The sequence below is a fragment of the Cornus florida genome, unplaced genomic scaffold, assembly GCF_030987335.1.
Source record: "Cornus florida cultivar Cherokee Brave unplaced genomic scaffold, ASM3098733v1 CherokeeBrave_3.0.0_Hap2_Chr09, whole genome shotgun sequence".
In the NCBI taxonomy this organism is placed as follows: Eukaryota; Viridiplantae; Streptophyta; class Magnoliopsida; order Cornales; family Cornaceae; genus Cornus; species Cornus florida.
Window position 1 is genome coordinate 58,021,894 of NW_026775579.1, and position 72,089 is coordinate 58,093,982.

Genomic DNA, 72,089 nt, shown 5'->3' on the forward strand with positions numbered 1-72,089 from the left:
AAATACCTCGTCTGGAGCCTGGATCCTTGTACGGGATTCATTTTCACATTTTGTCAAGTCGTGTACTCTTGGGATTTCCTTCTAGTCATTTTTCTCTAGTTTCAGAGTTTCTGGACCCGGTTGCCGCCGAACTTGTTCTTAGATTATCCTAACTCTGACTTGTTTCATATATATGTATATAACATGATTCTTATTGCTTATACTCCATGGTAGCTTAGGATGATCTCTGAGTCTCACTTTAACATAGACATTAGGTGGCATGATCCCTGTAACGACCCAGCTCATTATAGATTCGGATCATTAAACGGGTCCTTACCGACCCAAAAACGTTCGAGGGTAATACGGTCATTTCACGTTAAATTTAAATAACAAGGTCCAAAATTCCATAAATCCATAAATTGAGACTCAAGGGGATAACAGTCATTTACTTGTATCACGTAACAATTAAAATAAGGTTCTGGGCAATATAGTCCTTTCAGGGTTAAAAATATAATTATGGCATTTTAGTGGGTCATAAAATAATTACGTGCAATTTCACTTGGTGCCAAAGTGTAATTTTGGGAAACTAAACACATATTACATAAGTGACAGAAACTGGTCGACATCTCCACACCATACGTCGACTGGTTTGGGTCATGAACAGTGGGAAAACCCACTGCCGAGATGCCGGCCGACGTATGGGAAGCCATACGCCGATTGGTTTGGGACATGATACCGGTCGACGTATAGGATGCCATACGTCGACTGGTTTGGAACGTAGGCAATAATGACCTACTGTGAAGATACCGGTCGACGTTTGGGAAGCCATACGTCGACCGTTCTGGGAAATCTTCACTTCCACTTCCCACTGTCCTGTGTAACCCACGTACACCGACTTTTGATAATTCAAACACCCATGCCACTACACTTACGTGTAAGTTCAATACATTTCAACAATAAATTCAATAGCAACAACCACGTTAATAACATAATTTACCATATGTCACTAAAATACACTAAAGGATTTGGTGTAATTAAAAGTTAATTACATTTTCTCAATGGCCATGATTACAAACTTATTTACATTCCCAAAACTACAATTACACATGAAATGGCCATATACAAAATAGAAAAAAAAAAAAAAAAAAAAAAAAAATCATCTTCTAATGACTTTCAAGCTTGCGGAGGATTTTCATCTGCCATTTCCGTGCCTTGACCTGAAAAATATATAAGTAGGGTGGGGTGAGCAATTTGCTCAGTAGGTGACTCCTAAGACGCACCTCATGAGACCCCGTGAATCCAAAACGAAGAATAGGCCAATAGGAGTTAGGGTCATACAACATAATGGAGAACACAACATGGTTATCATTCTCAACACAAATAATATGATGCAATGGATGCCGATATCGCTCCCCATTTTCACAATCAGAATCATCGCTTTCAACTGTTAATACAGCCCGCCCTTTGGTGACCCAGCAGCAACACAACATGAGGATTGGCTAGTGTCCCTGACCCTTGGTACCCCCACGGTATCATTATGGGGCCCAGCTAGCTCAACCACGCTAAGGCTATAATGACCCGGTCATTTCCTTCATTTCCTTTTTCTTTAGAATTTTACGGATGAATTTTTTTCGTTGAAATTCCTTTTCTAAGTTCGGTTTCTCGTCGCTTAGTGTCGTCTCAAGTGCTCGAAAATGGTTTCTGAGACTCTTTCCTTTGGATTGATAACTTCCTTTGAGGACCGAGTCATTTCCATAATTTTCGTTTTTCGACACTATTCACCTTTTTGTCCTTATTTCTATTTCGTCCTTTTCCTTATTTTGTCTTTTCCCCGTTTGTCGCTTTGTTGGCAAAACCTCACTTCTTGTGCTCGGAGTTGGTTTTTGACTTCCTGTATCTTTATCGTGAGTGGTTTCCACAAAATACGTATCTTTACTTTTGCAAGAAAGTACTATGGTTGCTCCCGGTGTTCATAGGGGCATGGATGCAAAGTTCTTTGGAATTATTTTCTTTTCTTGGGGTGTTTTTCATAAATATCTTTTGAAGATATTTTATTTCAGTTGTTTTTAAGAAAATATTTTTGGAAGATATTTTCATTCTGGGGTATTAGTGCAATTAACCCTTTTTGGATGGGCCATTTTGCAATTAATGAAAGTTATTGTAATATACTTCGTCTGGAGCCTGGATCCTTGTACGGGATTCATTTTCACTTTTCGTCGACTCGTAAATTCTTGGAATTTTCTTCTGGTCGTTTTTCTTCAGTTTTAGGGTTTCTGGCCCTAGTTGCCGCTGAACTTGTTTGAGGTATATCTCTCTGCTCGAAACTCAATTTTTAACACTGTTTCTTCCGTTGTTCTTATTTTCTCATTTTGAATCTTTTTTGTACACGGAGTTTTGCCATTTGAGGGCGTTTGCTCAAATTCCACTTTTCCGGACCCGGCGGGGCCCGTTCGGGGCATTTTTTGAGATTTCTTTAAAAGGGGGGGTGAAATATTTCATTTTTCATCTTCCCCACTCACCTTACATGACTAGAGCTCCCATGGCAGCCCAAGGGAGGCTGCCACCACCTCTCTCCTCTTTTGAACTTCATTCCTTTGTTAAAAAGTTGAAGTGCCTTTACGTTTTGTGTTCGTGTTGACTACTCGCACCATTACCCCTTATTAGAAACCATTTCTGACCAAATTTTGAGTTCAAGATTGAGGCCAAGTTTGGATTTTCATGGGGCTTCTTGGGGATTCATATAGATCGTGTTGTCCCCGACAAAACCTAGGAGTTTCGTCGGATTCGGAGCCGTTTCAATTCGGTGGGGATTTCGGATTTTCATCTCAAATTGAGGTAGGAGATGTTTTAGGGTTATATTAATGTTGTATTGATTGTTATATGAGCATATACAACTTGTGAGCATGCCTTGTTCAAGTTATAGAATTTAATTTAATTATTTTCTTTGTTTAAGATTTAATTCTCATGATGCTAGGCAACTTAGAATTAAATTGTGGCATGCTAAAAATTTAGGCCTTGGTATGGTGGTTGATATATATTAAATTGGGGTTATTTGAATAAGAATTACAAATTTTATTTAATATTTATCTTTAGTGAAAGTTTAATTCACCTAGTTGTATCAAGCATGAAATCAACTTGTAATGTGATATTAAAGTAGGCCTTGATGAGTTCTTTAACATATATTAAATTAAGGACATTTGGATATGTTTGAAAATCTAGAGAAAAATTAATTAATGAGCTTAATTAATTTTATTTTAAGTGTGTTGGTCACTTAAATTGATATCGGAGGTAATAGGTTATTAATCCCTTGAAACGTAGTCCGTTTAATCACCTTGTGAGCATATTACAAATTTGATGTAGAATTAGTACTTGAGGCATCTTGAAATGGTAATTGGACTTAGCATGATATAGAATATCATTGACTTGCATAGCTTGTTTAGATATATCTTGTGTAGGTGTATAGCTTGTTAGAATATTACAATTGTTTACCTTGGAAGCTAGTTACTAAATTGGACTTATTTAGTACTTGTGGTTTAGTGTGGTAATGTGGTTCAATTGTTGTAAAATATTCTTGTTTTGGTGTATAAATTACATATTGGAGGCTTGACATGTCATATGTTATCTAGACTTGAATTCTAGGACATGGTTTGTGTGGATTCAACCTTATTTGTGCATGGAATGTGGCTTTGTGTATTAGTGGATTTGGTATAAGTTTGGTCTAACTTATTGATTTTTGTATAAGTTTTGGACTTATTGATTTTGGAAAGCTTGTAAGGATATATTTCACGTGATGGCTAAGGTTTGGCTCTAGTATAGAGACAAGAGTCTTCTAAGTCATAAGTGCGCACTAGGTAGTACCATGTGGGTCGTAATTGCCCAGAATAACTTATGCATGTGCACACTAGGTAGTGCCTTGTGGGTCGTAATTACCCAGAAACACTTGCTTGGTCTAGTGACCACATGTCCTAGTCTTTCTACTTTGATTTCGCATTCAATTTCAAGTTGTTAATCATGGATTACTTGTAACTTGAGAATTGGTGCTTGCCTATGTATTTTGATCTCATTTAGTATACTTGAAACTATATACTTGAACTTGTATCCTTGTTGGTGTATCTAAACTCTATCTAGTGTATTTACGCTTAGTATGTTTGTCTTGTGTGTGTGGATTTCATTTTTGTATACTAGTGCCATGTATACTTATCTTGTGCGTATGTGTTTAGCTTAGTATACTTGTGTTTGTATACTTGATTTATGAGTTCTCTATACATATATCTTATACTTGTGTATGTATGCTAGATATTGCTTATCCCGTTTAACATGATTTAGTATACTTGTGAGCATGTGTACTTGAATGTCGTGTATCATGTTTTAATACGGTTTAGTGTACTTGAGCATGTATACTTGTATGACGTAGTTCATTTCAATTGCATGAGTAGCTTTGGATGATCCCCGAGTCTCACTTTGACATAGACGTTAAGTGGCATGAGCCCCTCTAACATGTTTCACCTTAAGGTGATAGAATTGTAAAATGCTAAGTCGATGCATGTTCATCTCCTACGAGTAGCTTTATGTTACTCACCCACATAGTGGGGACATTTTTCAGGTACCGGGATCAAGATTCGGGATTCACATCATGCTTGGATGATTTGTAGACTTGAAGTTCTCATTTCTTGTAAATGTTGACTTGAAATGCCATTTATAGCTTTATATGTCGAAATGTGTAAATTTGATTCTATTTTTGTAATGTGTACATAAATACACTCTTTAAAATGCATTTGACATGTATGAGATGAGGCCGGAAGCCAATGACATGTATCTTGCTTTCTATGCACTTTCGTTTTCAAGGCTTAATATGAAAATGTTGAAAAATGCTTAGACATTGTGTCATAACTTTTGCATCGGGTGTGGGAATTTCATTTTTATTCTTTCGTAGGGTCTCATTAATTATGTTTGAAGTGTGGCCAAGGGCCAAATGGTAATTTAAAATCATTTGTCAATTTTGGTTTTCATATTTTCAATTTCAAGTTCATTTTCGTCTTTTTGGCCGTTGGGAGGTCGGATTTTGACTCGGCCATTTCCGTGAGCCGTGGACCATTCCTGCGTGCTCAAAATCACCATTTACATCGGCGTGCATGATTATTTCCAGGAAAAACCCTTTCCTCTGTGATTTGAGCCTCCTATGGAACCATTTTTCAATTTTGTTGCATAATCTATTCTAGGGGCATTATAGACTTTTCACATCAGTTTTATTTTCTTCTTTCAACATGGTCGCTTAGAAAACGTGATTTTAGGGGGGGGGGAGGGTTTTCTTCTTCGTGTTTTTCTAGAAAACATCGTCTTGGTATCGGAAATCCCTCGTGAAGTTTCAGCTTCCAGTTTCATTTTAGCAGCTTTTTAGCTCTTTTGACCAGATTTCTTGGGAGGGAATTTTGGCTATTTTGTAGTGAGGTTTTTTTGAATTCTCTTGCAAGTCATGTAGAAAACTCAATTTTGAGGGGGGTTTCTTCTTTGTGTTTTTGCAAAAAAATTCATCTAGGCCTCCAAATTCAGCCTCTGTTCTGGAATTTTCTGAAAAAGAAACCACACAGCAGTTTTATGGGCTGCTGCCAGCCATGGTGCACCCAGCGCGCGCGCGGCGTGCATGGGCGCACGCATGGGCGTGCGCATAGGGTAGTCATGGCCCCTCGTCGGGCCACCACGACGTCAATTCTTCTTTCGGGCTTTTCTCCTTCGTCCGGACTCCGATTCAAGTGAATTTTTTTTTGAACTTGATTAATTTTTCGTCGTCTATTCAATGGTGTGCTCGGTTAAACCCATATATTTCTGGATAATTACTAGTTTTCCCTTAAAGGTTTAAGTGTCTGTTTTTCGTCGTCATGCCGTTTCTCCTTCGTCCGGACTTCGAATCATGCGATTCTTGAGTCCATCTTGATTAGTTTTTCGTTGTCCTTCTAGCGGCGTGCTCGTTGGCACCCGAATCTACAATTTTTAGAACTAACTATTTTGCCCCTGGGGGCTTATTTGTCATATTTTCAATCTTTTGCTTCCACATCAGTTCTTGTTGAGTTCCACGACCTCATGGAAGGTCACTTTGGCTTCTTACAGTCTTATTTTCTGTTTTCGCTTCCACATATCGGATCCGTTATCGGGTCAATCTTCGGTTCATCACAGGACACACTGGCCTAAAAATAAGGGTCGTTATAAGGGCAACTCCCTAGTCCCCTCTAGGCTATATTAACCTCCGGCCCTTTGGTACCCCCGCGGCGACCGGGTTTTCCAAACACTTTCATCAAAACATTCTTTCCCAAAACTCCCCATTTTCATTTCAAAAACAATTTATTCCCTTCATGTAACCCAATGGTGTACATGCATGTCTCATGATCTCAATACTATGAAAATAAGGAATTTGATACAACACAAGTAAGCATGTTCTCATACTTCTAATATTTAAACAATAATGGATTATCACAAAATACAATAGGGCATGCTTTCATACACCATTCATAGCATGTGAACAATACAATAGGCATAACTCACAATATAAGCATGCTTTTCAAATAGTGCAATCAAGACAAGTCTTCACATATTCACATATGTACATTCAAGACATTTTTAGGTTACAATTAACATAAATAAGCATGCTATAACACAATTCAAGTAAATTAATTCACAAAGGTGCATGGATAATGTGAATTAGGAAGCCCCTACCTCAAATTGAGCAAAACCCTTAAAATGATCAAGAATTTTGAAATCCAAGGGAAGCACCAAAGCTGGAATTGCTCACACTAGCGTGTAGAGCTCGTCATGCTCTCCGTTTTGCCTCAAACGGTACTCAAAAACTCCAAGGATTGAAAGGGTTATCAAGCTTCAAAGATTATTTCCAAAAAGAGAAGAAAAATGGAAGAGAATGAGAGAGAGGAAGAACCAGTGGGGAGAGAGAAAAATGGTACGAAAATGTGGTCTCTGGACCACTTAAACAATAGTGGTGGGGCCCGCCAATTTTCTTTTCTTTTCCTTTTTTCTTTATTTTTCCATTTTACGCCATATAAACATATAAATGCACATCATCCAAATACTACATCATTCTCATCAATTAAAATGTATGAAATGCAATTGGACCCAACCACAATTCCTCAAGCAAAATATGAAAAGACAGAAATGCCCTTGGGGCGACAAAATTTCCAGAAAATGAAAAATGCTGAAAATCGGAAACGTCACAATCCTTTTTGAACTATATCATGTTAGTCTAAAAATCTGAAAGAAACCGAGTGGATGCATGCTCATTCTCTATGAGTAAACTTGTTTACTCACCCAGAAGTTACTGCGGGTTTTGATCAGGTACGAAGACTTGGTTCGTGATTCTAATTATGCTTGGACGATTTGTAGACTTGAAGATTTCCATTCTTGTAAAGGTCGACTTGAAATGCCATTTGTAGCCATTTTATCAAATGTGCATATTTGATCCCAAACTTGTATTATGTGCTTAAGCACACTTTTTGGTTTCATTCTATGTATATAATATGTGGCCAAGGGCCAAACTTCATTTGTAATCCATGTATATTGAAAAATGTAGAATTTTACCTTTAAAGAGAAAAGCATGAAAACTTAGGTTTCAATATGTCATTTTCGCACCGGTGTGTGCATTGTGTATGTAATTCATCCTTTAGCATTCATTTTCCATATGTGAGGTGTGGCCAAGGGGCCAAACACCATTTAGTGTTCATTTTTGCATTTTGGTTCACATGTTGCATTTTTGGGCTAAATAGTAGAAACCAAGCCTTTAAGGGTTCATTTTCAAATCGGGTGGTGTAAAGTGTGTTCCGGCACCTCTACTAGGTCTCATTAATCTTTTATGAAGTGTGGCCAAGGGCCAAACGGTCATTTGAAACCATTTCCTAATTTTAGTTTTCATGTTTTTCATTTCAAGTCCATTTTTGCCTTTTTGGCCGTTGGGGGGTCGGATTTTGCATCGGCGGTATTTTTAAACCGTGGACCATTGTAGCACATCCAAATAGGAAAGTTACGTTTACGTGCATGATTGTTTTCAAGAAAAACCCTTTCGTTTGTGATTTGAGCCTCCTATGGACTCATTTTGAAATTTTGTTGCATAATCTAATCTAGGGGCATTCTAGACTTTTCACATCAGTTTTATTTTCTTTTTTGACATGTTTGCTTAGAAAACGTGATTTTTTTTTGGGGGGGGGGGTGGGGTTTGTGTTTTTTCAGAAAATGTCGTCTTGGTACCGGAAATCCCTCGTGAAGTTTCAGCTTCTAGTTTTCATTTAGCAGCTTTATGACCCTCGTGACTAGATTTCTTGGAGGGGCATTTTGGGCATTTTACTGTGAGTTTTTTTCATTTTTTTCCATGGTGTTGGGTAAAAAACTCGATTTTAGGGGGGGTTTTCTTCTTTGTGTTTTTCCATAAAAACTCGTTTCGACCTCCGTTTCAAGCCTCAGTTCTAGAACCTTACTTTTTTTTTTTTTTTTTTTTTTTTTTCTTGCTGTCAACATGTGCATGCCATTGAGCGCCTTAGGGTCCTCAGTTCTGAAATGATTATTTTTATGTTGTCTTTCCATCGGTGTGCTCGGTGACACTCAAATCCATAATTTTTAGAAATGACTATTTTGCCCCTAAGGGGCTTATTTGTCATATTTCTGATCTTTTACTCCCGCGTCAGTTTTCTTTGAGTTCCGTGACCTCATGGAAGGTCATATTAGGGTCTTAGAGGTGTATTCTGCCTCGGGAGACTATTTTCTTATTTCTTGCTTCCGCATCTGGATCTGTTACCGGGTTAACTTTCGGGTCACCATTGACGCACCGGGTTGAATAAAACCTGGGTCTTTACAAGTGGTATCAGAGCGTCTGGGTTTGAATACCTTGGACGACGGGTTTTTAGGTGCATATCATGCTCATGTTGTTTTGCTTTGATGTGTCATTTATATCTTGATAACATACCTTGTTTGATAACATGTCTTGTATGATAACATGTTCACATGCTCAGGTGTTTTGAGGAGACATCTATTGTTTGTTAAGCATACTTTATGTGTATATATGCTTCTTGATAACATGATCTAGGTTGCTATCATGTTCTAGTGTGATATCATGTCTGCGTGCTTATGTTAGCATGACCGTATGCGATGTGTGTCGGCATACCTTACGTTTTTCATTCACGTGTATTGTCATACCATATACTTACGTGCTTCTTGATAACATGTTTTGGGTGGATAACATGTCTGTTTGCTTATGTGGCAACTTATTTAGAAACTTGTTCATCTTGACATGATTATGTGCAGCATATTGTTATGCTTTACATTTTTCTCCTGTATGCACTAACATGCTTTATGTGATCTTACTACTTGTGTGAGTAGGTAGTCTGTTGCTATGTTGCATGCTAGCTGCTTTCTTTCATGTCTGGTTTTGGTATTGTCTCGTAGGATCTGTCGCATCCCATGGATGCATTCTTGTTTTGCGAATCTCTTCTTTGGATAGGAGAAATTCATTCTATAAGGACCCATATTGGGAACCTTCTTATCTGTTCTATCAATTGATGTGAGTAAAGCTCATGTGAGCGTAAAGGACTGCGATTCATTTCTTTTCCTTATCTAGTGGAGTGAGACGTGGCCAGGGAGGCACCGTTTTATTTCCTTTTCTCTGGTGGCTTCTAGATCTAAGGCCTTAAGCGTAGCGGTGCCTAGGACATTGTTGTTAGAGTTTGGGATTGGCCAAGATGGTCTGACCAGATATTATTGGACCATACCCCACTCTCACAGATGCCTGGTTCTCGCAGTGTTTTGGCAATGATTATTCTGACATTGATGTCATCCGTAACAATAGATTTCTCAGAGTTGACCTGGTTTGGGGCATGTTATGAACTAGTGCCTTATACCATCATGCTACCTTGTTGACGAGTAAGTGTGGGCAGGTTCTGGTCACTGTTCGTACTGCCTTGTCACTCTCTTCTTTTATCGTGATCCAGCCTTTCGTTGTCTTGGGATTCTCTCGGTGGTTGACGTTGAGTTAACGTGCCGATTCGTATGAGGTGGTGTCTCAGTTCGTGTTTCGCATTCCTTCAGTTGATCTGGAAACTTCTGGTGTTGTCTTTTAGTGCTTTATAAGCTGTCTTTCATTTGACCTTTTGTTTGGTCCTTGTCCTGTTCTTCTTCCGGTGTGTTCTAAATTTCAGGAACGAAATTCCTTTAAGGAGGATAGGTTGTAATGACCCGGTCATTTACCTCCCTTTCCTTTTTCCTGAAATTTTATGTTTAAATTTTTTTCGTTTAATTTTCTTTTCTGAGCTCTGTTTCTTGTCGCTTAGTGTCATCTTTAGTGCTCGGAAATGGTTTTCGAGACTCTTTTCCATGGATTGACAACTTCTTTTGAGGACCGAGTCATTTCTGCATTTTTACTTTTCGTCCTTTTCCCTGTTTCGTCTTTTTCCCTATTCTGTCTTTTCCCTGTTTGTCACTCATTTGCAAAACCTTACTTTTCATGTTTTGAGTTAGTTTTTGACTTCACATGTTTTCTTCTTCAGTGGTTTCCTTGAAATACGTATCTTTACTTTTGCAAGAAAGTACCCTGGTTGCTCCCTGTGCCCATAGGGGCATGGATGCACAATTTTTTGGAATCTTTCTCTTTTCTTGGGGTGTTTTTCATAAATATCTTTTGAAGATATTTTATTTTAGGGGCATCTAAGAAAATATCTTTTGGAAGATATTTTCATTCTGGGGCAGTTTCGCAATTAACCCTTTTTGTAGGGGCCATTGTGCAATTAACGAAAGTTATTGCAAAATACCTCGTCTGGAGCCTGGATCCTTGTACGACATTCATTTTCACATTTTGTCGAGTCGTGTACTCCTGAGATTTCCTTCTGGTCATTTTTCTCCAGTTTCAGAGTTTCTGGACCCGGTTGCCGTCAAACTTGTTCGGGGCATATCTCTCTGCTCGGGACTCAGTTTTTGATGCCGTTTTTTTTTTTTTTTTTTTCTGTTGTTCATATTTTCTCATTTTGAATCTTTTTCATTCATGGATTTTTGCCGTTTGAGCGCGTTTGCTCAAAATCCACTTTTCCGAACCCGGCGGGGCCCTTTCGGGGCATTTTTTTGAGACTTACTATAAATAGGGGACTTAAAGAACAAAATTCAGACTTTCTTCTTCTTCTCCACTCTCTTGGCTGGCAGCCATGGGAGCTCCTTGGCTGCCACCCTTTGTCCTTCTCCTCCACTTGATTTCCGAAGTAGAAATTCTTCGGCCTCCACATTTTTTGTTCCCCTCGACGTGTTCTACCATTCCCCCTTATTAGAATTCATTTTCGACCATTGCTTGAGTTTGGGTTTGAGATCAAGTTGTGATTTTCATGGGGCTTCCTTCGGATTCATGTAGATCGTGTTGTCCCCGACAAAACCCTTTGATTTCGGCGGTTTCGGAACACTTTTCTTTCGGTGGGGATTTGGGGTTTTCATCTCAAATTGAGGTAGGGGGTGTTATAATTTACTTTCTTGCTATATTACATACTTGTGATGCTTATACAACTTGATTACATGCTTGATAAGCGCCGAATACTGTATATTCAAGCGCCCTAAATTGCATTAGTTAAGTCCGTTGTTTGTTTAATTCTATAGATTATCTTCATTTGTGTGTTTTTATGCATTTTCAGGTTTAATTGCAAAAAGGGAGCAAAAATAAGCCCTTGTGGATTTTTGATCAACAATGTGCTCAAAAGCTGAATTTCTGGCACCAGTGAAGCCCAAACTTTGTTCGCCATTTTTACCTAGCAAACTTAAGAACTGGACTTCTATCATAACATGAAAGATTTAGAGCTCTGAATCAGCTTTCCAAATCTTCATGCAGTTCATCATTCGGAGTTCGGAGCAGAGAGATATGATCTTCTTAACAGAGGTGCGCAGAACTACCTGGCAGCACTGAAGTACTGCCTTTCTTCCCATTTTCAACCAACCAGACTTGAGAATTTGGTCTTCATCAAAACATGAAGTTTTTAAAGCACTAAATCAGCTCTCCAAATATTCAAACAGATCATCATTCGGAGTTCAGGGCACAAAGGTATAGCAGTTTTACTAAAGTAGGTCAGTGCTGAGCAAGAAGAGCATGTTGCACATTACACTAATTTAGAGTGCTCGAGACCACTCTTCGAGTGCTTGAAAATCAGGCAGATTGCACTCGGAAATGGCTCAATTTCAGCCACTTACACATTGGTTTCCTCAATGCCATCTTCCCTCTTTATGAAGTGGTTGGAGGTGTTCCTTGGAGGAGAGAGAGCCTTGACTTGAGCTTGATAAGAGAGAGGAAAGACTACACAAAACATTATCATATATTCTACAAGATTAGAGGAGAGAGAAGAGAGCAAAAGAGGTGTGTTCTTCAAGCTCCAAGAAGGTTGCACGAAAATGGCCATGAAGATGGAGCTTCTTCTTTCTTCTAGCTTAGCAATGGGTAACTAACTCTTTCTCTAGGGAGGTGATGAAGTCCCTCCCTTGTAAGCATGTCCTAGTGTAGTCTATATTGGGGGATTGCAATGTATATTTATGGTTTTTTTCATAGCTAAGAGCACTTCATTTGGTGTAATGAATGTTTATATATGTATGGATGATTTCTTCAAGCTCATTATCTTATGTTAGGTGATGTCTTGTATTAATCTTTTTGCTTGAGTTTACATGGTGAGAATGGAAACAAGGTTATGAAATGATTTAATGGCATGTTGATAGGTGACTTTGATAGACCATTGCTTAGGAAATCCTTTGATGGTGTATGCTTAATTTCTAGCTCCATGTGCTTCATCATTTTGTCAAGAATTTGATAGTCTTTCATTTAAGTAAACATGTATAAGCTACACCTTAGTTAGGTAGTCTAAACATGTTTACCCTTTTGATGGATTATACTTGTTTGAGACCTAATGTACCTCTTGATTACTTACATGGCAACTATGTGTTGCTATGTAGTTCTTGACCATCATATATTGTTTTTCCCCTAATTTAGGTCTAATCTAGCATATGTATAGGGATGGAGGCGGATTCACTTCCTTAGTCTTCTTTACTCGTGTTTCATCTCTTAAATTCTTGCAAGTTTTTCATTAATGCGTATTTCAATTCATAGTATAAGTGACAAACAATCAACAACTCTTTATTACACCTCATCATCCTAAGAATGATTCTAGACATTTAGGTTGCTTTAGACTAGCGCAGTCCCAGTGGTTCGACTTACCCGACTAATAGCCCTATTTTACAATGATTCGTGTTATTGCGAAGGTTGATGTATAGTTGATCAACCGATCAATTTTTGGCGCCGTTGCCGGGGACTGCAAACGGTTTAGCAACCAAAGTTTAGGGTTAAATTTAGTTTGATTGTGCATATTGTGTTTTGTGCATATTTTTCGTTTGGTTTAACCATTTTCGTGTTGTAAAATTCTAGGGACTTGAAGCGCCGTGGGAACGCTAGCAAATTGTAAGTCTAGAGGACCCCAGGTAAGTCTCTTGACTTTAGGTTTTAACTTGTAGATACAGTACATGTGTTAATTTTAGAAGTAGTTAATTTAGTTGTGAAGCCCTTGTAGAGGCTATTATCTTGTTTAATTTCGTGTACAAGCATCGGTCCTTGTCGTGGCCATTTATTTTCTGTCTTGATAATTGAGGAGAAAGGGAACATCGTATGTGGAGTTGATGATAAAGATTTGTTGTGATGATGTTGTTGTGAATTGTTGATGTTTGGCCGTAGGTCACTCTCTCTACCCATAATCGATTCGCCCATTGATATCAATTCTCTTGAAAGAACTCTTAGAAGAAACCTTAGGGAATTTACTCTTACAAGGGATCTTGAAACTGAATTTAATACAATGGGAGATAATATTGGAAATCCGGGGAATGAAAGGGCTAAAATTCCTAATGTAGAACCAATGACTCTTAGAGATCATTTCATCCCTACCACCTATGCTTCTCCTTCTTGTATAGTAATGCCAAACATCGATGCAGCTCAATATGAGATCAAATCAAGCACCATCCAAATGCTTCCATCATTTCATGGCTTTGATAATGAAGATCCATATAAGCATCTTGATGAGTTCCTTGAAATCTGTTCAACCATCTGGTTGAGAGGTTTTCCGGACAATGCACTCCATCTCCATCTTTTCCCATTCTCCCTAAAGGATAGGGCAAAATATTGGTTGAACTCCCTCGCTCCCAATTCCATTACTTCTTGGGCTCAATTGCAACAAGAATTCCTTAAGAAGTATTATCCGGTGAGTAAAACCAACCAAATGAGGCGTTCCATTCTAAGCTTTTCTCAAGTTGATGGAGAACAACTCCATGAGACTTGGGAAAGGCTACAAGATCTTCTTCGGAAATGTCCTCATCATTTGATCCCAAAATGGCAATTAGTGCAAGCTTTCTATGCCGGCTTGACCGAAACCCATAGATTCATGGTTGATTCTTCTTGTGGTGGGATGTTTATGTCCAAGAATTCAGATGAAGTTTGGACCTTACTTGAGAATTTAAGCGAAAATTCACTTCAACATAATTCTCGTAGGGCTCCGACCTCAACCATTGCAAAGAACACCAACCCTTGTCAACTAAAATCAATAAGGGAGGAATCATCTCAAGTGGATGCCATCGCTCATAAATTCTACCAATTGATGGCACCACATCTTCATCCTTCATTGTCTCAAAATTCGGCAAGTTCAGTTTATGCTTCATGTGCTAGTCCATTCCATCTCTCAGAAGATTGCCCCACACCGGATCAATTTCCCAATCCCAACCAAGAGCAAGCTAATGCCATGTTCTCGCGGCCCGGGAACAATCTATATTCCAACACCTACAATCCGGGTTGGCGAGATCATCCGAATTTCTCGTGGCAGCAACAAGCCCCACAAAATTCCCAATTCCAAAACCAAGGGCGGCAAAATCAGCCCTCTTCTCAATATCAAGGTAGACCTTTCCAAGCCTCTTCAAGCTACCATCCTCCTTACAATCCAAATGTCTCCAATCAACCTCCTGTGTGTCCAACTGACGAGATAGTAGCTGCAAACAAGCAAATGATGGAATCATTAAATAAGCAAATAATGGATGCCAATAAGCAACTCTTGACATCCTTGCAGCCTACTCTCCAAATGGTTCACTCTCATACTCAATCCATAACTAATCTCGAAAATCAAGTAGGCCAAATAGCTAACTCGGTGAATCAATTGCTTCAAAAGGATAAGGGCAAGCTTCCCTCTCAACCTTTTGAAAATCCTAGAGGAATGCATGTGATTGACGAAACCCCTCCTCTGAGTGGGCCGACTCATGAACAAGTTCAAGCTATCACCACCCTTCGGAGTGGCAGAGTGGTTGACAACAAGGTCGATGGAGACAAAAGTGAGGAAGTTTCTCCTTTGAAAAATCCAAATCCAAGTTCTTCTAATCCAAATCCAAGCTCTTCCAATCCACATTCTTGTCCAAATACCATTCACGGAAATCTCACACATGTGACCCCAAATGTGGAAACTACTTATGAGCCAAAAGCTCCGTTTCCTCAACGTCTTCAAGAGTTGACACATTTTGGGAACAAGAATTGTAAAATTCAAGACATGTGGGAAGTTTTCAAGCAAGTGAAGATTAACTTGCCCCTCTTGGATGCTATCAAGCAAATCCCTCCCTATGCAAAATTTCTCAAAGATTTGTGCACTCAAAAGCGCACTTCTAAAAATCATTTGCCAAAAAAAGTAAGGTTGACTGAAAATGTTAGTGCTATCATTCAGCACAGCACTCCTCCGAAGTATAAGGATCCGGGTGCCCCCACAATCTCTTGCGTCATTGGTGACAAAAAAATCGAGAGGGCCCCCCTTGACTTAGGAGCTAGTGTGAATTTAATTCCATATTCAGTCTACCTATAACTTGGTTTGGGAGATCTTAAGCCGACTTCCGTGGTTTTGCAACTTGCCGATAGATCGGTCAAGCATCCACGAGGCATTCTTGAGGATGTTATCATCAAAGTGGACAAATTCTACTTCCCAGTAGACTTTGTGGTTCTTGATACGGAACCGGTCTATGACCTAAAAAAGCACATTCCCGTGATCCTTGGTAGGCCATTTTTAGCCACGGCTAATGCATCAATTAATTGCCGAACCGGGGTGATGGACATTGCTTTTGGAAACATGCAAGTCAAACTCCACATCTTTCATGCAACTCAACATCCCTCCAATGAGGATGATTGTTTTCTTGTGGATGTCATTGATGAAGTGGTCGAAGAATCTCTCCCCTTCATTCTATGCAAAGATCCTCTTGAAACTTGCATGTCCCATTTTGACTTCTCAAACTTTGATGTTGATCAAGCCATTCAAGAAGTCAATTCCTTGCTTGATATTAATGCTATCATGGATGTACCTCCTTGGAAAATTCCAAAAGAACCACTTCCCCAACTTTCCACCACTCCTCCGGTCCCATCATTGTTATCTCTGCCATAACTTGAGCTTAAGCCGCTCCCGGCCCATCTTAAGTATGTGTTCCTTGGTCCAAAGCAAACCCTTCTGGTCATTATTGCCTCGGACCTTCAAAAAGACCAAGAGACCAACCTTTAGCGGTGCTCCAAGAGCATAAAGAAGCTATTGGTTGGACAGTGGCAGATTTGAAAGGAATTGACCCCTCTATTTGTATGCACCGCATTCATATGGAGGATGACGCAAAGCCTACTAAAGAGGTCCAGCGCCGATTAAATCCAAATATGAAGGAAGTGGTCATGAAAGAGGTGATCAAATTGTTAGATGTGGGAATCATCTACCCTATCTCTGATAGCAAGTGGGTGAGCCCCACACAAGTTGTCCCCAAGAAATCCGGTCTCATCGTTGTTGAAAATTCAGCGGGTGAGCTCGTGCCACAACGAACCACCACCGGGTGGCGTGTGTGCATTGACTACCGGAAACTCAATTCATCAACTAGGAAGGATCATTTCCCACTCCCATTTATTGATCAAATCCTAGAAAGGTTAGCCGGCCAAAGCTTCTATTGTTTTCTTAATGGTTATTCCGGCTATAACCAAGTGGCAATCACCCCCCAAGATCAAGAGAAAACAACATTCACATGTCCCTTTGGTACTTTTGCCTATCGACGCATGCCTTTTGGTCTATGTAATGCGCCGGCAACGTTCCAAAGGTGCATGATGTCCATATTCTCCGATATGGTTGAAAAGTTTTTGGAAGTTTTCATGGACCATTTTTCCGTATTTGGCCCCTCCTTTGACTCGTGTCTCAAAAATTTATCTCTTGTGCTCCAAAGATGCAAAGAGACGAATCTCATTCTAAGTTGGGAGAAAAGCCACTTCATGGTCCAAGAAGGCATTGTTTTAGGACATGTCATTTCTAAGCGGGGAATCGAGGTAGACAAGGCAAAAGTTGAGTTAATCTCTAATCTTCCTCCTCCGAATTCAGTCCGTCAAATTCATTCTTTTCTTGGCCATGCCGGATTCTATCGTCGCTTCATCAAAGATTTTAGCAAAATCTCACGGCCCTTGTGTAATCTCTTAGCCAAGGATGTTCCGTTCAATTTTGATGACGCTTGCATGGAAGCTTTCATCAAACTTCGTACTCTCTTCTCATCCGCCCCAATCATGAAACCCCCTAATTGGTCTCTTCCCTTTGAGATCATGTGTGATGCATCCGACTATGCATTAGGGGCGGTTTTGGGCCAACGTGTGGATAAACTTCCGCATGTCATTGATTATGCTAGCAAAACTCTCTGCGATGCCCAATTGAACTACACCACCACTGAAAAAGAATTGCTAGCTGTGGTGTACGCCTTGGATAAATTTCACTCTTATCTTCTTGGTTCCAAGGTCATCGTCTTTTCGGATCATGCCGCTCTTAGGCATTTATTAGCGAAAAAAGAGACAAAACCCCGTTTAATTCAATGGATCCTCTTACTTTAAGAGTTTGACATTGAAATCCGGGACAAAAAAGGGACCGACAATGTTGTCGCCCATCATCTCTCTCGCTTACTTATTGAGAAATCTTCAGAATTCGCAGCCATCCGTGATTCCTTTCCGGATGAGCAACTTCTTCAAGTTTCACATTCTACTCTTCCATGGTTTGCGGATATTGTCAATTATCTTGCAGTTGGCAAAATTCCAGCTCATTGGTCCAAACAAGAGAGGGACCGGTTTTTCTCCCAAGTCAAGCATTTCTTTTGGGAAGATCCGGAACTATTCAAGTATTGCCCGGACCAAATCATCCGGCGATGCATTCCTGAAACCGAGGCCACAAGCATTTTAAATTTTTGCCATACTCTTGCTTGTGGAGGCCATTTCAGTGCCAAAAAGACCGCTAACAAAGTTCTTCAAAGCGGATTCTTTTGGCCTACCTTGTTTTGGGATGCATACAATTTTTGCAAATCATGTGAACGATGTCAAAAACTTGGATCCATGTCCCGAAGAGACATGATGCCCCTCACCAACATTTTAATTGTTAAAATTTTTGATGTGTGGGGGATTGACTTCATGGGACCATTTCCATCTTCTTATGGCTATGAGTACATCCTTGTAGCGGTGGATTATGTGTCTAAATGGGTTGAAGCCGAGGCTACCAAAACTGATGATCATAAAGTCGTGATCCATTTCATTCAGTCTCACATCTTTAGTCATTTTGGTACGCCCCGAGCAATCATTAGTGATGGCGGATCTCATTTCTGAAATCGTTATCTAAAATCCGTCCTTGCTAAGTATTTCGTCATTCATAAGGTTGCTACACCTTACCACCCTCAAACGAGCGGTCAAGTAAAGATTTCTAACCGGGAGATTAAGCACATTTTGGAAAAAACGGTTAGACCGGACCACAAAGATTGGTCATTAAGGCTAAACGATGCGCTTTGGGCTTACCGGACAGCTTATAAGGCACCTATTGGCTTGTCACCATATCGACTTGTCTTTGGCAAAGCATGTCATCTCCCGGTAGAATTAGAGCACCGTGCTTATTGGGCCATAAAAAGGTTCAATTTTGATCTCAAACAAGCCGGCTCTAATCGTGCGTTGCAATTAAATGAACTTGAGGAATTGCGTAATGATGCATATGAAAGCGCAAAAATCTACAAGGCAAAGACTAAAGCTTTTCATGACAAACACATCGTCAAGAAGTCTTTTGCCCCCGGACAAAAGGTTTGGCTTTTCAATTCCTGCTTGAAACTCTTTCCCGGTAAACTCTGGTCAAGATGGGATGGTCCATACATTGTCACTACTGTCTTTCCTCATGGAGCAATCGAACTTCATGATCCTGCAAAAGGATCACACTTCAAGGTTGATGGCCAGCGGCTTAAGCCTTGCATTGATGGCACAATCCCAACCCGAAAAGTTGAGGAAGTCCTCTTGACGGACCCAATTTATGAGGATTAGTGCCAACTCTAACTTCGTCTAGCTATCGACATTAAATTTAGCAAAGCACGGGAAGAAATTCTTTCGATGTTCCAAGCTTCCCTACCTTCTCAAATTGCTCGTGCCTTGAAATTTTCTGGGAAATGGTTTCGAAAAGCCAAAAATTTGATTTTTCTGAAATGGTCTTCAGTTGTGTTTCGCAATTTTAGACTGGCCTCTTAGACCTTCTCAGCTCTAATTTTCATTCCCGGAAATTTCCAACGCTTTCGAGCAATTTCATAGGATCTTTCGACATGGCACTCACATGCATAGCCTCTCATCTTCAATGCATTGTTGAAATGTTCTAAATCTCATCCATGCATTGAAGAGATGTTCCAAAGCTTGAAAATTTTCTCAAAATTTCCTATGCATTGGATTGGAATGAATTTGCAAAGTTTAAAATTTTTCTCCAGAAATTTCATTCATCCATGCTCTGTGTGATGTTGTAAAAGTTGGAAATTTTTCCATGCAATTTACATTCATGCATGCATCATTAAAGAAAAAAAAATTTCCATGAAAAAAAAAATTCCATGAGAAATTTCCATGAAAAATTTTCATTTTCCATGGCAAATTTCAATTTTCCATCCTTGCATTCGAATGAAATGATGGCGCACAGTTTAAAATTTTGTTGCAATGCATGGTTAATGGAAGCATCATGGCCGCAAAATTTTAACCTCCAACGTTTTCATGCATGCATGCATGCATTCAATTTCCATCAAGGTCCATGAGTTCATGCATTCTTTGATGAGTTCATACATGCATGCCTTCAATCTATGTAATTACCATCCATCCTTGCAAGCTTCAATCCATGGATGGATGGTTCCATGCACTCATCTTCCATCCCTGCAAGCTCATCACTGGTTCTATGGTTTCAAGATCAAGCTCAAGCATAACCTCTTTTAAACCACAACATTCTGAGCCTACTGACCCACTTTCAAGCACTCAAACTCCAATTTGGAGTGCTCGAGCTTCCTTGCATTTTTCCTTGAACTCTCTGGCATCACTTCGAGCAATCTAAGCTCCAATTTGGAGTGCTCGACCTTGCTTGAAGTCTTAACCCAAAGCTGCTGAGGCTACTGCCCCATCTTCGAGCACTCTACTTCCATGCTTAGAGTGCTCGACCATTTCCCTCTCATCCCAGCATGCAACCCCACACCCTGCATGCACCTTCAACCACCTCCAAACCTCTCTCTCTCGGCAACTTCAAGCTCCATCAACCATCTCTCTCTCACCCAACCAACCCACACTCCATGCAAATCATCATCTCTCGGCATCAACCTCACAAACCCGAGCCATACTCGTACCCACTTCAACCCTCCCATGTATGAAACACCAAACCAACCCTCCAACATTCTCTCTCTCTCCGCAACACAACAACAACCCACTTCCTCAACCATGCATGCCCATGCATGCCTCCACAAACCAAACCAACCCCAACTTCTCTCTCTCACTCCCCTCGCGAGTGCTTGTACCACCTCACCACCTCGCACACACAAAACCTTGCACCCATGCATGCATCAACCTCAAATCACCCTCAACCCCATCAACCATCTCGGTTACCTCACCCACAAGCCAACCCAACCCATGCAAATAACCTCCTCTCGGCCACCTTCACTTCTCTCTCTCTCACTAGCCAACTCCAACACCAATCCACTCCTACACCGCATCAAACAAACCATCCCACCATGCATGCCAACCTTCCTAAACCACCTCCTCCACTCATCCCTTCCCACCATCCATCCGAGCCTCTAACTCCATGCATAACACCCACTCAACCATCTCTCTTTTCGGCATCCACCCTCAACCCAAACCACCTCACCTCTCAGCCACCATGCATGCACCTCCATCTTCACTCACTTCCCACCATCCAACACCATCTCTCTACAACCCTCAACCAAACACCAAACCAAACCCTCTCTGCCAAATTCTAGAGCACTCGAAGCCAAGCTTCGAGTGCTCGCCATTGCCCAAGCCCTCTCACCCAAGCCAACCGAGCCCACTGCCCCATTTTTGAGCACTCGAAGACACCCTTCGAGTGCTCGAACCAAGCCTCCCTCTCTCTTTTAAAACCAAACCACCTTTCTCACTCGAATCTCCTCCCTCTCTTTCTTTTAAACCCACAAACCCATCCCCACTCCAAACCAACTCCCTCTCTCTCGGCTCACCACCTTCCCCAAACCAACCAACCAACCTCCCCACTCCATCTCCCTCTCAACCCAAAAATGCACCACACCCTCACACCATCACACCACCTTTCTCTCGGCACCCTCCAACCAACCCATCCATGAACCACATGCAAGCAACCAACTCTCTCTCTCTACCCAAACCAACCAACCTCCCCATCCTCTTTACCTCTAAGCAAATTCCACCCATCCCCACCACTTAATCCGACGGCCATAGGGCCTGTGGATCTCCATTGTTAGGTGAGTTTCTTCCTTCTCTTCCTCTTTCACATTTTTGGTATAAATGGAGGATGGGCTTGCATGTAATGGAGATTTGTGATTGTTTAGGAGTCATTATTGCAATTACAGGGCCAAAATTTTTTGGGTTTCATCCTCCATCCCACTCATTTTCACCTTTTCCTTTTTGTGGTGCACGCCAAGTGTTCGCTGAAAGTCCTCAACCAAGTCCACCTCTCTAAATGTCTCGTGTCGGTCCTTCTCGCCCTCCTAGACCCTCTGCGGGTGCCCGTGCTGTCAATCGTGAGCGACCACGTGATCCTTGGGATCGCAAACAACTCAACAACGAGCTTTCTTTTCCGCTCATGGATGCCTTTGATATTCTACCCACAACTTCGTGGGCTGTAGCCGAATTGACTAACCGGCGTCTGCAGCATATTTGCGCGCCCCTTGCCAGGGTTGCCTACCACCGTGTAGTGCGCCTCTTTTACCAGAATCTCCAATGCCCTGAAGAGCCACCCATTTCTCTCACTACATCCATTGATGGCACCACCTATGCTTTCACTATGACTGACATCATTCAGGTTTCTGGTTGCCCCATTGAGTGCCCCGATGACATTGTCAATCATGAGAATCTCCCTTTATATGAGGAGCCGGATACATTGACTGTGGAGCAGATTATCGCTGCCATTTGCAATGTTGACGATCCCAATAGGCCCCGGTCTTTTATCCGCAAAACCAATCTTCCGGAACGCCTCTGGTTCATTGACACTGTTTTCAAGCACAATGTCTGCCCTTTGGTGTATAGCACCGAGCGTAGGGGCCTCCTTTTGCAAGCCTTATATGCCATGGACCAAGGCCAATGGTTCTCTATCCCGGAGTTCATTTGGACCACATTTATGAAGTTTTGGCATGACGCTCATAATGCACGGCTCCTTCAGCACAAGGGTTTCATTGTTCCTCCCCATGAACCAAAAGGTGAAAAGATTAAAATTTTTACCAAGCGCCGTTGGATCAATGTTCTTAGCCATTCTAGTACCCCTCAGCCTGTTGCCCCCCTGTTCATCCAAGCTCCACCTCCTCCTCCTTCTGAGGATGCTTCCACAGCAGCAGCCGCTGCAAGGGTAGAGCCTCCGGTCAACTCTCAACAGGACCAGGCTTTCATCCGGGCTAGCATTGCCGGTATTCATGAGCGGATGGATCGTTTTGAGAATACTTTGTCCGCGTACACTCGGACTATGTGTGAGACTTCTTCACGTGCTGAAGAAGATCGTCGTCTTGCTGCTGAAGACCGCCGTGTCGCAGCTGAGGAACGTCGTTTGGCTTTCGCCGAACGGCGTAAGACTCAATCTCTCCTCTATTCCATCCTCACCCGTTTACCCTCGGGACCGTAGCTTGTTGCGAGTGTTGGACCTTATCTTTTTGTTTCATATGTACATATTTCTCGTGTATCTTTTGTTTTCCTTTTGAACTTTCAGAATTTGCTATCTATAGGTTGCTCTTGTAGACATGATCTATGTACAGCTCTTTTGTAATCATGTAAAAACTCTTTTTGAAATGCAAATTCTCTCTTTTCTATTAACTTTATATACATTATTTTTCTGTACTTATGCTTGTGCTATTAATGCTTTTTGTGGTTGTTTCTTTTTGTTCTTCATGATGCTCTCTAGATTGCGCTGTCCAATTCAAGTTTGGGGGTTTTGTTTCACCATGCCGTTTCCTCCCCCTGGGTATTTTTGTTCCCTTTTATACTCTTTGTCATTTTTGTCTCTAACTTACATCCATGTCCCACATTGAGGACACTGTGTAGTTTAAGTTTGGGGGTGCATCAAAGCATTCTTGGCATAGTTTTGGTATTATATTTTTGTAAAGCAATGATAGTGTAACTTGGAACTTGTCGGAGACAAAGCATATGTTTAATACCTTGTGTATATAAGCAATTGAGAAATTTTTGAAAATAAAGAAATTTGAATTTGAAGTGATCATGCAAATACAATGTAGTCTGTATAAATGCATCAATTAGATTCTTACTGGATTTACACTCTTATAAGCTTCACATTGCACAGATGTACATTGGAAACTTAACTGTGAGGCATGCAACTTGATCAACCTTGACCTTGGACTAGTTAATCTGATTTGATGAACCTGATAGATGAATATCTTTGGCATGATTTAAGTTGAAAAAATAAATAAATAAATAAATAAATAAAATGAGAAAGAAAGAAAATAATGACCAGTTGAAGTTCGTAGCCTTTCCAACTCGAGCTATTAAGCCCAATGGAGTGTCTCTACACTTAACACCCTAAAGCCATCTGGTTTGGGAGTTGTTGGCCTAACGCTTGCTACATGGGTTGGTTAGAAAGCTTAAAGGACTTAAACATTGCACGGTCATTAAAAAAATATGTGTAATAAACATGGTTTGTTGGAATTCGTAGCCTTTCCAACTTGAGCTATTAAGCCCTAGGAGTGTCTTTACACTTAGCACCCTAAAGCCGTCTGGTTTGGGAGTTGTTGGCCTAACGCTTGCTACATAGGTTGGTTAGAAAGCTTAAAGGATTTCAACACTGCACAACCATTTTATGTTTCACTTTTCAGTTATAATAAATTCTTAACAGGCAACAAAAGTTGTCTAGAAAATAAAATCATGCCTTAGGGACTTCATGTAAAGGGGAATTCATTGATTTGAAAACTTGTGCCTTGGAATTGGAAAAGAAAGTAAAAGCCGCATGTTGAGAATTCAATTCACTTTCACTGGAGTTTGAGTTATTTCCATTTAAGAGATGACAATTGAATTATTTATATGGACAATGATGTTGATGCATGCATGTTGAAATGTGTTTAGTATCAATGCTTCATATATGCAAGGTAGTCTTCCCAATGACCCCATCTCCAGCTCTTTTTCTGTTTCAAGTTATTTTTGAGCTATGCATATATCTCATTTTACCATGGATGATATTTTTGTAGTAGCATGCCCATGGTTGTCTTTTCATTAAGTTTTTCATTATAGTATTGCTAAGGGACTAGCAAAATGTAAGTTTGAGGGTGTGATAAGCGCCGAATACTGTATATTCAAGCGCCCTAAATTGCATTAGTTAAGTCCGTTGTTTATTTAATTCTGTAGATTATCTTCATTTGTGTGTTTTTATGCATTTTCAGGTTTAATTGCAAAAAGGGAGCAAAAATAAGCCCTTGTGGATTTTTGATCAACAATGTGCTCAAAAGCTTAATTTCTGGCAGCAGTGAAGCCCGAACTTTGTTCGCCATTTTGACCTAGCAAACTCAAGAACTGGACTTCCATCATAACATGAAAGATTTAGAGCTCTGAATCAGCTTCCCAAATCTTCAAGCGGTTCATCATTCGGAGTTCGGAGCAGAGAGTTATGATCTTCTTAACAGAGGTGCGCAGAACTGCCTGGCAGCACTGAAGTACTGCCTTTCTTCCCATTTTCAACCAACCAGACTTGAGAACTGGGTCTTCATCATAACATGAAGTTTTTAAAGCACTGAATCAGCTCTCCAAATCTTTAAATAGATCATCATTCGGAGTTCGGGGTACAAAGTTATAGCAGTTTTACCAAAGTAGGTCAGTGCTGAGCAAGAAGAGCATGTTGCACATTACACTAATTTAGAGTGCTCGAGACCACTCTACGAGTGCTCGAAAATTAGGCAGATTGCACTCAGAAATGGCTCAATTTCAGCCACTTGCACATTGGTTTCCTCAATGCCATCTTCCCTCTTTATGAAGTGGTTGGAGGTGTTCCTTGGAGGAGAGAGAGCCTTGACTTGAGCTTGATAAGAGAGAGGAAGGACCACACAAAACATTATCATATATTCTACAAGATTAGAGGAGAGAGAAGAGAGCAAAAGAGGTGTGTTCTTCAAGCTCCAAGAAGGTTGCACGAAAATGGCCATGAAGATGGAGCTTCTTCCTTCTTCTAGCTTAGCAATGGGTAACTAACTCTTTCTCTAGGGAGGTGATGAAGTCCCTCCCTTGTAAGCATGTCCTAGGGTAATCTATATTGGGGGATTGCAATGTATATTTATGGTCTTTTTCATAGCTAAGAGCACTTCATTTGGTGTAATGAATGTTTATATATGTATGGATGATTTCTTCAAGCTCATTATCTTATATTAGGTGATGTCTTGTATTAATCTTTTTGCTTGAGTTTACATGGTGAGAATGGAAACAAGGTTATGAAATGATTTAATGGCATGTTGATAGGTGACTTTGATTGACCATTGCTTAGGAAATCCTTTGATGGTGTATGCTTAATTTCTAGCTCCGTGTGCTTCATCATTTTGTCAAGAATTTGATAGTCTTTCATTTAAGTAAACGTGTATAAGCTACACCTTAGTTAGGTAGTCTAAACATGTTTACCCTTTTGATGGATTATACTTGTTTAAGACCTAATGTACCTCTTGATTACTTACATGGCAACTATGTGTTGCTATGTAGTTCTTGACCATCATATGTTGTTTTTCCCCTAATTTAGGTCTAATCTAGCATATGTATAGGGATGGAGGCGGATTCACTTCCTTAGTCTTCTTTACTCGTCTTTCATCTCTTAAATTCTTGCAAGTTTTTCATTAATTCATATTTCAATTCATAGTATAAGTGACAAACAATCAACAACTCTTTATTACACCTCATCATCCTAAGAATGATTCTAGACATTTAGGTTGCTTTAGACTAGCGCAGTCCTAGTGGTTCAACTTACCCGACCAATAGCCCTATTTTACAATGATTCGTGCTATTGCGAAGGTTGATGTATAGTTGATCAACCGATCAATGCTTGAATCACAAAATCTAGAGATTTTATTATTTATTTTTCTTTTGAAGGATTTAATTTTCCCGGTTGTCCATAGCTTTGTTTAATCATATGGCATGATAGAATATTACCCCTTGATATGTAGATTGACATATATTAAATCTAGATTATTTGGACAAGTAATGAAGATTTTATTTAATATTTATCTTGAAAAAAATATTAAATCATGTGGCCTTATCTTGCTTTAAATCAACATGTGATAGCATATTATAATAGGCCTTAGTATGCTCTTCAACATAGATTAATTTGAGAGTAATCGGAGAAGTTTTGAAATCTAATAATATTTAATTAATTAGATTAATTAAATTACTCCAAGTGTACTATTCATCCTGTTGGATTTTCGACTTGAAATTCTTGATATGCATGTCATATAGTTTCACATATATTAAATCTAGAATATTTGATTAGGTTTTGAAACCTTTCAATTATTATTTTTCTAGTATTAAAGTTTAATACTCGTGGTCGTACCTTGCATGAAATGTACTTGTACCATGTTCTTAAATCAAGTTGTGACATGTTGTATAACATATATTAAATTGAGGTCATTTGAATGACTTTCAAAATCTAGAGATTCTAATTAAATGAAATAATTAAAATCCATTTAATGGTTCTATGCACTTGATTAAGTTTCTAACCTTATATTCATGATTTTCTTGATAAGTTCCTTCACGTGTATTACATTGAGCATAATCGGATAAGTTTTGAAACTTATATTTATTCATTTCTCTTGTATGGAACTTAACTCACATGGTTGTGTCGTGTATGAAATGAACTTGAAACTTGACATTGAACTTGGCCTTGAGATGATCCTTGACATAACTTGTTCGTAGAACATTTGGACTTGCCATGTAACCTTGATAATTTAATCCCTTAAGTAGATTAAATTTCCTTTTATGTCTCCCTTGAGTTAATCATGCCTTGACATCGTGTATCTAGACTTTTTGTCTCTTGGTTTCATTAAGGTGTTTAATAAACATGTTCATTTGTCTTGGAATGGTTTATGTACACGTGTTGTTTAGTATACAATTGATATCATATACCTTATACTTGTGGTATATTTGCTTCGATGGATTCCATGTGCTATTTATCTTGGTTGTGGTCTATATAAATGCACACTTTGATTTCTTGACATTTCACATGACATCATAGTTGAGAACTTAGGGCATGACTTATGTGTTCCAAAATCTTGGTTGTGCATGAAATATGGTTAATGCATTTTCTTATATTTTGATACAATCTTGACTTACACAACTTGTTGATTTTGGAACTCGGGATATCAATCAAGAATTGACATGGCTAGGACTTGGTTCTAGTACGAGGGATTATCCCTCTAAACTATAGTGCACACCTAGAGGAAAGGCACCTATGGGTTAGTAGCCCTAAAGTGATCTCAAGAGTACGGTTTTAATCAAGGCGATATCCGAGTTTCCATATTGGTTGATTTCACTCTTTAAATTTCAAGTTGCTATTCCTTGAAGATTTAAACTTGTCGTGTATGTGAAATGCTCCAATTTTGTCTTATTGCATAGATTTTATGTTTCATTCGTGATTTAACTCCTTAAATTTCAAGTGTTGTATTCCTTAAAGATTTAAGACTCTTTTCGTGTTGTATGGAAGATTCTATCCTTGTTTAAATGCATAGATATCATGCCCTGCTCTTGATTTAACTCTTTTTGTGTTTCATGGAATGTTCCATCCTTGTTTAGTTGCATAGATACTATGCCTTGTCATTGATTTCTTGTATTACTTCCATCATGTTAATTGGAATGCTCTAATCTTGTTAATTGCATAGATATTATGCCTTGTTCTTGATTTCATGTATCACTCCCAATAATGTTAAAATTGTATTTGATAATGTGATCCTTGTATTCTAGCATTCTTCTTATCGTGTTCTTGGATTATCCCAACTCTGACTTGTTTCATATATGTATATATATCATAATTCTTACTGCTTATACTCCATGGTAGCTTAGGATGATCCCTAAGTCTCACTTTGACATAGACGTTAGGTGGCATGATCCCTTTTGAACTATATTATGTTAGTCTAAAAATCTGAAAGAAATCGAGTGGATGCATGCTCATTCTCTACGAGTAAACTTGTTTACTCACCCCGAAGTTACTGGGGGTTTTGATCAAGTACGAAGACTTAGTTCGTGATTCTAATCATGCTTGGATGATTTGTAGACTTGAAGATTTCCATTCTTATAAAGGTCGACTTGAAATGCCATTTGTAGCCATTTTGTCAAATGTGTATATTTGATCCCAAACTTGTATTATGTGCTTAAGCATACTTTTTGCTATTCATTCTATGTATATGATATGTGGCCAAGGGCCAAACTTCATTTGTAATCCATGTATATTGAAAAATGTAGAATTTTACCTTTAATGAGAAAAGCATGAAAACTTGGGTTTCAATATGTCATTTTCGCACCGGTGTGTGCATTGTGTATGTAATTCATCTTTTAGCATTTATTTGCCATATGTGAGGTGTGGCTAAGGGCCAAACACCATTTAGTGTTCATTTTTGCATTTTAGTTCACATGTTGCATTTTTGGGCTAAATAGTAGAAACCGATCCTTTAAGGGTTCATTTTTTAATCGGGTGGTGTAAAGTGTATTCCGGCATCTCTACTAGGTCTCATTAATCTTGTATGAAGTGTGGCCAAGGGCCAAACGGTCATTTGAAACCATTTCCTAATTTTGGTTTTCATTGTGACTGCCTAAGTTTTTCAACCCGGTGCGTCAGTGATGAACCCGTAAGTTGACCCGATAATGGATCTGAAATGTGGAAGCAAAAGATAAAACAATAGTCCCTAGAGGTATAACACGTCTCTAAGACCCTAATATGATCCTCAATGAGGTCACAAAACCAAAAGAAAACAAGTGCGGAAGTGAAGCTTCAAAAATGGACTAAAAGGGACCTAGGGGTAAAACGGTCATTTCCAACATAAAAGTGAGTGTTACCAAGCACACCATTGGAAAGACAACGAAAAATTAATCAATTTCAAAAAAAAAAATTCACTTGATTTGGATTCCGGATGAAGAAGTTATGGCTAACGGAAGAAGAAGGGGCAAAAAGGTCAAAAATAGCTAACCCTAGGTCATCTAAACATTTAGGAAGCCTTTCTAACCGGTTAGAAGGCTAAAAATCATGTCCAACCCACTGCCCAAGCACATGTAACCGTTTACATAGCCCCTTGTAACCGGTTACGAAGCAAAAAACAGAATAGGCAACAAGGAAAACTGGCAACAAGGGTTTTTCGGCAAAAAATGTGATTTTGAGGGCCAAGATGACATTTTCTGGAAAAACACAAAAAAAAAACCTCAAAATTGAGTTTTCTACGTGACTCTTTAGGAAAAATGAGAAAACATGCATTTTAAAATACCCGAAATGCCCCTGGAACAGAATAGGGTCAAAACAAAAAAATATGCAACTTTAGGATTTTGTTTCATCAAGAAAGGTATTGCTTGCCAATCTGAATATGCAAGTGCATGTAATATGATAAAATAGATGTACCAACATGGCCTAAAGCCTCTTTACATTCCATTAACAAGTTTTAGCATACAAAGCCTCCATTTCTCTCAAATAAGCTACAATGGCAAAACTTGAGTTTTAAAGAAATATACTTGCAACCTTTCATGTTGATGGCTCTTGGCCTCATGTTATACATACAAAACAAGTATAAAAAAGAGTACTTAGATACACATTACATGAAGGAAGCCATCTTACCTTCTAAAATACCATACATCCATGGTATGCAAATGTATTACATCCAAAAGATAAAACATGCTAAACAAGTGCATGCTAATACACAAAAATGCTTCAACTAGCTCAAAAGCTTCTAAGGATGATAAGCATCCATGAACATGGTCTCTTTACCTGAAAAACGACCCAAACCACTAGGGTGAGTAATCAAGTTACTCGTAGGAGAAGCATATGCGTATACCCTAAAGTTTCAATATCATTGCAAGATCAATATAGACGAATACAAGGGAGCATTCCACTTAATGTCTATGTTCAAGGTGCTCTAAGGGATCATCTTAAGCTAACTTAAATATTCCTTAGCAACACATATCAATATCAATGTACTTAACAACATCATCTCGCCAATAACAAGAATTTCAAGCTACAATTAAGCATTGGTTGTCAACTTGAAATTTAATGCGAAAACAATTAATGGAAGACTTGGACATTACGCCTCAGATTTCCGCCGAGAACAAAATGGTTATTCTGGGCATTAACCCGCTGGGAAGACCACCCTAGTGCGCACTATCTCAATTGGGGAGAACTCATACCTCCCGCACTAAAGCCGAACTTTAGCCATGTCACATGTAACAATGTCCCAAGAGATTCCAAAATATATATCAAGTTCAAAACTTATATATATATAATAAGGCATACAAACCACCTTCCATTCACAAGTATTTTGAAACCATACAAACCATGTCTTACGGTTCCAAATCTAGAATGGCATGCCAAATGACAATTCCTCATTTTGGTACTATGCACAATAAAATACCATTAACTTAACAACTTATGTCATGCCTTAACAATAAGCTTCATATACTAAATATCAACATTATAGCAATATGCTTCCACATAATTACATTTAGTAATCCACAAGGACATAGAATTATTGTAACAACAAATATAGCAATTCATATCAATAGAGATTGCATATAATATCAATAATTCTACAAGTGTTCCATATCACTAACACATGGGAGATTTCTAGAATTTACATCCTACTAAATTTTATAATCCTCTACACATAGTTTATACATAACATACATGCTTAATCCAATAAACCCTATGTTAAGAAGTGAGGGTTTCCTATAATATGCAAAACTATCATATTAAAAGCATATACACAATATATATTAAACTCCAAGGATTATAAAACACTTAGAATATAAACATACTACCACCCCTACCTCAATAGAGAATTGTATCTCTATAATCCAAGCTACCAAGCACAAAATGGAAAACAATTTTAGGGTTCTAGAAGAGGAGAATGAGAGGAAACTTTTCTCTCCCAAGGTTTTTAGTCTAAGGTGTATGGAAGTGAGTCAAATTGAAGGGGTAAGCTATGGACTAAGCTTTCCTCCAATGGTGGATTTGTTAGGGTTCATGTGAGATAATGAAATGAAGAAGGTAAAGTGTAAAAATGGTGAGTGGAAGGGCTAGAGATCCTCCACTCACTATGTGCTCTTGCACTACCTCTCACACACACACAATGCAAGACTACGTTATGGCCTTACACTTGTCACTAATCCAATGCCTCTTGCAAGACTTAATCCTAAGCTTACACTTGTCACTAATCCAATGCGTCTTCCAAGACTTAATCCTAAGCCAACAAATGGATGACTCTCCACCTTCCAATTGTCAAGAAACTATGGTACCAAGTCTCTTCACCCAATTGCCAACAAGTGGCATGAGAATATGACACTTGTCACATTTTCTAAAAATTACAAAATGATCCTTTTTCAAAATATCTTCCAAAATAAATTACAAAAAGGTCCCTCAAATGAAAAATAATTATTTTACATAATTACACTAAAAACCTAAAATTTAAAATAATTACACTAAAGTATGCATTCATGTCCTTTATGAAAAATAAAAGCAACTAGCATGCTTTTCAACAAAAGTGAAAATACCAATGTTATGGAAATCAAGTATCATGAATGCATGCAAAAATCGGAATCAAATCCGAACACTCGAAGTAAGGTTAAGCAAGAAAAAAACAAAAAACAAGTAAAAGACAAAATAAGAAAAAGACGAAAAAAAGAAAATCACCAAAAATGAAAAAGGAGGAAAAAGACCGGGTCATTACAACCTACCCTCCTTAAAAGGATTTCGTCCCCGAAATCAAGTCGTACCTGAAAGAGAGAATAAATGGGGATACCGAGGGCGAACCTCCTGCTTGAGCTCCCAGGTAGCCTCCTCAACGCCGTGGTGTCTCCACTAAACCTTAACCAATGGAATGGTCTTGGTCCACAAGACCTGCTCCCGTGAATCAATAATCTGGACTAGACCCTCCTCGTAGGTCACGTTCTCATCAACAACAACATCTGTCCACCGTAAAATATGCGATGGATCTGGCTCATACTTCCTCAACATAGATACATGAAAGACGTCATGAACTCTATCCAAGTCTGGCGGCAATGCCAAACGATAGGTAACTTCACCGATGCACTCCAAAATCTGAAACGGTCCTATGAACCTAGGCGACAACTTGCCCATCTGTCAAAATCTCAGAAGTCCCTTCCGTGGAGAAATCTTGAGAAAGACGTGGTCCCCTACCTTAAAAGACAAGGATCTCCTCCTCTTATCAGCATAACTCTTCTGCCTGCTCTGAGCTGTAGTCAACCGCTGCCGAATCAACTTGATCTTCTCTGTAGTCTCAATGACAATGTCGGGACCCAAGGCAACTGTACCACCTACCTCGGTCCAACAAACTGGAGATCTGCAAGGTCTGCCATACAACGCCTCAAAAGTTTCCATGCCAATACTGGTCTGGTAACTGTTGTTGTAGGCAAACTCAACCAAGGGTAAGTAGTCTTCCCAACTACCCCCAAAATCCAAAATGCAAGCCCATAGCATATCCTCTAATATCTGAATGGTACGCTTTGACTGACCATCAGTCTGGGGATGGAATGCCGTGCTGAAATGAAGCCCCGTGTCAAGAGCCTCCTGAAAACTCTGCCAAAAGTGAGACGTGAACCTGGGATCCCTATCCGAAACAATGGATACTGGAACCCCGTGAAGCCTAACAATCTGCCCCACATACAGTCCACTAAGCCTCTCTGCGTCATCTGTCACTGCCATAGGCAAAAAGTGAGCCGTCTTAGTCAATCTATCAACAATGACCCAAATGGCATCATTCCCTGCCTTGGATCTCGGAAGTCCAGTCACGAAATCCATAGTGATGTGCTCCCACTTCCACTCTGCCACTGGTAGTGGTTGCAATAAACCTGCCGGTCTCTGATGCTCTACCTTCACTTGCTGACAAGTAAGGCATCTAGCCACAAACTGAGAAACATCCCATTTTATACCTTTCTACCAAAACTGTCTCCGCAAATTGTGATACATCTTCGTACCACCAGGATGTACTGCGAGTCGAGAATGGTGAAAATCCTGAAGAACATCATCACGACAAGACAAAGGAATAAACATCCTCCCTCTGTACCTAAGACCACTGTCTGAATGTAAGGTCCAACCCTCTACATTCCCGCCGCCTGAAATCTGATCGTGGATGGACTTCATCTCCCCATCCTCCTGCTGTGCCTCAATAACTCCGCTGACAAGTGCTGGTTGAGCCACAAGGCTAAACAAAATAGCCGGTGAAACATCCTCACACAACCACAAACCAAGATATGCAAGTTCTTCTAGCATCTTCCATCTGTGAATAGAAATGCTAGCAAGAGTACCCTGTGACTTCTTACTCAATGCATCGGCCACCACATTGGCCTTCCCCGGATGATACTGCAACACAAAATCATAATCCTCCATGAACTTAACCCATCTGCGCTGTCTCAAATTCAAATCCTTCTAAGAGAAGAGATATTTGAGACTCTTGTGATCGGAGAAAACTTCAAACTTCTCCCCATACAAATAATGTCTCCACCCTTTCAAGGCAAAGATAACTGCTGCCAACTCCAAATCATGTGTCAGATAGTTCAACTCGTGAGTCTTCAACTGTCGAGACCCATAAGCTACCACCCATTCAGTCTGTATCAGAACACAACCCAAACCTTCTCGCGATGCATCACAATAGACCACGTAACCCAAACCACGTTCAGGTATGATCAAAACTGGAGCTGATGTCAACCTGACCTTCAATTCCTGAAAAGCAAAATCACAAGCCTCATTCCATATGAACTTGACACTCTTGCGAGTAAGTTGAGTCATAGGTGCCGCTAGACGAGAAAAATCCCGCACAAATCTCCTGTAATAGCCAGCTAGGCCAAGAAAGCTCTGAATCTCAAACACTGTTTTCAGATGCTCCCAATCCATCACAGACTCAATCTTTGATGGATCCACTGCGACACCGCCCCCTGACACGACGTGTCCAAGGAACTTCACCTCTGGTAGCCAAAATTCGCATTTCTCGAACTTGGCATACAATTGGTTATCCCTAAGGATCTGCAAAACTACTCTCAAGTGATACTCATGCTCCTCCCTCGAAGCTGAGTACACGAAAATGTCATCAACAAACACCACCATAAACTTATCAAGATAGTCACTGAATACACGGTTCATCAAATCCATAAAAGCTGCTGGAGCATTGGTTAAACCAAATGGCATCACCAGAAACTCATAATGGCCATACCGTGTGCGAAAAGCGGTCTTGGATATATCCTCATCCTTAACCCTTAACTGATAGTAACCTAATCTCAAATCAATCTTCAAAAAGTATGTCGCTCCCTTCAACTGATCTAACAAGTCATCAATCCTAGGCGAAGGATACCTGTTCTTGATCGTAGCTTGATTCAACTTGCGATAATCGATACAAAGTCTCAAAGACCCATCCTTCTTCTTTGCAAAAAGAACTGGTGCTCCCCATGGTGAAGCACTAGGATGAATAAAGCCCTTAGCTTTTAAATCATCCAACTGACTTTTCAACTCATCGAGCTCTGCCGGTGCCATACGGTACGGTGCCATAGAGATGGGTGCTGTACCGGGAATGACATCGATGGCAAAAACAACTTCCCTTAAAGAAGGTAACTCTGTTAGTTCCTTAGGAAAGACATCAACATAATCCTCAACAACTATCGGAAGAACATGGCCCGAATTACTATCCTCATCAACTAACAAACTAGCCAAGTAGGATTTGTGGCGACTCCAGTCACCAATGCTGAAGACCATTGCCGAGTGGGAATCGCTCCGATCTCCCAAAAAATGGAAATAATCTCCCTTGGGAGTGTAAACAGACACCCTCCCGCGGAAGCAATCGATCGTAGCCCAGAAGAATGACAACCAATCCATCCCAAGAATGACGTCAAAACCCGTCATGTCAAGAACAATAAAATCAAACTCCAAAGTCCGTCTAGCTATCTCAATAGCATAACCCCGATAAACACGATCCAAAGACACTGGACCCCCTACTGGTGTGTCAACACAGAGAAAATTATCCCGAAGTGTGACCTCCAGACCCAATGAATGTGCAAATGATGCAGAAATGAAAGAATGTGATGCACCCATGTCAACAAGAACTCATGCCCAAGAACTAAAAACTGGAAAGATACCTCGAACTGAAGAGGTGCCTGCGGAAGCATCTGCCTGTGGAAGAGCGTAGGCTCGTCCCTGAGTCCCTGAGCCCTGCTGTGAACTGCCCTGATAGCCTGACTGATGTGTAGAAGCAGTAGGTGTAGAACCCCTGGCTGGATAAGTGCCAACTAGCGCCATTGGCTGTGGTGCCTGAGGAACTCTGAAACCAGACTGAACCCACTGCAGACTGTGCCGGTACCATCTGTGAATCTATGCCACCACGTGACTTATTCAACAACCTTGGACAATCCTTCTTGAGATGACCTGGCTGCTTGTAATAGAAGCAATCTCCCTGCCCTGTTTTTGTAGAAACTGAAGTCTGACTGGCCTGTGCCTGAAGCTGTGGGCAACGAGGCTTGATGTGCCCTGGCTGCTGACAATGGTAACAAACCACTCCCTGGGCTGATCCCGAAGATACAGGAACTGTGGGTGTAGAACGATTCTACTATGATGCCCCCTGTTAGTGAGTATTGTTCCCTGCCCTAGCCTTCTTCCACTGACTCCCGGAAGATGATGGATTATCTCCACGAGGCTGCTTGTGTGAACCTCTGATCCGTAACTGATCCCGTTCCTCTGCTTCATCTAGCATAGCCCTCTGAACCACTTCTCTGTAAGTCCTCAAATCAAGAATTGAGACCCATGGCCTGATGTCAAGATGTAGCCCATCCTGAAACTTCATTGCCCTGGCCTCATCTATTGCTACCATATCCTCTGCATAACGAGAGAGAGAAGTAAATCGTGTCTCATACTCAATGACACTCATAGTGCCCTGATAGAGACCTACAAACCGTATCCTCATCTCCCGCCTCATAGCCCTAGGAAAGAAATGCTCGAAGAACAAACCCCTGAACTCATCCCAAGTCATCAACTCAACATTGTGGATATTGGTCATAGACCTCCAGCAGATATCTGTATCCCCCATGAACAAAGAAGCAGTCAAAGAAATCCTCAACCTGTCCGTGGGTATCGCCATACTGTCTAACTTGCGAACCATAAGGTCCAACCAAGCTTCTGAGACTAGCAGATCTGAACTCCCCGCAAATGGATCAATCTTGACCCTCTGAAGTCGCATAAAGTACTCTAGTGCCTTATTAACTATCGGTGCCGGTGCCGGTGCCAATGCTGGAATCTGTATCCCTGCCACCTGCCTGAGTATCATCTCCTGAAGCGATTCAGCAATTCTGTGAGTGATACCCTGAGCCACTCGCTCCTCATAAATCGGTGCCCGTGGTAGATTAGCATCCCCGCAATGAACTGGAATCCTAGGCCTTCCCGAACCTCATGTGAACTCAGTGTCAGCCACCTACTCCTCAGTGCCCTGACGTGAGGACTCTCCATGCACGACAACCATGGTGCTAAACGTGTAAAAGAAAGGAGTTTAACAATAACACAAGTTATTATGACCAATTGCAACTCACATTATGAATGCACAAGACAAGATATGCAACATACTCTTATGCTAAAGCAATCAAAGAAAGCTCTTAAAATAATTAAGCACTTAAAGTAAATAAGCAAACATGTCAAACTGAAATGCTCTTAACAACGTAGGCATATAAGCACAAAGACATGTCATACTACTAAACGTGTTATCAAGAAAAACATAAACAGGTTATAATGCTGAAACATGTTATCAAGAGCATGTGAATGCATTAAAGTATATCAACAAAAGCATGATATGCACCCAAAACCCGTCGTCCTAAGGTGTTCAAACCTAGGAGCTCTGATACAACTTGTGACGGCCCAAGTTTTTCAACCCGGTGCGTCAGCGATGAACCCAAAAGTTGACCCGATAACGGATCCGAAATGTGGAAGCAAAAGATAAAACAATAGTCCCTAGAGGTACAACACGTCTCTAAGACCCTAATATGATCCTCAATGAGGTCACAAAACCAAAAGAAAAAAAGTGCGGAAGTGACGCTTCAAAAATGGACTAAAAAGGACATAGGGGTAAAATGGTCATTTCCAACATAAAAGTGAGTGTTATCAAGCATACCGTTGTAAAGACAATGAAAAATTAATCAATTTCAAAAAAAAAATTCCCTTGATTTGGATTCCGGATGAAGAAGTTATGGCTAACGGAAGAAGAAGGGGCAAAAAGGTCAAAAGTAGCTAACCCAAGGTCATCTAAACGTTTAGGAAACCTTTCTAACCGGTTAGAAGGCTAAAAATCACGTCCAACCCACTGCCCAAGCACATGTAACCGTTTACATAGCCCCTTATAACCAGTTACGAAGCAAAAAACAGAATAGGCAACAAGGAAAACTGGCAGCAAGGGTTTTCCGGCAAAAAATGTGATTTTGAGGGTCAAGATGACATTTGCTAGAAAAACACAAAAAAGAAACCTCCCTCAAAATTGAGTTTTCTACATGACTCTTAAGGAAAAATGAAAAAAATACATTTTAAAATACCCAAAAAGCCCCTGGAACAAAATAGGGACAAAACAAAAAAATATGCAACTTTAGGATTTTGTTTCATCAAGAAAGGTATTGCTTGCCAATCTGAATATGCAAGTGCATGAAATATGATACAATAGATATACCAACATGGCCTAAAGCCTCTTTACATTCCATTAACAAGTTTTAGCATACAAAGCCTCCATTTCTCACAAATAAGCTACAATGGCAAAACTTGAGTTTTAAAGAAATATACTTGCAACCTTTCATGTTGATGGCTCTTGGCCTCATGTTATACATACAAAACAAGTATAAAAAAGAGTACTAAGACACACATTACATGAAGGAAGCCGTCTTACCTTCTAGAATACCATACATCCATGGTATGCAAAAGTATTACATCCAAAAGATAAAACATGCTAAACAAGTGCATGTTAATACGCAAAAATGCTTCAACTAGCTCAAAAGCTTCTAAGGATGATAAGCATCCATGAACATGGTCTCTTTACCTGAAAAACGACCCAAACCACTAGGGTGAGTAATCAAGTTACTCGTAGGAGAAGCATATGCGTATACCCTAAAGTTTCAATATCATTGCAAGATCAATATAGACGAATACAAGGGAACATTCCACTTAACGTCTATGTTCAAGGTGCTCTAAGGGATCATCTTAAGTTAACTTAAATATTCCTTAGCAACACATATCAATATCAATGTACTTAACAACATCATCTCGCCAATAACAAGAATTTCAAGCTACAATTAAGCATTGGTTGTTAACTTGAAATTTAATGCGAAAACAAGTAATGGAAGACTTGGACATCACGCCTCGGATTTCCGCCGAGAATAAAATGGTTATTCCGGGCATTAACCCACTGGGAAGACCACCCTAGTGCGCACTATCTCAATTGGGGAGAACTCATACCTCCCGCACTAAAGCCGAACTTTAGCCATGTCACATATAACAATGTCCCAAGAGATTCCAAAATATATATCAAGTTCAAAACTTATATATATATAATAAGGCATACAAACCACCTTCCATTCACAAGTATTTTGAAACCATACAAACCATGTCTTACGGTTCCAAATCTAGAATGGCATGCCAAATGACAATTCCTCATTTTGGTACTATGCATAATAAAATACCATTAACTTAACAACTTAGGTCATGCCTCAACAATAAGCTTCATATACTAAATATCAACATTATAGCAATAAGCTTCCACATAATTACAATTAGTAATCCACAAGGACATAGAATTATTGTAACAATAAATATAGCAATTCATATCAATAGAGATTGCATATAACATCAATAATCTACAAGTGTTCCATATCACTAACACATGTGAGATTTCTAGAATTTACATACTACTAAATTTTATAATCCTCTACACAAAGTTTATACATAACATACATGCTTAATCCAATAAACCCTATGTCAAGAAGTGAGGGTTTCCTATAATATGCAAAACTATCATATTAAAAGCATATACACAATATATATTAAACTCCAAGGATTATAAAACACTTAGAATATAAACATACTACCACCCCTACCTCAATAGAGAATTGTATCTCTATAATCCAAGCTACCAAGCACAAAATGGAAAACAATTTTAGTGTTCTTGAAAAGGAGAATGAGAGGAAACTTTTCTCTCCCAAGGTTTTTAGTCTAAGGTGTATAGAAGTGAGTCAAATTGAAGGGGTAAGCTATGGACTAAGCTTTCCTCCAATGGTGGATTTGTTAAGGTTCATGTGAGATAATGAAATAAAGAAGGTAAAGTGTAAAACTGGTGAGTGGAAGGGCTAGAGATCCTCCACTCACTATGTGCTCTTGCACTACCTCTCTCACACACACAATGCAAGACCACATTATGGCCTTACACTTGTCACTAATCCAATGCCTCTTCCAAGACTTAATCCTAAGCTTACACTTGTCACTAATCCAATACGTCTTCCAAGACTTAATCCTAAGCCAATAAATGGATAACTCTCCACCTTCCAATTGTCAAGAAACTATGGTACCAAGTCTCTTTACCCAATTGCCAACAAGTGGCACCATGAGAATGTGACATTTGTCACATTTTCTAAAAATTGCAAAATGATCCTTTTTCAAAATATCTTCCAAAATAAATTGCAAAAAGGTCCCTCAAACGAAAATTAATTATTGTACATAATTACACTAAAAACCCAAAATTAAAAATAATTACACTAAAGTTTGCATTCATACCCTTTATGAAAAATAAAAGCAACTAACATGCTTTTTAACAAAAGTGAAAATGCCAATGTCATGGAAATCAAGTATCATGAATACATGCAAAAATTGGAATCAAATCCGAACACTCGAAGTGAGGTTAAGCAAGAAAAAAACAAACAACGAGTAAAAGACAAAATAAGAAAAAGACGAAAAAAGAAAATCACCAAAAATGAAAAAGGAGGAAAAAGACCGGGTCATTACATTCATATTTTTCATTTCAAGTCCATTTATGTCTTTTTGGCCGTTTGGGGGTCGGATTTTGCATCGGCGGTATTTTTAAACCGTGGACCATGGTAGCACGTCCAAATAGGCAAGTTACGTTTGCGTGCATGATCGTTTTCAAGAAAAACCCTTTCTTTTCTTCTTTTTACATGGTTGCTTAGAAAACGTGATTTTTGGGGGGGTTTTTTTTCGCGTTTTTCCAGAAAATGTCGTCTTGGTACCGGAAATCCCTCATGAAGTTTCAACTTCTAGTTTTCATTTAGCAGCTTTATGACCCTCATGACCAGATTTCTTGGAGGATCATTTTGGAAATTTTGTAGTGAGTTTTTTTCATTTCCATTTACGATGTCGGGTAGAAAACTTGATTTTAGGGGGGGATTTCTTCTTCGTGTTTTTCTATAAAAACTCGTTTCGACCTCCGTTTCAAGCCTCAGTTCTGGAACCTCACTTTTTTTTTTTTTTTTTTCTTGCTGTCAGCATGTGCATGCCATTGGGCGTCGGCATTGGTGCCAGTGGGCTCGTGCATGGGCGCCATGAGTGCCATGGCCTTCGTCGGGCCGCCGCGACGTCTCAACTTCAATCCCTCGTTTCTTCCTCATCTGGACTCCAAATCGAGTGAACTTTTTTTTAAACTTGACTAATTTTTCGCTATCTTTCCAACAGTGTACTCGGTTACACCCAGATCTTCCTAGATAATTACTAGTTTACCCTTTTAGCCTTAAGTGCTTGTTTTTCTTCGTTATGTATTTCTCCTTCGTCCGGACTCCGAATCATGCGATTCTTGAGTCCATCCTGATTATTTTTTTGTTGTCTTTCCATTAGTGTGCTCGGTGACACTCGAGTCCATAGTTTTTAGAAATGACTATTTTGCCCCTAGGGGGCTTATTTGTCATATTTTCGATCTTTTACTCCCGCGTCAGTTTTCTTTGAATTTCGTGACCTCATGGAAGGTCATCTTAGTGTTGTGCCTCGGGAGACTATTTTTTTATTTCTTGCTTCCGCATCTGGATCCTTTACCGGGTCAACTTTTGGGTCACCATTGACGCACCGGGTTGAATAAAACCTAGGTCGTTACAGTCAAGGATTATGTCAAGGCCAAGTTTAATGTCAAGTTACAAGTTCATTACATACACGACACAACCATGTGAGTTATGTTTCATACAAAGGAAATAATAGAATATAAGTCTCAAAACTTATCCGGTTATTCTCAAATTGATACACGTGAAGGAACATGTCAAGGAAATCATGAATACCAAGCTAGTGACTTAAACATGCTCATGGAACCATTGAATGGATTTTAATTAATTTATTTAATTAAAATCTCTAGATGTTGAAACTCGTCCAAATGATCTCAATTTAAAGTATGTTATACAACATGTCAAGACTTGATTCAAAAACATAATACAAGTGAATTCTAAGCAAGACACGGCCATGAGTATTAAACTTTAATACTAAAAAAATAATAAATGAGAAGTTTCAAAACTTAATCAAATATTCTAGATTTAATATATGTGAGAGTATATGACATATATATCAAGAATATCAAGTTGGAATTCAAATGGAGTGAATAGTACACATGGAATAAATTAATTAATCAAATTAATTAAATATTACTAGATTTCAAACAACTCCGATTACTCTCAAATTCACCTATGTTAAAGAGCATGCTAGGGCCTAATATAATATGCTAACACATATTGAATTCAAGCTACTTAAGGCCACATGATTTAATCTTTTATTCAAGATAAATATTAAATAAAATCTTCATTATTTGTCCAAATGATCTAGATTTAATATATGTCAATCAACATATTAAGGGGTAATATTCTATCGTGCCATATGTTTAAAACAAACTATGGACAACCGGGAAAATCAAATCTCATTCAAGAAAATTAAATAATAAAATCTCTAAATTTTATATTTAAGCATGTAAACAAGTTGTATTAGCATCAATATCATCTTATATAAAAAGAATATAAATTATAACACCCCCTACCTTGATTTGAGATGAAAATCTCAAAAGCCCACCGAAAGAAAAATGCTCTGAATCTGATAATACCGAAGGGTTTTGTCGGGGACAACAGGATGAACAAGAATCCCTAAGAAGCCCCATGAAAATCCAAACTTGAACTTGAAACGCAAACTCAAATGTGGTCAGAAATGGATTCCAATAAGGGTGAAAGATAGAGCACGACGAGGGAAACAATAAACGTTAAGGCCGAAGACTTTTTACCAAGGAGAAGTGGTTCAAAAGAGGAGAGAGAAGGTGGCAGCCATGGCTACCATGGAATCCGGCCAAGAGAGAGGAAAGAGATAGAGAAATCTGATTTTTTCTCTTAAGTCACCCTATTTATAGAAAAACCCGAAAAGTGCCCCGAAAGGGCCCCACCGGATCCGAAAAAGTGAAATTTGAGCAAACGCGCTCAAACGGCAAAACTCTATGAACGAAAAAGATTCAAAATGAGTAAAAATAAATAACGGAATAAACAGCGTCAAAAACTAAGTCCCGAGCAGAGAGATATGTCCCAAACAAGTTCGGTGCCAACCGGGGCCAGAAACTCTGAAACTGGAGAAAAACGATCAGAATGGAATTCTAAGAGTACACAACTCAACAAAATGTAAAAATGAATCCCATACTAGGATCCAGGCTCCAGACGAAGTATTTTGCAATAACTTTCGTTAATTGCACAATGGCCCCTACAAAAAGGGTTAATTGCGAAACTGCCCTAGAATGAAAATATCTTCCAATAGATATTTTCTTAGATGCCCCTGAGATAAAATATCTTTAAAAGATATTTATGAAAAACACTCCAAGAAAAGAAAATAATTCCATAGAACTATGCATCCATATCCTATGGACACCGGGAGTAACCAAAGTACTTTCTTGCAAAAGTAAAGATACGTATTTCAAGGAAACCATTGAAGATGAAGACACGTGAAGTCAAAAACTAACTCCGAGCATGAAAAGTGAGGTTGTGTCAAAAACTGATAAACGGGGAAAAGACAGAATAAGGAAGAAGTCGAAATAGGGAAAAAGACAAAATTGAATAGTGTCCGAAAAGTGAAAATATGGAAATGACTCGGTTCTCAAAGGAAGTTGTCAATCCACATGAAAGAGTCTCAGAAATAATTTTTGAACACTCGAGACGACACTATGTGACAAGAAACAAAACTCAGAAAAGAAAACTAAACGGAAAAAAATTATCCATAAAATTTCAGAAAAAGGAAAGGGAGAAAAATGACCGGGTCATTACACATATGTTGCCATAACAAATAAATCTAACACAATTCAAGTGTACACTAGATATGCAAACAATTGGTGGCAAATATAATTTTACATTCACAGCACAACCTTTCTATAATATATGTCACCAGTTTCGTAAGTATTACATCACATATTTAATATAACATATCCAAAAAAAAAAATTGTTCTACATTACTATAATGCATTAACATTCAGCCAATAATTTTGTAACATTTGGCATATGTTGCCATAACAAATAAATGTAACATAATTCAAGTGTACACAAGATATGCAAACAATTGGTGGCAAATATAATTTTACATTCACAGTACAACCTTTCTATAATATATGTCACCAGTTTCATCAATACAGCATCACATATTTCACCTAACATATCCACATCAAATCTACTACTACACTACTATAATGCATTACCATTCATGCATTTATTTTCTAACAGGTTGCATATGTTGCCATATCAAATACATATAACAAACTTTAATTGTACAAATACATCTAACATAATTTAAATTTAAATTAAATATGCAAACAATTTGTGACAAACATAATTTGACATTCACATCACAACTTCTTTATAACATATGCCAATAGTTTCATAAATACAACATCACATCTTTCACTCAACATATTCACATAAAATTTTCTGCTACACTAGTATAATGCTTTACTATTCATGCAATCATTTTCTAACATGTGCCATATGTTAATAGATCAAATTTATATAACAAACTTCAACTATACATTAGATATCAAAATAATTGGTGTCAAACATAATTTGACTTTCTCACCACAACTTTTTTTAACATATGTAAACAAGTTTATAAATACAATATCACATATTTGACCTAACATATCCATTAAAAATTTACTTCTACACAACTATAATGAATTACCATTAATGCAACTTTTTTCTAACATGTGGCATATGTTGCTATAACAAATACATCTAATATAATTCCAATTTAAATGTAAATAATTGGTGGCAAACATAATTTGACCTTCATATCACAATTTTTTTATAACATATACCAATAGTTTCATAAGTACAACATCACATCTTTCACCTAACCTATTCTCATAAAATTTATTTCTACACCAGTATAATGCTTTACCATTCTTGCAACCATTTTCTAACATGTGCCATATGTTAACAGACCAAATTCATATAGCAAACTTCAACTGTACATTAGATATCAAAACAATTAATGTCAAACATAATTTGACTTTCTTACTACAACTTTTTTTAATATATGTCAACAAGTTCATAAATACAACATCACATATTTGACCTAATATATACATTAAAAATTTACTTAGACACTATTATAATGTATTACCATTAATGCAATTTTTTTCTAACATGTGCCATATGTTGTCATAACAAATACATCTAACATAATTCAAGTTTAAATTAGATATGCGAACAATTGGTGGCAAACATAATTTGACCTTCACATCACAACTTTTTTATAACATATGCCAATAGTTTCATAAATACAACATTATATTTTTCACCTAACATATACACAGAAAATTTACTTCTACACTAGTATAATGCATTGCCATTCATGCAACCATTTTCTAACATGTGCCATATATTAACAGATCAAATTCATATAACAAATTTCAACTGTACATTAGATATCAAAACAATTGGTATCAAACATAATTTGACTTTCACACAACTTTTATATAACATATGTTAACAAGTTCATAAATACAATATCACATATTTGACCTAATATATATATTAAAATTTTATTTAGACACTACTATAATGTATTACAATTAATGTAACTTTTTTTTCTAACATATGGCATATGTTGCCATAGCAAATACATCTAACATAATTCAAGTTTAAATTAGATATGCAAACAATTGCTGGCAAACATAATTTTACCTTCACAACATAACTTTTTTATAACATATGTCAACAGTTTACCATTCATACAATCATTTTCTAACATGTGTCATATGTTAACAGATCAAATACATCTCAAATACGGCAACTATACACTAGATATGAACAGAATTGGTGGCAAACCTAACATATGCACATATAATTGACTTCTACACTACTATAATGCATTACCATTAATGTAACCGTTTTATAACATGTGGCACATGTTAGCAGATCAAATACATCTAATGTAATGTCTGTGTGTGGTGCAATTTAAAAGGCAAAAGAAAAAGATAAAAGAAAAGAAAAAAAAAATGTTTGGGACCCACAACTTTAAGTGGTCATAAGACCACACTTTTTTTCCTTTTTTTTTTTTTTTTCTCTGTCTTTTGTCTCGCAGCTCTCTACCCGCTTGCTTTTTTTTTTTTTCTTCTACACAATTAAGCTTGATTTCTCCCTCATTTCTTGGAGGATTTAGGTGCCGTTTGAGGCAAAATGAAGCCCACGACGAGCTCTACGCATTTATACTAACAATTTCAGTTTTGGTGCTCATTTGTGCATTCGAGTTTAGAGACCCAATTTCAAGGGTTTTGTTCAATTTAGAGGTAGGGGCTCTTAATCCATGTTTTTCTTGCTCCATTGTGAATTATATCTCTCTTGTTGTGACAAGCATGTTTAATTTGGAAGTTAATTGTTTCAATGATTATATAAATGATGTTTAGGAAAATTCATGATTATGAATATGAGTAGAAAAGCATGCTTAGAGGTTGTCTTGTTGTATTTAATGTTTTGATAATTCATTTGGAGATGTTGAACATGATGTATGCTTAATTATATGGTGTAAAATTCTAAATGCCATAATATTGAAAGCATAGGATATATATACATGTACATACCATTGGGTTTGCATGAAATGGGAGAAATTGTTCTTAAAATAAATATGGGGAATTTCAGGGAAGTGTTTTTGATGAAATGGTTTTATGCGAAACCCGGTCGCTGCGGGGTTACCAACGGGCCGGAGGTTAATATAGCCTAGAAGGGACTAGGGAGTCGCCCTAGCGTGGTTGAGCTAGCTGGGCCCCATAATGACGCTGCGGGGTTACCAAGGGTCAGGGACACTAGCCAATCCTCCTCTCGTGTCGCGGCGGGGCTACCAAAGGGCGGGCTGTATTAACAGTTTGGAAATGATGTTTTGGATTATGAAAATGGGGAGCGACATCGGTATGCATTTGCATTCCATGGCATTGCATTGTTTGCACTTGAGTTTGGTTGAAATGTTGTATTATCCCGACACTGTATGATCCCCATTCCTATTGATCTATTCTTTGTATGGATTCACAAGGGCACAAGATGCGTGTCTTAAGTGCTACCTACTGAGCTTTATGCTCACCTTATTATTTAATAATTTTTTTTCAGCAAACGGGAAATAAGTGGCGGATAACTTTCCACCACAGGCCTAATTTGAATTAGAAGACTTCTTTTGCTATTTTTGTATTAAGTCCCTTATTTTTGTAAAATCTTAGTTTGTTATATTTGGTATAGAGATTCGTGAACTCTTCTTGTTATTGTAACTATATTTTGGGACTGTAATTATGATAATTTAGATTAAACAGTATGTAGATGTTCCACCATGAGATGAGCCACGTTGAGGTATAATGAACGGATGGATGGGATGTTGGAGTATATTAATTTTACTATGTGTTGGGACAGGTTGTTGAAGGCCCATTTTTAGGGGAGGTTATGCCGAATTTTTTTTTAATTTTTGGCATCAGCTAGGGTCGTTACAAATTTGGTATCAGAGCGATGGTTCGAATACCATTAGGACGACGGGTAGAGGCTTACCTAGGGTTGTCGGGGAAGTCATTTGCATTGTTATTTGCTTGTTTGGAAAAGTGTTTTGCTATGTGAAAAAGTATGCTTAACTGCTTACTTGCTTACGTGCTTATGTGTTTATATGGTTACATTAATGTGTTCATTGCATAGTATTACATGCTAAATGTTTGTACAGTATGTTTTTGCATTGGGTTGTTCACGGTTGGACCTTAGTGTTATTGTTATTGAATTGCTTCCTTTGTTTTATAGAACGATGTCACGGCGTGAGGAAATCAGGGAAGTTGGCCCTAGACCGACTAGGGGTGATGTTGGTGAGAGCTCCAGCTCCAATCCGGAGGAGCTAAATGATGAGGACACACTTCTTAGGGACTTGATTCCCCCGAGAGGTGTCCCCACAAGGAGGGATAATGTTGAAGCACCCGTAGAAGTGGGTGAAGGTTCTGTGGCACTGGAGTTTAATCGTTTGTTACAAAATGTCGTGAGGGCAACAATTGCTGCTCAGTCGCAATCGGCACCACAACCTACAGTTCAAGTTGAGGAGACGCCAGCTCAGAAGCGTCTTAAGATTATTAAGGGGTTTTCTCAGCTGATGCCGGTTATGTTTGAGGGCGGTGCGGATCCAATGATAGCAAATGACTACATGAAGTAAGTTGAAACTCAATTAACTTCTATGGATATGACAGAGGATCATTTGAAGATCATCCAAGCTACTTATAAGTTTGCTAAGGATGCTAAATTATGGTGGAAGTCAGTTACGAGCCGATACAAGGTAGAAGAGATGAGTTGGGACAAGTTTAAGGAATTGTTTTATGAAAAGTACTTTCCGTTTTCTAAAAGATGGGAGTTACAAGACCAGTTTCATAACCTTATCCAAGGGAGTATGTCAGTGGCAGAATATGAAAACAAGTTCACTTCACTTTCTCGCTTTGCTCCAGAAATGGTGAGAGATGAAGTTAACAAGACTCGGAAGTTTGTTTCTGGTCTTAATGATCGGATGAGGCCGTTGATCACAGCACAGTTCATTAAGGTTTACTCTGAAGCAGTGGAAAGGGCTTTGATGCTGGAAACTGATAATAAAGAGAAGGATGCAAGAAGAGAGCAGTTGAAGCAAAAGAGGGGTGCAGGGCCATCTTCAGAAGGATCTTCTTAGAAAAGGAACAGGGGAGGTCCATCTCAGTTTCAGGGACAGCAGTCTGCACGATCTGCTCCTACCACTCCGTTGCCAGCTGGGTCTGATAAGAGTGCAGTTGTTTGCTTTCAATGTCAGCAGCCTGGGCATTACAAGTCTAGTTGTCCTATGATATTGACTTCAGTTTCTTCAGCTCCGAAGGCTTGTTATGGGTGTGGCCAGCAGGGCCATTTGATTCGGGACTGTCCGAGTCAGGGAGCAGGCACCACTAGTGGCAGAGGGTCACAGCAGACGCCGTTACAGTCGGCTACGGTTCAATCAGGTTTCAGACCACCGCCGCCACCACCACAGCCTGCCTTGTCTTCTAAGGGTTCACGACCAGCTAGGAGGGATACTCCTACTGTGTTGGCACAACAGTCTGGTGTTCAAATTAGTAGTTCACAGGCACAGGCACCGCAGGGGCGTGTCTTTGCCCTTGCACTGACTGATGCATCTCCTGGATCTTCAGTTCTCCGAGGTATATTTCCAGTGTTTGGTTCTTGGGCCCGTGTTTTGTTTGATTCTGGTGCATCTTATTCTTTCATTTCATTATCATTTGCACTTGCATCGGGGTTAGAGGTCAGTTTTATGGATCGGGCGTTGTGTGTTGATACGCTAATTGGAGTTTTAGTGTCTTTGAGCCGAGTCGTGAGGGACTGTTCCATTGTGATAGCCGGGTGGACTTTTGTGTTTGACCTAATCCTCCTAGAAATGACTAGCTTTGATGTCATTCTCGGGATAGATTGGTTAGCTTCCTTTCATGCCACGATCGACTGTTTCAGAGGAAGAGTTATAGTTTGTACTCCCGAGGAAGACTGTTTCTTTTTCGTGGGAGATCGGAGTGATTCCCACATTTCATCGTTTTATGGAATTCATGGACGGAGTCGTGGTGATTACTTTTTGGCTACCCTTATAGCCGAAGAGGATGATGTTGTGGAAGAATATTATCCTGCAGTTGTTCGTGATTTTCTGGATGTGTTTCCGGAGGATTTGACAGAGTTGCCTCCACACCGAGAAGTGGAGTTCTCTATTGAGTTAATGCTAGGTACCGCACCGATTTCTATGGCACCGTATCGTATGGCACCAGTTGAATTGGAGGAATTAAAAAGACAGCTTGATGATTTGAGGATGAAAGGTTTCATCCGACCGAGTGTGTCACCATGGGGCGCACCGGTCTTGTTTGCTAAGAAGAAAGATGGTTCCTTGAGGTTGTGCATCGATTATCGGAAGTTGAATCGCGCCACCATCGAGAACAAGTATCCTTTGCCAAGGATAGATGATTTATTTGATCAGTTGAGGGGAGCCAGTTGTTTTTCCAAGATTGACTTGAGGTCTGGCAATTATTAGTTGCGGGTTAGCGATGAGGATATCCCGAAGACAGCATTCCGTACACGGTATGGACACAATAAGTTCCTTGTTATGCCTTTTGGCTTGACTAATGCTCCAGCGGCATTCATGGACTTAATGAACCGCATCCTTCACAATTACTTGGACCAGTTTGTGGTAGTTTTCGTGGATGACATTCTTGTGTATTCACGATCTCAGGAGGAACACGAGATCCATTTAAGTATTGTTTTACAGATTTTGTGGGAGCACCGGTTGTATGCCAAATATGAGAAATGTGAGTTTTGGCTACAAGAGGTGAAGTTTTTGGGACATGTTGTTTCAGAAGGCGGAGTGTCAGTTGATCCATCAAAGATTGAAGCTGTTTTGAATTGGGAGCAACCCAAGAATGTGTTTGAGATCCGTAGTTTTCTTGGTCTAGCGGGTTACTACCGGAGATTTGTGAAAGATTTCTCCCGTTTGGTAGCGTCTATGACCCGTTTGACCCGAAAAGGGATTAAGTTTACATGGAATAAAGCCTGTGAGTCATCTTTCCAGGAATTGAAGACAATATTGACTACGGCTCCAATGTTGGTGATACCTGAGCGTAGCTTGGGTTATGTGATCTATTGTGATGCTTCACGTGATGGTTTAGGGTGTGTGTTGATGCAGGATGGTAGAGTAGTGGCTTATGGGTCTCGACAGTTGAAGACTCATGAGTACAACTACCCTACTCATGATTTGGAGTTGGCGGCAGTTATGTTTGCTTTGAAGTGTTGGAGACATTACTTGTATGGTGAAAGATTCGAGGTGTACTCGGATCATAAAAGTCTCAAGTACCTTTTCTCCCAAAAGGACTTGAACAATAGACAGAGAAGATGGGTTAAATTCTTGGAAGATTATAATTTTGACTTGCAGTATCATCTGGGCAAGGCAAATGTGGTAGCAGATGCCTTAAGCCAAAAATCTTGTGGAACTTTGGCCTGTCTGGTTATTCAGAAGTGGAAGATGCTTAAGGATTTGGCAGAGATGGGATTGTATTATTTTGATGATGATGTTGACAGCGAGCCGGCATTCTTGTTTAGTCTTATGGCTCAGCCTACTCTTGTTGTACGAGTGATTGAGTCACAGAGACAGGACCCGGATTTAGATGCCATTCACGCTTTGATCTCTAGTGGTGAGACAGTGAAAGATTGGGCTTTGTATACAGATAGGGGTCTACGGTTCAGGGGTTTGTTGGTGGTTCCTACTGTTTGTCGTGAGGATGTCTTACGGGAGTTTTACACTTCCCGCTTTGCAGTTCATCCAGGTGGTACCAAGATGTATCACAATTTGAGACTTCAGTATTGGTGGAACGGGATGAAAAAAGATGTTGCACAGTTTATGGCTAGATGCCTTACCTGTCAGCAGGTGAAGGCCGAGCATCAGAGACCAGCTGGTTTGTTGCAACCATTACCTGTAGCGCAGTGGAAATGGGAGCATATTGCTATGGATTTTGTGACAGGTCTTCCAAGTTCACGAAGGGGCAATGAGTTCGTATGGGTCATCATTGACAGATTGACCAAGACGGCTCACTTTTTACCTATTAAGGCAACAGATGATGCAGAGAAGCTTGGTGTTCTTTATGTGAAGGAGATTGTAAGGTTGCATGGAGTTCCAGTAACCATTGTTTCAGATAGGGATGCTAAGTTCACTTCGAAGTTTTGGAAAGGACTTCAAGCAGCGTTTGGCTCAGCGTTGCACCTGAGTACGGCATTCCATCCACAGACTGACGGTCAGTCGGAGCGTACTATCCAGATTTTGGAGGATATGCTTCGGGCATGTGTGCTTGACTTGGGTGATAGTTGAGAGGATCACCTTCCACTTATTGAATTTGCCTACAACAACAGTTATCAGGCGAGCATTCAGATGGCTCCATTTGAGGCGTTGTATGGTAGACCTTGTAGGTCTCCTGTTTGTTGGACTGAGGTAGGCGAGACAGCCGCCTTAGGACCTGACATTGTACTCGAGACTACTAAGAAGATTAAGTTGATAAGACAGAGGTTACTTACAGCTCAGAGCCGACAGAAGAGTTATGCGGATAAGCGGAGACGGTCGTTATCCTTTGAGGTGGGAGACCACATTTTTCTGCGGGTTTCTCCACGGAAAGGATTGATAAGATTCGGGAAAAGTGGCAAGTTGTCGCCACGATTCATTGGACCGTTTGAGATTTTGGACCGTGTAGGAGAGGTTGCCTACAGACTTGTTTTGCCACCACAGTTGGATAGGGTCCACAATGTTTTCCATGTATCGATGTTACGGAAGTATGAGCCAGATCTATCTCACATTTTAAGTTGGGTTGATGTAGACATTGATGAGAATGTTTCTTACGAGGAAGTACCAGTTCAAATTCTTGACACACAACAGAAGGTGTTAAGGAACAAGATGATACCAATGGTGAAAGTACTTTGGAGACACCACGGAATCGAGGAGGCTACTTGGGAGCTTGAACAGGAGGTTTGTTCCAAGTATCCAGCGTTGTTCTCTTCCTCAGGTATGTCTTGATTTCGTGGATGAAATCTTTTAAAGTTAGGGAGAATGTAATGTCTGTGTGTGGTGCAATTTAAAAGGCAAAAGAAAAAGATAAAAGAAAAGAAAAAAAAAATGTTTGGGACCCACAAGTTTAAGTGGTCATAAGACCATACTTTTTTTCCTCTTTTTTTTTTCTCTGTCTTCTGTCTCGCAGCTCTCTGCCCGCTTGCTTTTTTTTTTTCTTCTTCTTCTTCTTCTTATACACAATTAAGCTTGATTTCTCCCTCATTTCTTGGCGGATTTAGGTGCCGTTTGAGGCAAAACGAAGCCCACGACGAGCTCTACACATCCATATTAACAATTTCAGTTTTGGTGCTCATTTGTGCATTCGAGTTTAGAGACCCAATTTCAATGGTTTTGTTCAATTTAGAGGTAGGGGCTCTTAATCCATGTTTTTCTTGCTCCATTATGAATTATATCTCTCTTGTTGTGACAAGCATGTTTAATTTGGAAGTTAATTATTTCAATGATTATATAAATGATGTTTAGGAAAATTCATGATTATGAATATGAGTAGAAAAGCATGCTTAGAGGTTGTCTTGTTGTGTTTAATGTTTTGATAATTCATTTGGAGATGTTGAATATGATGTATGCTTAATTATGTGGTGTAAAATTCTAAATGCTATAATATTGAAAGCATGGGATATATATACATGTACATACCATTGAGTTTGCATGAAATGGGAGAAATTATTCTTGAAATAAATATGGGGAATTTCAGGGAAGTGTTTTTGATGAAATGGTTTTATGCGAAACCCGGTCGCTGCGGGGTTACCAACGGGCCGGAGGTTAATATAGCCTAGAGGGGACTAGGGAGTCGCCCTAGCGTTGTTGAGCTAGCTGGGCCCCATAATGACGCTGTGGGGTTACCAAGGGTCAGGGACACTAGCCAATCCTCCTCTCGTGTCGCGGCGGGGCTACCAAAGGGCGGGCTGTATTAACAGTTTGGAAATGATGTTTTGGATTATGAAAATGGGGAGCGACATCGGCATGCATTTGCATTCCATGGCATTGCATTGTTTGCACTTGAGTTTGGTTGAAATGTTGTATTATCCTGACACTGTATGATCCCCATTCCTATTGATCTATTCTCTGTATGGATTCACAAGGACACAAGATGCGTGTCTTAAGTGCTACCTACTGAACTTTATGCTCACCTTATTATTTAATAATTTTTTTTCAGGAAACGGGAAAGAAGTGGAGGATGACTTTCCACCACAGGCCTAATTTGAATTAGAAGACTTCTTTTGCTATTTTTGTATTAAGTCCCTTATTTTTGTAAAATCTTAGTTTGTTATATTTGGTATAGAGATTCGTGAACTCTTCTTGTTATTGTAACTATATTTTGGGACTGTAATTATGATAATTTGGATTAAACAGTATGTAGATGTTCCACCATGAGATGAGCCACGTTGAGGTATAATGAAAGGATGGATGGGATGTTGGAGTATATTAATTTTACTATGTGTTGGGACAAGTTGTTGAAGGCCCATTTTTAGGGGAGGTTATGCCGAATTTTTTTTTAATTTTTGGCATCAGCTAGGGTCGTTACATCTAACATACTTCAACTATACACTTCATAGGAAAACAATTGGTATAATACATATTTTGACCTTCACAACATAACTTTTCTATAACATATGTCAACACTTTCATAAATACAACATCACATCTTTCAATATTCGAGATATACAAAAGTTATTCTACAATTTTATTCAAACTGAAAAGTAATAAAGTTTAGGATTGAATAAGGCTAAAACAGATAAATATAAACATAACATTGGCATAAGAACAAGTTTCAAAATATGAACACAATTGGTGACAAACCTAACATATGCACATATAATTGACTTTTACACTACTATAATACATTACCATTAATGCAACCGTTTTATAACATGTGGCACATGTTAGTAGATCAAATACATCTAACATACTTCAACTATACACTTCATAGGAAAACAATTGGTATAATACATATTTTGACCTTCACAACATAACTTTTCTATAACATATGTCAACACTTTCGTAAATACAACATCACATCTTTCAATATTCGAGATATACAAAAGTTATTCTACAATTTTATTCAAACTGAAAAGTAATAAAGTTTAGGATTGAATAAGGCTAAAACAGATAATATAGACATAACATTGGCATAAGAACAAGTTTCAAAATGGTATATGTATATACAATCTTAAACTTTTATTATAACTGATGACTAATAGAGTTCATTCACAAATAAAGTTATTTCATAAAGGCTAAAACAGATAAATATGGACATATCATAGGCACAAGAACAAGCTTCAAAATCTGGTATATGCATATACAATCATAAAAAAATTTTATTCATTGATGACTAATAGGGTTGATTCAGAAATAGAGAATAAGGCTAAAACAGATAAATAAGAATATAAAATAAGCACAAGAACAAGCTTTCTAATTCTCGGGTTGCTTGAAAATAAGATAAATTCATACTCATCAAGACTAATAACCCAGGCTTCAGATTTTTGGATTACCAATAATCACTACCGGATTTGATATATCATTATGAATAAAGTTACAAGAAATTCAAAATAACAACCTAATACTTATAATGATTAGAGCTTTAGCTTCTTGCCGGACTGGTTGATCGGAGTTTCATCTTCTCACCCGAATGGATGATTTGACCTTCACCTTCTTGCCAGAATCCTTCACCTTCTTGTCAGAATAGATGATCACAGCTTCAGCTTCTCATCAAAAGGGATGATCGGAACTTCAGCTTCTCGCCGGAATGTATGGTGATTTTTCCGAACAGAGCTTCTAAACAAGGACCTTCTCTTCAAAAATCTTTATGTGTCTAAACAAGGACCTTCTCTTCAAAAATCTTTATCTTTATGTGTCTAATGCCTTGGTTGCCTTCTTTCTCAGTTTCCCTTTCCCTTGGAGTTCAGTTTGGATGTTTGAGAAGAGAGTTCTTGGTTTACATAGCAAAGGCATATATCTGTATATATATATCAGTATCAGTTTTAGGGGCAACCTTAATTTTGGTTTTGGGGGGAATTTTAATTTGAAAATCAAATACAGGTACTTCGTATTATGTAAAGAAAGATAGAAAAGGCGTACAAAAAGAGTGGAAATATGTACAGAAATGGTATAAGCAAAACTATAGTGACGACTTCATTTTACCACCTTTACCACATCAGCCGAGGGGCCTAGCACTGGATCGATTTCAGTGAGATGTGAATGGAGAAGATTTTTTTCCCAAAGATTAAGGCAGAAATTTTGTGTCAGTTCCATCATTGTTTGAATTTGAATTATGGTGCCTAATGTCTAAAATACCCTCTTGTTGCACCACTGGTGGCGTGTGGTGCACACCTTGGTTAACAGTGAAATTTGTTATTAAGATTGGGCTTGTTGTACAATAAACCTTCGGATTGATCAATGTTTCTATCATAGGGAAAGAATATTGATTGTTATGTTAATAGTCTAAAAACAATCTATAATTAAATTAGTAATATATTGTATTTAAAGAATATATTATATTTAAAGAAATAGATAAATATTGCTTTAATTAATTTTAGGTTATGATGGGTCCAGTGAACCCCTCCATATGAAGGGTTTGGGACCCACATTCCAAACCCACCTATCTAATTTCCTTTTAATATAAAACCGCTCTCTCCCTATTTAATATTACCAATTCAACCACTTGTAATAATAAAAGGTAATTATGAAACAAACAGGGATAAGATATTCACACTCCTCTTTTATCCTATTGCACTTTAATCTTAAATGAAATGACACTATTAAACCTAACTTGTAAAAAGATTGCACTCCAATCTTAAAGGAAGTGACACTATTATACCTAACTTTTGTATAATTGCTTTACACTTTAAAAGAAATGGCACTTCAATCCTTAATTTTATAAATAAATAATTTTTTTTCAAATACCACAATTAACCTTTCAATTATAAAAATATATCTTCATCTCCATCTCTCTTTCATGTTAAAGTTTTGGATCACTTACAATTTCTTTCAATTATAAAAAGAGGTCTTCTTATTAATGTTTTGGGTCACTTACAGTCTCTCAATTACTCTTTTTTTTTTAATTATCTCCTCTTTCTCTCTTTAGGGTTTGATAGTGATCTTTGTAATTAAGTAATAATGAAAGGAGTAGAAAAAACTAATGTATATTGTTAACAAGATAAGATGGAAGAATTATTAAAACTTCAAGAGTCATTTAACTCCATAAATGCTAATGGTGATAATAATTTTTTCTTTTATTATTAATTTTTTTCTAATTGTAATCTTTGAGTTGAATTTGAAATTTTTTTTTTCCTTCATTTGATTTTTAAAAATTAATTTGAAATATCAATGAATTTTGTTAAAAGAGTCCAGTCAAAACCACTGATTTATATAAACTAACCGATTGTAAAAAAAAAAAAAGAAAAAGAAAAAAGGCACAGGATAAAGGTCAAGAGTCAAGACAGTGTTCACGGAAATTATCAACAAATGGATCTTTGAAGCATATTAATCTTTTTCTTAATCTTTTTAGTTAACTTGGCTCACCTTAATTTGGTACACAACCAAAATCTTTATAGCATTCAATTGAACAGAACCAGAAAAACAAAATTTAATTAATAGTGTATCGTTAGAAGCGTCAGAAATCAAATATTAGTTCACCTATTTCGTTCATAAAATTTGAAATTTAAATAGCCATGGTATATAAATTGTGACGACCCTGGTTTTTAGGCCAGCGTGTCCTGTGATGAACCATAAGGATGATCCGATAACGGATCCGAATGCGGAAGTGAAAATAGAAAACAAGACTTTAAGAAGTCAAAGTGACCTTCCATGAGGTCGTGGAACTCAATAAAAACTAATGCGGAAGCAAAAGATCGAAAATATGACAAATAAGCCCCTAGGGGCAAAAACTATAGATTCGGGTGCCACCGAGCACACCGCTGGAAGGACAACAAAAAACTAATCAAGATAGACTCAAGAATCGCATGATTCGGAATCCGAACGAAGGAGAAACGGCATGATGAAGAAAAACGAGCACTTAAAGCAAAAAGGGTAAACTGGTAATTATCCAGGAAGAACCGGGTGCAACTGAGCACACCGTTGGAAAGACAGCGAAAAATTAGTCAAGTTCAAAAAAAAAATTCACTTGAATCGGAGTCCGGACGAAGGAGAAAAGCCCAAAAGAAGAATTGACGTCGCGGCGGCCCGACGAGGGGCCATGGGGCACATGGCGCCCATGCGCAAGCCCACCGGCATGCATGCCGGTGCCCAAAGACATGGCATGGTGGCAGCCTTTGGCTGCTGCTACATTTTTTTTGATCTGCCCAGAACTGATGCTTGAAACGGAGGTGAAGACGAGTTTTTCTGGAAAAACACGAAGAAGAAACCCCTCCTAAAATCAAGTTTTCTACCCGACATCTCAAACCGAATCGAAAAAAACTCACTGTGGAATCCCCAAAAATGCCCCTAGATCAGAACTGAACAAGAGGGTCATAAAGCTACTAAATTAAAACTGGAAGCTGAAACTTCACAAGGGATTTCTAGTACCAAGACGACATTTTCTGGAAAAACACGAAAAAGAAACCCCCCTAAAATCACGTTTTCTAAGCGACCATATCGAAAGAAGAAAATAAAACTAAGGTGAAAGGTCCATAATGCCCCTAAATCAGAATATGCAAAAAAAAATGCGAAATGAATTCACAAGAGGCTCAAAACACAAACGATAAGGTTTTGCTCGGAAACGACCATGCACGCAAATGTAACTTACCTATTTAGATGCGCTACAATGGTCCATGGCTTAAAAATATAGCCAATGCAAAATCCGACCCCTCAATGGGCAAAAAGGCAAAAATGGACTTGGAATGGAAAACAAGGAATCCAAAAATGCAAAACGGGATCAAATGACCGTTTGGCCCTTGGCCATACTTCATACAAGATTAATAAGACCCTATAAAAGAATGAAAATGGAATTCCCACACCTGATGCAACCGTGGTGAAGCAATGACTTGCGATTTTTCAAGTTTTTCATAACATTTCATGAAGTTAAAAAGTTGTATAGAATACAATACACATGTCATTGGCCTCCGGCCTCATCTCATACATGTCAAATACATTGAAAGGAGTGTACTCAAGTACACATTATATACATGGAATCAAATATACATATTTTGACATATAAGTCTACAAAATGACATTTCATACTAACATTTGCATGAAATGGAAACTTGAAAGCTACACGACATCCAAGGAATGCTAGGCGTCACGAACCAAGTCTTCGTACCTAAAATATACCCCAGTATCGTAGGGGTGAGTAACATAAAGCTACTCATAGAAGATGAGCATGCATTAAACTAGCATTTTACAAATTTATCACCTTAAGGTGAAACATGTTAAAGGGGCTCATGCCACCTAACGTCTATGTCCAAGTGAGACTCGGGGAGCATCCTAAGCTACCTTAGAGTCTAAGCAACAAGAGTCATGATATACATACGTGTATGAAACAAATCATGGTTGGGATAATCCAAAGAACACGACAAGAAGAATGCTTGAGCATAGATTAACATGAATTGCATTTTCAATACAATTGAACTAGGTCTAGAGTAATCCATACAACATGACAAAAGCATATTTGAATACAAGTTAACAAGAATCACATTATCCATGCAATTCAACAACAAAAGAGCATGGTATACAATGCAACAAGGTTTAAGTTCTCAAAGCCATCAACTTAAAATCTAAAGCACAAAATAACAGTAGTGGTTTATGCCACCAAACGTCTATGTTATAAATGAATCAATAGGATCAATCCTAAGCTTTATTAGAACGTTAAAACACGATTTTCAATATCAATACAATTTAACCAACATTGGAACTTCTAATACAACGCATAAAGTATAATTTCGCAAAGTTAACATCCTGTAACTTAAAATGGAACGACAAATAAGAAATAACAAGTTACAACATCATCTAGTTATCAACTTGAAAATGAAATGCGAAATCAAACAAAGTGGATATTTGGACGTCACGCCAGATCAGACCGACAACATAGTTACTTTAGGGTTACTAGCCCATGGGTAACCTCCCTATGTGCGCACTAGACCATATAGAGGGACTATCCCCCGTACTAGAACTACGTCCTAGCCATAGTCAAACAATGACATCCTCAAGTTTCCAAAATCAACAAGTTGTGCAACAACGCATATATCAACAGGAATATGCAAGATAATCAACTATCTACTAAGCACAACCAAATTTGGAAACCTATACAATACATGCTCTAAATTCACAACTAATATGATATGATAAATGTCGAATCTTCAGTGTGCGATTCGTTACACGCTATGCATGAAAGATGTTAAACACGAAGTGTGCAAATCATTACACCAGGCAACAATATATTCAATAAGGAAAACATATTATCACGAATACAAACATAGCAACTATGTTATCCAACGTTCAAAATATAACCAAATGAATATACAACAAGTCTAAGTCCATGATTTGAATATAGAAACCACTTCTAAAACACAACTAGATCATGGAGCAAATTGAAAGAATTTAAATAGATAAACACAATTAAATTCTCTAGATTCCGATTCAATTCCAAATAACCTCAATTTAATACATGTTAAAGGACATGGTATGGTCATCTCCTATATCCATTCTAAAACTCAATTAGGCTGTTGGAACAACAAAGTAGAACTTTAATTAAATCATGCTAATTTTATTACCAAGGTTCTAAAGCAACTTCAAATGGTCCACAATTAATATATACTAGTAAACAAGTCATGCCCAATACAAACATCAAGTTAAAACCTTAATTAAGCTAATGGGACCACAAAATAGATTTTAATTAATTCTTTTAATTAAAATCTCTAGATTTTTAAACTTAACCAAATGCTCCCAATTTAACATATCTTAGAGAATATGCCAAGGACTAATGTAATATCATATTACAAGTTTATTTTATTCAATTTAAGACCATGTGACTTAACCTTTCACTAAAGTTAAATATAAATTAAAAGTTGCAATTCTCATGCAATTAATCCCAATTTAATATCTGTGAACAACCACACCAAAGCTTAATTTTCTAGCATGCCACAATTCAATTCCAAGTTGTATATCACCATGAGGATTAAATCTTAAACAAGGAATTTAATTAAATGAAAGGTTTGAAAACCTAACCGAATATTCTAAATCAAACATATGTGAAGCTATATGGCATGTAAGTTAAGAATATCAAGTCGGAATTTAAATAGAGTGAATAGTGCACTCGGGGCAAATTAATTAATAATTACTAATTTTCAAAACACTTCCAATTACTTTCAAATTCAACTATGTTGGAGAGCATGCAAAGGCCTAATTTAATATGCTAACACATATTGATTTTAAGCTAGTTAAGGTCATGTGAATTAATCTTTCATCTAAGATAAATATTAAATAAAATCTTTAATACTTATTCAAATATTCCAATTTTAATACACGACAATGAGCATATCAAGGGGCAATATAAGATCATGCTATATGTTTAAACCAAGTCATGAGCAACCGGGAAAATTAGATCCCGTACAAGAAAAATAAATAATAAAATCTCTAGATTTAATATTTAATCATGCAAACAAGTAGTATAAGCATCACAAGCATGTTATATAACAAGAATTTAAACCTAGAACATCTCCTACCTCAATTTGAGATGAAGATCTCAAAAGCCATCAAAATTGAACGGCTCCGAATCCGACAAAACTACTAGGTTTTGTCGAGGACAACGCTGTGAAAATAACCCCCATGAAAGCCCCATCAAAATCATAACTTGACCTCAAAACCAAACTCAAGAAATGGTCAAAACTGAATTCTAATAAGGGGGAAAGGTAGAGCACGGCGAGGGGAACAACAAACGTTAAGGCCGAAGACTTTCCATCAAGGAAAAGTGAACCAAAAGAGGAGAGAGAAGATGGCAGCACCCCTTGGGCTGCAATGGGAGCTCCAGGTCGTGCATGAAGAGGGGAGAAGATGAAAAATGAAATATCTCACCCCCCTTTTATAGAAATCTCAAAAAGTGCCCCGAACGGGCCCCGCCAGGTCCAAAAAAGTAAAATTTGAGCAGACTCGCTCAAATGGCAAAACTTTGTGAATGAAAAAGATTCAAAATGATAAAATATGAACAACGAAAGAAACGGCGTCAAAAATTGAGTCCCGAACAGAAAGTTATACCCAAAACAAGTTTGGCGAAAACCGGGGCCAAAAACCTTGAAACTGGAAAACATCGACCAGGAGGAAATTCCAAGAGTACACAACTCGACGAAATGTGAAAATAAATCCTGTACAAGGATCCAGGCTCAAAATAAGATATTTTACAATAACTTTCATTAATTGCACAATGGCCCCTCCAAAAAGTGAAAACTGCACTTATGGCCCAGAATGAAAATATCTTCCAAAAATATTTTCTTAAAAACCCCTGAAATAAAATATCTTCAAAAGATATTTACGAAAAACACCCCAAGAAAAGAAAATAATTTCAAAGAACTTTGCATCCATGCCCCTATGGACACCGGGAGCAACCAGAGTACTTTTTTGCAAAAGTAAAGATACGTATGTTGGCCTAAGAATTTTTATCTAAAGGTTTTGATGATTACAAACCATTAATGATGTTTATGTACTAATATTTTCATTGAGTTATATATAGTTCATATCTTATATGATGAGCTAGATGAGCCATTTCAAGCATTCAAGTACTCAAGCTATGGACTCAATGAAGCCTCAAAGATTGCAAGAAATCAAAGAAAGACTCAAACTTCAAAGAACAATCAAACAATTTCAAAAAAGAAAGCAAGTCTTCATCAAGCTCAAAAGATCATGGTCAGGAAATGGAGAAAAATGGTAGATAGGATGGTAAGAGCTTTAGATTTAAATGTTAAAGCATATCTGAATATCTTCTGAAGCTCAAGTTTTTAGGTTCATGCATATTTTCTCTAAAAATCAGTTTCTTAGAAGGCCTAAAATCTTTCCATGAACTTTACTTATGCATGCTCTCATAATAAGAAGTGCACAGAACAAGATGTGTCTCATTCTTAGTCTTACGCAAGGATTGGAGCCGCCTCCCAAATATAGGAGCCTGCTCTTTGCACTCCAGTAGCCAAATTGTGTGTCGTAGAATGCATTTTGTGAATTAGAGCCGCCTCCTAGTTATTAGAGCCGCCTCCCATTTATTGGAGCCTCCTCCAATTTTTTGTAGAGCCGGCTCTTCTAGATTATTTGAATCTTCAACGGCACTTTTCTGCATTTAAGACTTCCAACTACTTCTAACAGACAGATTAAGCCTCGGTTGTCTATATAAAGAAGGCTCATTTTACTGAAGTAATACACTACTGGATAATACATTCAAGAGAGCATTCAAAAGCATTCAATAAGCCATTTAAATTCTTCTCTGAGCTTTCACTTTCAACCATCACTACATTCTCTCATCCTAGAACTTGAGCTTCATTAATATTCTGATATTCTCTAGTTGTGAGCTTACACTTGTATATCTATTGAGAGAGATTCTTGTATTTTATTTACAAACTTTGCTACAATCTTGTAAGGGTTGGTGTGACCCAAAAGAAGCCTAGGAGAAGGGTGTTCTCCTAGCAAGGAAAAGAAGCAAGGTCTTGCTTCAAATTTGAAGGTTTGCTCTCCACCATTAAGGAGAAGCTCTAGTGAATTTACGAAGTCTCAAAGGGGATCTTGAGCCGAGGAGTAGGAGTTTCCGAACCTCACTAAATCACCGAGTTCATTGTTTGCATCTTCCTATCTCTATCTCTTTTATACTTGTGCTTTATATTGCTTGAATTTTTCAATTAATCATTGCATAATAGTTGTTGTAAAACAAATTTCATAAATTGCGAAAATTGGCCATTGACTCTATTCACCCCCCCCCCCCCCTCTAGAGTCAATTAGTGGTTAACAATTGGTATCAGAGCCTAATCTCTAGAAAAAGATTAATCATTTTAGAGAACGATCATGGCCAATACAAATTTTCATCAAGAAGGTCAATCTAACAATAGACCCCCTTGGTTTGATGGAAGTGACTACAACTATTGGGAAATCAAAATGAGAGCATTCTTAAGAGGCATAGATGTAGATGTTTGGAAAGCCATAGAAAAAGGAGACCATATTCCAACCAAGATAGTAGAGGGTGAAAATGTTCCAACACCCTATATTGAATGGACCCTCAATGACCGTAGGCTTATACAATGTAATGTTAAGGCTATCACTAATCTCTATTGTGCCTTAAGCAAAGACGAATTCAATAGAATTTCGGATTGCGAAACGGCTAAAGAAATTTGGGATAAACTTGAAGTTACCTATATAGGTACTAGTCATGTTAAGGAATCCAAAATGAATATGCTTGTCCATAAATATAAACTTTTTACCATAAATAACAAAGAAACTATTAGTGAAATGTACTCTCGTTTTACTAACATTGTTAATCCTTTGAAAGCTCTTGGAAGAAAATATACATCATCCGACAATGTAAGAAAAATCCTTAGATCTTTGCCAAAGAATTGGGAAGCAAAGAAGACCGCCATCCAAGAAGCCAAAGATCTTAACACACTTCCCATTGACGAACTCATTGGTTCATTAATGGCTTACGAGCTAGAAATGAATGATAGAGATGAAGAAACTCAAAAGAAGGATATAGCTCTACAAGCTACTACCAAAGAAGTTGCAATTGATAAGGCTCCTCATGATGAAGAAGAAGAAGAAGTTGCTCTCATTACCAAAACCGTGAGAAGAATCCTTCAAATGAAGAAGTTCCAAAAGAGCAACAACTTCAAAAGAAATGGGTCATCTAGTGAGCAAGGAAAAAGAGAAGCACCTACTTGCTTCCATTGTGGAAAACCGGGGCATTTCAAATCCGATTGCTATGCCTATAAAAATGAAAAGGAAAGGAAAAAGAAAGGAAAGGCCATGCAAGCTACATGGGAAGATGATGATTCAAATGGATCCGAAAGTGACGATGAACTCAATGAATTGGTTAATCTTTGTCTCATGGCCGATGATGATGAGGTAATTTCTAATCATGACTCATTTAATTTGGAAACTACTTATGATGAATTGGTTGATGCACACAATTACTTGCTAGATGCCTTTAGAGAATTGCATGATGAATTAGGCAAAATGGTTCAAAAATGTGCTACTCTAAAAAGGGAAAAGAATATCATCTCTCAAAACCTTGAAAAATTTCAACTTGAAAATGAAGCTTTGAAAAAGGAAAAAGAATTAGCTAAAGAATCGGTTTCAATAGATTTAATTTCTGAAAATAAATCATTAAAAATTATGATTGAAGATCAAATTGAGACCTTAGCAAAATTCACAAAAGGTAGAGAAAATTTGGGTCTCATACTTGGAAAGTAAAGAAATGCTTATGCCAAGGATGGACTTGGATTTGATCCTCACAACAAAGACTCTTGTTTATTGAAAAAGAGAGAACCTTTGAACAATTACTTTGTTAAAAATTCCTCTTTTAGTCCACAATGTAATTATTGTAAAAAAAAAAGGACATAAGATCAATCATTGTCCTATTAGGCCATGTAAGACAAAAGAAGTTTGGGTTATTAAAGGGACTTATACACCTCTTCCTAACTCTCATGGACCCAAGAGAATGTGGGTACCAAAAGAAGATTATTCAAATTCCTTTTGTAGGTTTGCTTGAAGTCTCCATATTTATCCAAGGACAAATGATTTCTTGATAGCGGATGTTCAAGGCATATGACGGGAGATCAATCAAAATTTAACTCCATCAAACCTCATAAAGGAGGAAGCGTCACATTCGGTGACAACTCAAAAGGCAAGGTCATTGGCATTGGAAATATTGGTATCTCCTCCTCCCTATCTATTGATGATGTGTTACTTGTTAAGGGCTTAAAACATAACCTATTTAGTATTAGCCAATTATGTGATAAAGGATATGATGTCTTGTTTAAGTCGGACAAATGCATTGTCAAAAAGGACAATGTTGAAGTTTTCCACGCTCTAAGAAATGGTAATGTATATTCTTTGCTTTTATGTGAACTACATGATCAAGATGTCAAGTGTCTTGTATCCTCAAATGAGGATAGTTGGTTGTGGCATAGAAGGTTAGGTCATGCTAGTATGGATTTGATTTCAAAACTATCTAAGAATGAATTGGTCAAAGGCCTCCCAAAGACTAATTTTTCTAAAGATAAAACTTGTAGCGCATGTCAAATAGGCAAGCAAATCAAGTCATCATTTAAAAGGAAAAAGGATATAACAACTTCAAGACCATTAGAATTAATTCATATGGACTTATTCGGTCCGGAGAGAATTGCTAGTCTTGGTGGAAAACTCTATGCATTTGTCATTGTGGATGACTTCTCTAGATTCACTTGGGTATTTTTCCTTACACATAAAAATGAGGTTCATACAATCTTTACTAAATTTTGTAAGAGAGTCGAAAACGAAAAAGAATGTAAGATCAAGTCCATTAGAAGTGATAGAGGTAGAGAGTTCGATAACCAAGATGTGGAAAGATTTTGTGATGAAAATGGATACAATCATAATCTTTCGGCTCCTAGAACTCCTCAACAAAATGGAGTTGTTGAAAGGAAAAATAGGTCTCTCCAAGAAATGGCTAGGACTATGTTAAATGAACATGATTCTCCTAGATCTCTATGGGCCGAAGCTGTTAGTACCTCATGCTATGTCATAAACAGAGTCATCATTAGAAAACTCCTTAATAAGACTCCTTATGATCTTTGGAACAAAAGGAAACCAAATATTGGATACTTTAAAGTCTTTGGGTGTAAATGCTTCGTGTTAAATGACAAAGATAATCTAGGAAAATTTGAACCTAAATCAGATGAAGGTATTTTTCTTGGATACTCTTCTCGTAGCAAAGCATTTAGAGTGTTTAACAAAAGAACACGAGTGGTTGTGGAATCAATACATGTTGTATTTGATGAATCACCATTATCCCCTCTTAGATGCTCATTGGATGAAAATGAAGATGTGGTTGAGATTGAAAAGAATGTTAAAAATCTTGATTTAAATGATCCTTCTCATAAAGATCTCTCCAAAGATGTTCCAAAAGAGAGTCACTCTCATGAAGACACTCCTCCTAAGGCTTGGAAGCAAGTGCTTAATCATCCAATAAATCAAATTATTGGTGATCCATCTAAAGGTGTAAGAACTAGATCTCAAATGAGTAATATTTGCAATTATGTAGCTTTTGTTTCCCAACTTGAACCAAAAAATATTCATGAAGCCGAAAATGATGAATCTTGGCTTTTGGCCATGCAAGAAGAACTTAACCAATTCGAAAGAAATAAAGTTTGGCTTTTGGTTCCAAGGCCTAAAGACAAAACTATCATTGGCACAAAATGGGTATTTAGGAACAAAAAGGATGAATCGGGAATCATAGTAAGAAATAAGACAAGGCTTGTTGCTCAAGGATATAATCAAGAAGAAGGAATTGATTATGAGGAATCCTTTGCCCCTGTAGCTAGACTTGAAGCTATAAGAATGCTCCTTGCTTTTGCATCCCATAAGAACTTCAAGTTATATCAAATGGATGTAAAAAGTGCTTTCTTAAATGGTATCATTGAAGAAGAAGTATATGTTGATCAACCACCGGGCTTTGAAAGCTATAATTACCCAAACCATATCTTCAAATTATCAAAAGCCTTGTATGGTTTGAAACAAGCTCCAAGAGCTTGGTATGAAAGACTAAGTGGTTTTCTACTTGTTAATGGTTTTATTAGAGGTAAAATTGATAATACTCTTTTCACTAAAACCATCGATAACAACTTATTGGTCATTCAAATTTACGTTGATGATATTAGCTTTGGATCAACCAATAGTGTGATATGTGAAAAGTTTGCTTCTAGTATGCAGAATGAATTTGAAATGAGCATGATGGGTGAACTTACTTTTTTCCTAGGATTGCAAATCAAACAAACACTTGATGGCATTTTTGTTTGCCAATCTAAGTATGTTAAAGATTTGGTAAAGAAATTTGGCTTGGAGGAAGTCAAACATGCCCATACTCCAATGAGCTCATCTTTGAAACTTGATAAAGATGAAAAAGGCACTGATGTAGATATTAAAAAATACAGAGGTATGATTGGTAGTCTCTTATATCTAACCGCAAGTAGACCGGATATCATGTTTAGTGTATGTTTATGTGCTCGTTTTCAATCCTGTCCTAAAGAATCTCATTTATGTGCCGTTAAACGAATCTTTCGCTATTTGAGCTATACCACATTCTTAGGACTTTGGTATCCTAGAGATACATCTTTTGACCTTGTTGGTTACTCGGACGCTGATTTTGGTGGATGGAAAGTTGATAGAAAAAGTACTAGCGGGACTTGTCACTTCATTGGACAATCATTAGTATCTTGGTCTTGTAAGAAACAAAATTCCATAGCTCTATCAACGGCGGAAGTTGAGTATATTGCAGCCGGTAGTTGTTGCGCTCAAACACTTTACATTAAACAACAACTAGAAGACTTTGGACTCTATTTTGATCACATTCCTATTATGTGTGATAATATAAGTGCAATATGCATCTCTAAAAATCCTACTCAGCATTCAAGAACAAAGCATATAGAAATTAGATACCATTTTCTTAGGGATCATGTTTCTAAGGGTGATATTGATCTTATTTTTGTGACTACTGAAAAGCAATTAGCTGACATCTTCACAAAACCACTCCAAGAGGAGAGATTCTGTCTACTCAGAAGAGAAATTGGAATGATCACAGAGCAGAATGATATGCAGTGAAGTAGCAGCAGCAGAGCCGGCTCCAATCTAAATAAGAGCCGCCTCTATAGAAAACAAGAGCCGGATCATCTCATTCAAGAGCCGCCTCTCCAACCTGCATCCAAGAAAATCACAAATTCTAACTCTCGGTATCTCTAGAGCCGGATCACAAAATTTCATGAGCCGACTCCCCAAAACCTGCATCCATGTCCAAACTCTCGGGATCTCTCAAAACTCATCAAGAGCCGGCTCCAAAAATCAAGAGCCGGCTCCAAAAAAATCAAGAGCCGGCTCCAAAAATCAAGAGCCGGCTCCAAAAAAATCAAGAGCCGGCTCCAAAAAGCTCTTGAGCCGGCTCCAATTTCCCTTGAGCCGGCTCCAATCTGATATGTCTCCTTAAATCCTCTCAGCAGTAGCATTTTAGGCACCATTTCCAGAGAGTCTAAACCGTGAGAGCTCCTTCACCATGAGTATGAGTGCTTCAAATTTTAAGGTCTCAAAATGATTTCATCCATCATAAAATATCAAGTGGCCTTTATTCTGCATCCTAATTCATTCTTCTCTCATTGTTGTGCAAGAATTTCCTCATCTCAGGTAAACACTTCAACCTCATTTGTTCTCCTTTCTTCATTATTTCATCTATCATATATATGTATTGATCCATGCTTTGATGTAATACTCCATGAATTGCTTTAAACTCATCTCAAATTGAATTTTGTTGCATGAATTGCTTTCAATTTTGAACAAAATTTTGGTTTAAATCTCCTTCACATTACATGTTCAAACCCTAGAAATGTCATATTTTAATCCAAAATTTTGGTCTTGCTTCATGAATCTAAGCATTTTCTTGTGGATTAAGTTAAATTTCCCTCTTGGGTTTACATTTCCATAATATTTTACCAATTCCACATGAATTGTCATAATTGATTCAACATTTCTCAAGACTTAATTTTCTATCAAACCCTAGAAAATTAATACTTTCAGCAAATTTTTTTTTGGGGGTTACTTTGTGAATTCATTCCTTTTTAATTTTATTCCATTAAAATTCCATTTTAAGTCTACATTACAAAATTCACTTTTCAAAATCCAACGACAATCATATTGTTGCTCACAATTTTTTTTTTTTTGGTTTTCAAACATAGCTTAATTTATTGTTTTGTTCTCCAAATTGTCTAGATATGAAAATTTTTTGTTCAAAGCCTTTTGAAAATGCCTCCATATCTTTCAACATTAATATAAGTTTAGTTTTTAAATTGTGACTTGTATAGGTCCCTACTGAGTTTCCATGGCATCATCCTCCCGTAGAAGGAATCCTTCTCGTGGCAAAACTAGGATCACTCAATCTCATGACTCTATCCCAAATGAACAAACTCCTCCTCCAAGTCCAATTCAAATTTCTGCCACAAAGTTATATAGAACTCCTACTCACAAGAGGCTATATGAGAAAGAATTTCTTCATAGGAAAGTGGCCAAAGGAAAGGTTCTGTCACACACAATTTGTGATGACCTCAACCTCAACACCTATAAACTCTTTAATGCTATTGGCCTTGGGTCATTTGTTGGGATGAAAAACAAGTATTATCCAAGACTTGTTGAGTTATTCTACACCCACCTTGAGAAAGTGCCTGGTGTAGAGAAGTTACAATGCTATGTGGCTGGAGTGGAATTCGAACTTGATGTTAGAAGTATTTCCAAAATCTTTCATTTTATGGATGATGGTATTCAATTCTACTCTCCTCAAAAATGGTTCACTGGGAAAGATTTTGACAAACTAGCAGCCATTTGCCAAATGAGCTATGATTCCCGCACTACCAATATCAAAGAAGTCAAATCCAAACAATTGACTATAGAAGCTCGATTGATCCACAAAATTATTGCATACTCCATTCTTCCTAAAACTGGCAGTCACTCAAAAGTCTCTCGCATGGAAATCTTTCTGATTTGGTGTGTCTTAAATGGAAAAGATTTTGACTTGGCCTACATTATCTTTCATCACATGTTGGCATGCAAGAAAAAGAAAAACACTCCACTCCACTATGCCATGGTTCTCACTCACATTTTTATGGCTAACAACATTCCACTTGACAAAAGTGAATCAGCCAAACTAGGCCCAAGAGATATCCTTGATGCTTTCAATCTAGACACAATGGGGCTAAAAAGGGATCCCGATGGTATGTGGTTTTATCCTAGGCAAAGAAGATTCGAAGAAGCTAGAGCTCGTGGAGAAGAGATTGAGGATGTTGATGATGGGGATGAGGAAGAACATGAAAACCATGACAGTGCTGAAGATGAGGATGTTCCAGTTGCACATCGCTCAAATCATGATCTTTTATTGGAACTTCTAAATGTTTCTCGTCAAAATCAAGCCACTCTTCAAGAACAACAAACCACTCTTGAACATCAACAACAACAACTTGACGAAGTGCTTATGACTGTCACTCATATCAGTGAAGACTTTGAAGCCTTTCGAAAAGGCCTTGAACCCCCTCCTCCTTCTACTTAGAACGTTATCACCTCATCTAAAAACTCTTTTTGTGCACTCACTTGTTTTATCTGCTTTGAAGAAGCCTCTTTTAGCTATGTTTTTACTTATGTCGTTTTTCTTTTGAAGTCTTTATCATGATCTATGCTTTTGTCTAACATCTGCTAGTTATGTTCATATTTTCCTTATCTACTGGTTTGACTTCTGTAATCTATAAAATGACATATTTCCTATTTTATTGCCCTTTAAATTCTCATTCTCTAATAGTTCATGAATTGGCATGTATTTTCTCTTTCATAGAAGTAGACTTTTTGAGATGACAAAGGGGGAGAAAGATGTGTTATTATGTTATGGGTCTACTATGCTATGTGCCTACTCTACTTTTTATATATATCTTAATTGATGCATATTGATAGGGGGAGACTTATAAAAAAATTCTGTAAAAAGTTAAATGAAATCAAGCATGATATGATACTTTAGATATGCTTATTGATAGGGGGAGCTCTCTTTCAAATACAACTCTACTTTGTCAATAAACACATCAATGTTTTGTCATCATCAAAAAGGGGGAGATTGTTGGCCTAAGAATTTTTATCTAAAGGTTTTGATGATTACAAACCATTAATGATGTTTATGTACTAATATTTTCATTGAGTTATATATAGTTCATATCTTATATGATGAGCTAGATGAGCCATTTCAAGCATTCAAGTACTCAAGCTATGGACTCAATGAAGCCTCAAAGATTGTAAGAAATCAAAGAAAGACTCAAACTTTAAAGATCAATCAAACAATTTCAAGAAAGAAAGCAAGTCTTCATCAAGCTCAAAAGATCATGGTCAGGAAATGGAGAAAAAGGGTAGATAGGATGGTGAGAGCTTTAGATTTAAATGTTAAAGCATATCTGAATATCTTCTGAAGCTCAAGTTTTTAGGTTCATGCATATTTTCTCTAAAAATCAGTTTCTTAGAAGGCCTAAAATCTTTCCATGAACTTTACTTATGCATGCTCTCATAATAAGAAGTGCACAGAACAAGATGTGTCTCATTCTT